The 72,089-nt window shown below is 37.7% G+C and overlaps 2 protein-coding genes and 2 non-coding genes across 4 annotated transcripts; 2 read left to right on the top strand and 2 right to left on the bottom strand.

The window, feature by feature from the left end:
* Window positions 1–21,141: 21,141 nt before the first annotated feature.
* LOC111787941 (E3 ubiquitin-protein ligase COP1) lies at window positions 21,142–32,986 on the bottom strand. The gene is made up of 13 exons (XM_023668045.2): window positions 32,386–32,986; window positions 31,309–31,386; window positions 30,877–31,032; window positions 29,758–30,114; window positions 25,444–25,601; window positions 25,275–25,340; window positions 24,746–24,824; window positions 23,194–23,349; window positions 22,999–23,097; window positions 22,511–22,615; window positions 22,170–22,349; window positions 21,925–22,035; window positions 21,142–21,828 (listed from the first exon to the last, which is right to left on the bottom strand). The coding sequence occupies exons 1-13, from the start codon at window positions 32,791–32,793 to the stop codon at window positions 21,661–21,663; spliced, it is 2,121 nt and encodes a 706-aa protein (XP_023523813.2). The 5' UTR covers window positions 32,794–32,986; the 3' UTR covers window positions 21,142–21,660.
* A 2,409-nt stretch (window positions 32,987–35,395) lies between these two features.
* Window positions 35,396–39,860, bottom strand: IM (Alternative oxidase family protein). Its single transcript, XM_087126634.1, has 9 exons — window positions 39,546–39,860; window positions 39,093–39,288; window positions 38,904–38,997; window positions 37,968–38,083; window positions 37,690–37,798; window positions 36,931–36,999; window positions 36,752–36,823; window positions 36,620–36,667; window positions 35,396–35,827 (listed from the first exon to the last, which is right to left on the bottom strand). The coding sequence occupies exons 1-9, from the start codon at window positions 39,692–39,694 to the stop codon at window positions 35,592–35,594; spliced, it is 1,089 nt and encodes a 362-aa protein (XP_086982760.1). The 5' UTR covers window positions 39,695–39,860; the 3' UTR covers window positions 35,396–35,591.
* A 2,114-nt stretch (window positions 39,861–41,974) lies between these two features.
* On the top strand, window positions 41,975–42,045 carry TRNAG-GCC (transfer RNA glycine (anticodon GCC)). Its single transcript has one exon. It is a non-coding gene; the product is annotated as a tRNA-Ser (tRNA).
* Window positions 42,046–42,185: 140 nt separating this feature from the next.
* TRNAG-GCC (transfer RNA glycine (anticodon GCC)) lies at window positions 42,186–42,256 on the top strand. The gene has a single exon. It is a non-coding gene; the product is annotated as a tRNA-Gly (tRNA).
* The last annotated feature ends 29,833 nt before the right edge of the window (window positions 42,257–72,089 follow it).

The raw sequence follows: 72,089 nt of genomic DNA, 5'->3' as shown, positions 1-72,089 counted from the left end.
GGTACAACGAAGTCGTGTTAATTTTGTTTGATGCATGCTAGGTTGCGAAGGGTTATGCTTCAAGATTCATGACCTACCATTGATCATTTTCATAATTCGAGAGTGGAACTTAGCAAGCAAAAATAGTTCAAGACTAATAAAGTACAATATGGATCTAAGAGATCAGGACACTCTTCAATTTAGATAGGTTTGTATTGAACACTAGGTTTTGAGGTTTAGTTATGACTCTACAACTCGAACCCATTACTCAGGAGAGTCAATCCATGAACTATATCCATTCGTTTCAAAGTGGAACTAAAGCAATTGGGATGGTTTATGATTGATACTTGTACAAATTTAAAAGACCTTTTAGCATGCCCACAAACACTTAATAGTCAGATATCACGTTGACGCAACAAACTTTGAGTCAATAAAGAGCTTAGGTTATAAGAGATGTAATGCCTTGTCTCATGACCCGTGATCAGTAGCTTAGAAGTAAACCACCATCTAGGGACAATTAGGGGGCTTGCCAACACACCCTTAATCGTGAACTCATCACGAGGGGGTAAGGGCGACATGGAAGTATCAGTTATGTGATTACCCCTATGAGTTCTATGATGATTTGGGGACTAGTAGTCGAGCCAGTAGTTCCTCTTAATGAACATGCCATAATGATAGAGTTCTACATTCGAGTGTACTCGTTTATAAGGAACTATTGTAACAATTTACTTTTTAAGGGCCTTAAGCAACAGGTTAACACTTACTGACGTGGAATATTCGAAAATACAACCTACTTTAAAACTTATAAAATGTGCATGCATTTAATAAAAGTCATTTTAAAAAATACACTAAGTCATCCAAAATACGATGGGGTAATAATTTTTAAAGCACCTGATGACAAAATAGGAACACGACATGACTGAGTTCATAAAAACATAAAGTCTAAAAAATACATGACAATGATCTATCTCGACACCTAATCCCCGTAGCTCATGCATGTCCTTGCCTCAACCACTCCATCTAGGCTTCATCTAAAAGAAATAAAGTAGCATAAATGAGTAAGAAAATACTCCTTATGTAACTTGCCTGTAGTTTTCTTAATTCATTCTTAAATCTTTTCTCATTTATTCATTAAATCTTTTCTCATTTATTCATTCAGTCGTTTAATAGGTTAGATTTAGGATGAGTTATGTGAAGATCCAACCAAAAAAAAAAATAAGGAAAATAAAAATAAAATAAAATAAAATAAGGAAAGGAGACAAAAGGAAAGAAAAAAAGGAAACCCTAGGCTCAATTATAAATTTGAGTCCACAACCCTAGCCGTCCACCATATCCCTCCCTTGCTCTCTTTATGCACACAGCTCGAGGATCGTTGCCTACGAAAGTCGTTAACATCCCATTTTCACTACATTTTCTTTTTCTTCCTTCCTCCTCCTTGTCACCAAACCACCCATCGATCGTTACGAACACCGTAACTCACCCTCGTTGCCGCCGTTACTGTCGTTGTCGTCTGACGGAAAGAGTGAATGGTTTGTTTCGTGAGCTTGATACTTTTAGCCCAATCTCGATTCTAGATTCGACGTACCACTAATAGTTATCTCTAGCTTCAAGATTGTAACCAAGGTACCAAGTGGGAGGTCAAAACAGAAACCAACGGGAAAGTAGGAGTTGATGCCACATATTTCATAAGAGAACGGTGAATGATAAAAGGTCAACGAATTTTAGAGTTGTTATGCCTTGTGCACTTTTAGATTGATTGGTAAATCTATTTATGTAGGTTCGGTCTAAGTCAGAGTTGACAAATATTTCTAGTAACTATTAATGGAAGTGTTCCAGGTAGGAGACTTTCCTATTAAAACTAAATTGTTTTGTTTTTTAAAATACAATCGTATGTGCATGTTGTTATATGGATTGTTATATGAATGTTTTTGTTTGTTATCATGACTATTGACCATGAAAATAATTGTTTGGACCGTGTTTATGCCTGTTATGATTTTCAATGAAATATGTAGTAAGGATTAAACATTGTGTGTATCAGGTTACCAGCCACTATTTGTCATATAGTGTGGTCTCAATGAATAACTTGTCTAGATATGATATTTTCACATTATTTAGTATTTTCTAGATGATTATGGAGAGATTTATATTTTCAATGGTTCATAAACTAATAAATTTCATAAAAATGATATCCATTGTTAGTTTAGAGTAAATATTGTTGGTCATCCTATCATCGCAGAAAAGATAATGTAATGACCCTAATTGTCAAAGAAAAATTTTCAAGAAACTAGAGAAACTATAATGTACCTAACCTATTCATTCTATGCAGAAATAAACATCCAAAATAATTTCACAAAACAATTTCATGGACTTATACATTTAAAGTCTACGAAAAATAAATACAACTACCCTAAGTAGGTTCCATGGTCTTCGAATGAGACCTATCATTTAAAGTCGTATTCTTTTAGGTGGCTATCATAATTGGGTCATCGGATGTGTATTTACTACTCTACATGCGGCTCATACGTGCGAATATGAACCCACCAGGCATTTCGCACATCTCCTATACCTTGTGCTGGTCGGGCTACCATCTTTGGTGCTGTTGCTGGAAACTTGGAAGGAGTAGCGATCGTCGTAGCATCATGTTAAACATGACGATCATTTTCCTTTTCATAACATATGCATCCGTACTCATCATAAGGGCAAATATCTCAGTGTATGTGATATACATTTATGCATGAGGTCCCAACATTTTCACATTCATTAAACCATGTAAGACAAACCGTTCCATTTTCCTTAATATCATATCATTTCACATCATAGCTTTTAAAACATGGGTCGGGGTTGTGCATCATATCAAAACATTTTGTCGCGTGTCATTCATGTAACACCCGAGCTTAGGAGGATGAGGAGATCGAGGCTCGAGTCGACGAAGAAGAAAATTATGCTCGAAATTGTTGTGTAACTCTGTAAGTAATTGAGGGAGGAAACAATAATAAAGCACTGTAGCTTTGATCTATTTTATCTTTTCATATCTCTTTCAATATCCCTTTCCCCCAACAAATTTGGTATCAGAGCCAAGTTCCTGTCAACACGAGAGTGAGTGATTATTTTTTTTTCACAAAACGAAAAATGGCAGTAGCTCGTTGTTCTTCCTCTACACCCCTGTTACCAATTTTTAGTGGTGAGAAATATGAGTAGTGGAGCATCAAGATAAAAACCTTGCTCAGATCGCAAGAGCTATGGGACTTGGTGGAGCATGGGTTTCTTGATGTATTAGAACCCACAATAGAAGAAAAGAAGAGATTAAGAGAAACCAAGAAAAACGATGTCAAGGCTCTATTCGTTATTCAGCAAGCAATTCATGATACTATTCTTTCACAAATTGCAGCAGCAACCACATCAAAGCAAGCATGGTCAATTCTACCGAAGCAGTTTCAGGGAGATTCAAAGGTCATAACAGTGAAATTGCAATCTCTAAGACGTGATTTTGAAACTCTGCTCATGACAAATGCCGAATCAATTGCTGACTTTTTGTTAAGAGCAATGGCAATAGTCAGTTAGATGCGTACCTATGGAGAGAAAATTTCAGACAAAACAATTGTTGCAAAGGTGTTGAGAAGCTTTAACTCCAAAGTTTGATCATGTGGTGGTTGCCATAGAAGAAGCTAAGGATTTATCAATACTCTCCGTTGATGAACTGATGGGCTCGCTTCAAGCTCATGAGTCAAGAATCAATAGATCATCAAATATGAATGAAGAAAAAGCACTACAAGTGAAGGAGACAGACAACAACGAAGGCAACGAAAAAAAATATTCATTTAGCAGGTAGAAGTTGTGAAAGAGGAGGATTTCGCAGCTTCCATGGTGGTCGCGATAATAGGGGTAGATGGAGAAATGATGGACAAAGGCAATTCAATGAACCAAGAAATATCATACAATGTTACCATTGCAGAAAGTATAGGCACACAAAAGCTGATTGTTGGTATAAAGATCAACGAATGAATTTTGCAGCAAAGAATGAAGAAGAAGAAGAAAAACATTTTATGGCGTGTATTGATACTAATCCAATAAAAGGTGACTTATGATTTGTTGATAGCTGATGCTCGAACCATATGACAGGCACCAAATCCTTATTCAAAGAGCTTGATGAGACGCAAAAAATTAAGGTGCAACTTGAAACTACAAAATGTTGGAATACTCAAGAGCAAAAGGATGCTGAAGGAATTTTGAGCAGAAGTCGTACAATGTGCCATCTACATACAGAATCGATGTCCACATGCGAAGTTAGATGATCAAACACCACAAGAGGCTTGGAGCGGACAAAAGCCTACAATCTCTCGTCTCAAAGTGTTCGGTAGTGTGGCTTATGCTCACGTACCGGATCAACGAAGAACGAAGCTCGAAGACAAAAGCAAAAGGTATATCTTTATTGGATATGATGAGAAGACAAAATGATACAAACTACGTGACCCGATTAGTAAGATAGTGATAGTGAGTCGCGATGTGCGAGTAAATGAAGCAAGCGAATGGGACTAGAACAATTCGACGGAAGTCAATATAGAAGTTGGAGAATCTTCAGTCGCTGCACCAACAAGTGCACCAACAGACTCAGAAATTTTCGATGATGAAGATGAACCATGACAACCCAAAATGCGAAGTTTGTGAGATTTGTATGACTCAACAAATGAGGTACACCTTGTATGTCTTCTGGCAGATGCTGAAAATATCAGCTTTGAAGAGGTGGTGCGAGACACGAAGTGGAAAACTGCCATGGATGAGGAGATTAAAGCGATTCATCGCAACAACACATGGGAAGTGACAGAATTACCGGAAGGGAGTCAGCCCATAGGTGTGAAGTGGGTATTCAAGAAAAAAATAAATGCTCAAGGCGAGATTGAGAGGTACAAGGCGCGACTTGTTGCGAAGGGATACAAGCAAAAGGCAGAAATTGACTATGACGAAGTGTTTGCTCCCGTCGTTAGAATGGAGACAATCCGATTTTAAAAATGGATGTCAAGTCAGCATTCTTGAATGGTGTGCTTGAAGAAGAAGTATACCTCGAACAACCTCCCAGGCAAATGAAAATTAGAGAATAGAAGAAGGTACTAAAATTGAAGAAGGCGCTTTACGGGTTGAACCAAGCACCACGAGCATGGAATACTCACATTGATACATACTTCAAGAAGAACGGGTACAAGCAATGTCCCCACGAGCATGCATTTTACACAAAAAAGAGTGGAGATAATGTGATACTTGTCGCTCTTTATGCCGATGACCTCATCTTCTAAGGTAACAATGCTGAAATGATATAAGAGTTTAAAAGCACAATGACACGAGATTTGAGATGACAGACTTGGGCTTGTTGAAGTTTTTCCTTAGTTTGGAGGTTAAACCAGGAGAGACAGGTATCTTATATCACAGGAGAAATATGCAAAGGAGATTTTGAAGAAGTACAACATGGAAAATTGCAACCCGATATCAACACCAATGGAACCAAGTGCAATGCTCTCAAAGTATGATGAAGAAGAACGAGTAGATGCAAATAGGTACCGGAGACTGGTGGGAAGCCTTCGCTATCTTACATGCACAAGGCCAGATCTTTCATTAAGTATCGGCATAATAAACCGGTTCATGGAGGAGCCAATTTATTCACATTGGAAGGCGTTGAAGCGAGTCCTACGATACATCCAAGGAACGGTGTCACTTGGGTTATTCTACTCAAAAACAGAAGATTACAAGTTAGTCGGTTACTCTGACAGTGATTGGTGCAGAGACATAGACGATCGGAAAAGTACATCGGGTTATGTACTCTTCATGGACAACACAGCATTTACTTGGCTTTCAAAGAAACAACCGATCGTGACACTCTCGACGTGTGAAGCTGAGTATGTAGCAGCATCTTGGTCTGTGTGTCACGCAATATGGCTTAGAAATTTGTTGGGTAAGATGGAGCTAAAGCAACGAGGTGCAACCGTAATACAAGTTGACAACAAATCAGCAATTGAGTTGGCCAAGAACCCAGTGAACCATGAAAGAAGCAAACACATTGACGTTCGATTTCATTTTATCTGAGATCATGTGAAGGAAGGAAACGTGGAATTGCTACATGTGGCAAGTCAGGATCAAGTTGCGGACATCTTTACAAAACCGCTATCGAAAGTACTTTTCGACAAATACAAGAAGATGATTGGCATGACAGATGGCAGGAACATTTAAGTTTATGGGGAGTTTTGTTGGAATAAACTTAAATGGTAAAAGTTAGTTTTAATTTTGTTAAGTTTAGTGGTTTTTTTGAAATTGAGTCGGTGAAGGATAAGGCCAAAAGGAAAATTGAAAGGCCAATAACTATTTCAGGAATAGTGGGAATTATTCCAAGAATTGTGGGTTAGGAAATGATGGCATAATGATAGCCATTGTTTGTTTTCCACGGTAAAAAACAAAGCAAGAAGAGAAAAAGAGCAAAGAGCAAAAGTGTAGAGAACAAAAGTACAGTGTAATAGAAAAAGGTTTTTCAGAATTCTTTATCTCCTTGTCTCTCCCCTCTCGACATCTTCTTCACAGTTTCGTGAGTGTTATTTTAACAAATTAGTATCAGAGCGAGCTTTTATTTCAACACCAAAACATACAAGTTGAGGGAAAAGGTACCGTGAAAGTCGAAACCAGTCATGGTAAGATAAAACAATTAGATAATGTTCAATTTGTACCTGATTTAGGGTACAATTTATTGAGTGTTGGACAATTGATGACCAGATGACATTCCGTTCTATTTGATAACGACACATGTGTCATTACACATAAGAAATCAGGCCATAAAGTTCAAATTGTCATGACTTCAAATAAGATGTTTCCACAAGATGTTTCTAACATGGAGGATTTTGCTCTTACTACTAGCACAAAAGATAACTCGACATTATGGCATCTTAGATATGAGCATCTTTATATGAAGGGTCTGAAAATACTCAGGGATAAAGGTATGGTTTTCGAATTACCAAGAATTGATTCAACTAATTTATGTGAATGATGCATTTATGGCAAGCAAACTAGGAAGTCCTTTCCTATTGGAAAAGCTAAAAGAGTTTCACATTGTCTAGAACTAATTCATGTTAATTTATGTGGGCCAATGCAAACGAAGTCATTGGGTGGGAGTATATACTTTTTACTACTCATTGATGATGAGCTAGGTTTACTTCCTACAACATAAGTCAGAAACTTTTCAGAAGTTCCAGATTTTTAGAGCTATGGTGGAGAACCAAAGTGGCTGTCACATTAAAGTTCTTCGCACAGACAGAGGTGGCGAGTTCATATCAAAAGAGTTCAATCTGTTTTGTGAAGAAGAGGGCATTCAAAGGGAGTTAACAGCTCCCTACACTCCAAAACAAAATGGAATCGCTGAACGAAAAAATCGAACTATTGCGGATATGGCAAGAAGTATGTTACAAGCAACGAGACTTCCAAACCAATTTTGGGCCGAAGCTGTAGCAACATCTGTTTATCTATTAAATCTCTCACCAACAAAGGTTGTTATGAATCGAACTCCTTATGAAGCATGGCATGGAAAGAAACCATCTGTAAGTCATTTACGAGTCTTTGGTTGTGTTGCTTATGCTTTGAAACATGCTCAAACTCGTCAAAAGCTTGATGAAAATGTTGAGTTATGGAGTCTGCTCCCTGTATTTATAGCTTGGTCAACGGCTATATCCGGTAAAGCTATATTTGGTAAAGCCATATATGGTAAAGCTATATCCGGTAAAGCTATATATGGTAAATAGCTATATATAGTAGATGGTTAAATCTGGTAAAGCTATATTTAGTAGACTGAACCATATATATATCCCGTCGAGTAAAGCTTTGGAAATGTACTTTCTATTCTCTGTACTCTCTCTTGTTGTACATACCTGAAGTCATCAATAAAAAATCCTTTTAGCCAGAGTTCTCCTTGCAATTTTCTCTATTCTTTTCTTTGTGTTCATCTAGATCGAGCGTGTGCGTTGTTGTGTGATCCTAACAACTGGTATCAGAGTAAGGCAAAATTCACCACGATCTGTGAAGATGGAAAGTTCAAATATTGGAATTGAGAAGTTCGATGGATCCGATTTCGGTTTCTGGAAGATGCAGATTGAAGATTATCTGTACCAGAAAGATCTTCACGAACCTCTGTTGGGGGTGAAGCCGGATACCATGACCACGGAACAGTGGAAGCTCAAGGATCGACAAGCCTTAGGGATGATCCGGTTGACGCTATCCAGAAACGTGGCGTTTAACATCATCAAGGAGAAGACAACGTCAGACCTGGTGAAGGCGCTGTCAAATATGTATGAAAAACCGTCGGCTATGAACAAGGTGTATTTGATGCGTAGATTGTTCAATCTACAGATGTCTGAAGGTGGACGTGTTGCGGATCATATAAATGAATTCAATATGATCATAAGTCAACTGGGTTCGGTGGAAATTAATTTCGAAGATGAAATTAAAGCGTTGATTTTGATGTCATCCTTACCCGAGTCATGGGATACTGTTGTTGCTGCAATCAGCAGTTCCCGAGTATCTGATAAACTGAAGTTTGATGAAATTCGAGATGTAGTTCTCAGCGAAAGTATTCGCAAAAGAGAAACTGGAGATTCATCAGGCAATGCTCTCAGTGTTGATCGAAGGGGAAGAAGTAAATCAAAGAGCTCAAACAAACATGGGCGTTCAAAATCAAAGAACTGGGAAAAATCTCCAAACAAACCCAACGTAACGTGTTGGAGCTGTGGGAGAAAAGGACACTTTCGGACAGATTGTACAAACCTAAAGAAGAAGCAAAATCATAAATCTAAAGATGATGATGATTCTATATATACAACAGAAGATGCTGAGGACGTTTTAATCCTTAGTGTGGATAGCCCAGCTGAATCTTGGATTTTGGATTCAGGTGCATCGTTCCATTCGTCTCCAAGTAAGGAATTGTTTCGAAATTTCAAATCAGGAAATTTCGGGAAGGTGTATCTTGCCGACAACAAAACCTTGGAGATTGAAGGAAAGGGAGATGTCTCCATACAAACTCCAGCAGGAAATCAATGGACATTACAAGATGTCAGATACATTCCTGGTCTCAAGAAGAACCTGATCTCTATTGGTCAGTTGGATAGCACAGGCTATGCAGCAGAGTTTGGAAAGAGTTCCTGGAAGATTGTGAAGGGCGCCATGGTTGTTGCGCGTGGCACAAAATTCGGAACCTTATCCACTACTGCAAAGTGTATAAACATGACTGCTGCTGCTAAGAGTGCTTCCAATTCAAGTCTATGGCACAATAGACTTGGACATATGAGTGTCAAAGGAATGAAGATGCTGACTGCGAAAGGAGCTTTGTGAGAGCTGCGTTATGGGCAAACAGAAACGAGTTAGTTTCACAAAGGCTGCCAGAGAACCGAAGAAAGTGCGGTTGGAAATGGTCCATACAGACGTCTGGGGACCATCTCTAGTTTCATCACTTGGTGGATCAAGGTACTACGTCACCTTCATTGATGACTTTAGCAGGAAGGTATGGGTTTACTTTCTGAAACACAAGTCAGATGTGTTTACCACCTTCAAGAAGTGGAAAGCTGAAGTTGAAAATCAGACCGGCTTGAAGATCAAATGTCTGAGGTCTGACAATGGAGGAGAGTACAACAAATCAGAGTTTATAACATTTTGTGCAGCTGAGGGAATTAGATTAATAAGAACAATTCCCGGTAAGGCAAGACAAAATGGTATTGCAGAAAGGATGAACATAACATTGAATGAGCGAGCAAGAAGCATGAGGATTCAGTCTGGATTGCCAAAGACATTCTGGGCTGATGCTGTGAACACAGCAGCATATTTGATTAATAGAGGGCCGTCAGTACCCTTGAAGTTCAAATTGCCCGAAGAAGTATGGACAGGAAAAGAACTCAAGTACTTTCACTTGAGAACCTTTGGTTGTACTACGTATGTTCATGTTGATCCAGAGAAGAGAGATAAGCTTGATGCTAAGGCTGTGAAATGCTACTTCATAGGCTATGGCTCTGACATGTTCGGGTACAGGTTTTGGGATGAGAAAAATAGGAAGATCCTAAGACACTGTGATGTGACCTTTGATGAAAATGTCATGTACAAGGACAGAGAGAAGATAAACTCTAAGACTACGAAGCAAGTGGGAGTTGAACTTGAGTGGCAAGAAAATTCACGCAGTGATGGTACAATAGAAGCTCAAGAAACTCCTGATCCTATTGCTGAAGAACCAGACGTGGAGCAAGTTGCACCTGAGCAGGTGTTGAGAAGTTCATCCAGAAATACCAGAGCACCAGATAGATATTCAACCTCATTACATTATCTGTTGCTAACTAACGAAGGAGAACCAGAGTCCTTTGATGAGGCCCTACAAGTGGAAGATTCAACCAAGTGGGAGCAAGCCATGGATGATGAGATGAGCTCACTTGAAAGGAATAATACGTGGGTGCTGACTGAGTTGCCTACAGGAAAGAGAGCTCTGTTGAACAAATGGGTGTTCAAAATCAAGGTTGAACCAGATGGTAGAAGAAGGTTTAAGGCCCGGTTAGTAGTTAAAGGATATTCACAAAGAAAAGGCATTGATTATGCTGAGATCTTTTCTCTAGTTGTGAAATTAACTACTATCCGAATTCTGCTGAGTATTGTTGCATCGGAGAATTTGCACCTTAAGCAAATGGATGTAAAAACGGCATTTTTACATGGAGATCTAGATGAGGAGATCTATATGCAACAACTCGAAGGGTTTGCAGCTCCAGGCAAGGAGCACATGGTGTGTAAGCTCAATAAGAGCTTGTATGGACTGAAACAAGCACCGAGACAATGGTACAAGAAGTTTGACTCCTTCATGAGCAAGAGTGGTTTCCACAGGAGTCAAAAGGATCAGTGTTGCTACCTCAAGAAATACACTGATTCTTATGTGTTTCTACTCCTGTATGTGGATGATATACTAATTGCTCGATCAAGTATGAGGGAGATAAACCACCTGAAGGCAAGCTTGTCTTCAGTATTTGAGATAAAAGATTTAGGTGCAGCGAAGCAGATCCTTGGGATGAGGATTTCTCGAGATAGATCTGCTGGCACATTAAATCTATCCCAAGAGCAGTACATGGAGAAGGTGTTGTCCAAATTCAAGATGAATGACGCTAAACCCAGGACTACCCCCTTGGCAAATCATATTAAATTGTCAAAGGGGCAATCTCCCAAGACAGTTGAGGAACGTGAGCACATGGCATCAGTTCCGTACACTTCTGCAGTTGGGAGTTTGATGTATGCTATGGTCTGCACTAGACCTGACATAACACATGCAGTGGGAGTTGTTAGCAAGTACATGGCAAATCCAGGGAAGGAACATTGGGAAGCTGTGAAGTGGCTTCTGAGATATCTGAGAGGTACATCCAATACTACACTTTGTTATGGCAATGACAAAGTAGTTCTGCAAGGTTTTGTAGATGCTGATCTGAGTGGAGATGTAGACTCCAGCAAGAGCACATCTGGGTATATCTACACTATAGATGGAACAGCAGTGAGTTGGATGTCCAAGCTTCAGAAATGCGTTGCTCTTTCATCTATTGAAGCTGAGTACGTGGCCATAGCTGAAGCTGGAAAGAAGATGATATGGATGACAGACTATCTAGAAGAATTAGGCCGGAAGCAGTGCAAGAAGATCCTTCATACAGATAGTCAGAGTGCCATACAATTGGTGAAAAACCCAGTCTATCATTCAAGGACAAAACACATTAGAAGACGGTACAATTTCACTCGCAGGTTAGTGGAAGAAGGCGATATGTGTTTGGAGAAGATAGAGGGTGCAAAGAATCCAGCAGACATGTTGACAAAATGTGTTGATGTTGAAAAATTAAGGTTATGCAAAGCCCTAATTGGTATGGTGTAGGATCAGTCTCCAAGTGGGAGAATTGTTGAGTTATGGAGTCTGCTCCCTGTATTTATAGCTGGGTCAACGGCTATATCCGGTAAAGCTATATTTGGTAAAGCCATATATGGTAAAGCTATATCCGGTAAAGCTATATATGGTAAATAGCTATATATAGTAGATGGTTAAATCTGGTAAAGCTATATTTAGTAGACTGAACCATATATATATCCCGTCGAGTAAAGCTTTGGAAATGTACTTTCTATTCTCTGTACTCTCTCTTGTTGTACATACCTGAAGTCATCAATAAAAAATCCTTTTAGCCAGAGTTCTCCTTGCAATTTTCTCTATCCTTTTCTTTGTGTTCATCTAGATCGAGCGTGTGCATTGTTGTGCGATCCTAACAGAAAATCTGAAAAATGCATTTTCATTGGCTATTATACTCAATCAAAGGCATATAAATTATACAACCCCCTTAGTGAAAAGATTTTGGTTAGAGGGGATAAAATATTTAATGAAAACGTGAGTTGGGATTGGAGTAAAGAACAGAAGCAGCAAAAGATTACAGTTGAAGTTTCTCCAAATGAAGAGACAAGGGTCAACAACTCCAGTGTATCTCCTAGTGCCTCCACTACAACACAAAATTTGTCAAATTCATCATATTCAGCATCACTAAATAACATTCTCTTGAAGAACTTTCGGATGAGACACCTCCAAGGAAATATAAATCTTTAGCTGACATATATGCATCATGTCAATTTGCTCTTACTGTTTCAGACCCTATGAGTTATGAAGAAGCAGAAGAGTGGAAGAAAGCTATGGTAGAAGAGATGCAGTCCATTGAGAAAGTCATAGTAGAAGAGATGCAATCCATTGAGAAAAAATGGAACATGGGATATGGTTGACTTGCCAAACGAAAGCTCTATGGAGATTTACATGGGACATGCAGCCCAATGCAGTGGCCTGTTTATCAGTTTGATGGAGATTTACAAGAAGAGGTCTATGTAACACAACCAGGGGAATTCATAAAGAGCGACAAAGAAACAAAGGTATACAAGCTGAGACAGACATTATACGGGTTAAAGTAGACATAGTTACTAAGGTTTTGTCAAAAGAAAAGTTCTGCTAATTCAGACGATTACTTGACATCTGCAACTTTGAATTAAGGGGGAGCGTTGAGATATGATTCAAAGTAGTTGAGATATGATTCAAAGTATTCAAAACAGATATATGATTTAAAGTAGTTGAGATATGATTCAAAGTATTCAAAGTACCCAGATTTTAGAAGATTGTTAGTAGATTTGAATTTATCTAGGATTTCCATAATTTACTATTTCTTATTAGTGTATAAGCCTATAAATATTGGAATTGTGTAACTCTTTAAGTAATAAAGGAATTGTGTAACTCTTTATTTGATCTATTTTCCTATCTCTTTCAATATCCCTTCCCCAATAGACCGTTCATGTATTGAAATGTCATCTTCATTGCCTCCAGTTAGGCCTTGGCTACTATTGGATCCACATTTCCACCATTGAAACTGGGTGGATCAAACTTTGATAGCATATAACTCGGGTAGGAAAACTTGACAACTAGTCATATCCCCCTGTAGTACATTTTGGAGCATTTTAGCCCTAGTATGTGTTGACATAATTCTCGTGACCGATTATACACCTCCATATTGACACAACAAGTAATAGTAAATGTCTCTCTAACATGAAAGTAGGTAAAAAGGGTTTGGAACGGGCATGCAGCAATCGATAACATGCCCTGAACAAGTATGACCAGGACATCCGACATGCGACCACAGGCAACACGTCTTGGATAAGCATGACTGTGACGACCTCTCCCATTCAATTGGTTGATGTCTCTGCCAACCGACTCTTCACGAACTTAGCGATGTATGGTGAGGCTAACTTCAGGGCTTTTGACCCGCTTCTCGTTGATCTCAACAGTGAAGAGTCTCTTCCAATCTACAAGGAACTATTGCAAACCACTTCTCGGTTCGTTGACTCTTCGCGTCTTCTCTATCGGAGACTCTCCTACTTTATTTGCTGCCCAATTTTTTTTCTTTGCGTGAGGTTGTACCACCTCCTTGTGCTTGGTGTCTTCTTGGTCAGGATAGTAACGTTTCAGGTTACTTACGTGGACAACTGGGCTAGTTTGCATCTATGGGAGCAATTGAATTCTATATGATGTCTTCCCGACTTTGTGGATAACTTTCGGCTGGTCCACAGTATTTTTGCACAAATACTTGGTTCTTGTTGATTTGAAATCGAAGTTGATCTAACCTCAACTTGATCAAAACTCTCTCTCTGTAACACCCCAAAAATGAAGGAAAGCCACCTATGCAAGACCCAAATGATTCAAGGAAGGAAATTATAAGGATTAAGCAAGGAAAGGGGTTTTAGTAAGTCATTTTTATACCATAAGAAGTAATATTAAGGACTCAAGACCTTTGGTGAAGGATTGGGAATGAAAGCGTAAGCGAAAAGGACGAAAATGTCATTTTTCCAATTATCAAGGATCTTTCTAGATTTTTAATTCCTTGTCTAGAAGGAATTTCAAGATGTTCAAGAAGGGAAAAATAACCAACAAGAGATGAATAATTTTTAGGAAAATTATGGACTTTTTGAGAAAATAATAATAAAATATTCAAAAAGTGGCAAATTACCAAAATACCCTTGAAGTTCAGGATAATTACGAATTTGCCATTCTGCTCAAGAATCGGAACCTTCACAGTGCCTTCTGCACAAAATCCTTCGAATCTCGACTCTCAGCCATTGGATCACCTCCAAACTTGGATATATTCTAGAACACCCACGGATCATCACATCCAACAGCTACAATTCAAAATCAAGGTCGGTGAGGCTCTGATCGGAGTAGATATTTTCGACGAATTTTCCAGAAAATCCAACCGACACTTCACGACAATTCTAGAGCTCCCAATGTCGATTTAAGTTTCCTCTATAAATTCTGAAGTTGGGGCAATCGTTTGGAACAAGAATCGAGCAAGGTCGAGCTCCTAGTCGCTGGCAATAAGTGTTTAGATTTTGAGTCTCCTACTCTCGAGTTTCTTCCAAATTCGAGAGCAATTATTCACCATTTCCTTTCAAACTTGTTCCTATAGCTTCTAAACAAGATTACCCACAAGTTCTATGAAGGAATAGAGTCCTGAAAGTGCCTAGAAACCATTCACCCAATCCCATCCGCTTAAAGGAAAACTCAAAATTTCAATCCGAGGATATACAAGTATTCTTCGAGCAAGGACGACCCTAATAGGTTTCTGCACCTCCAAGGAATGTTTCCAAAGAAGACCACGAAGAGAAATAACCTCAGGAACGTTCCCAATTGAAGAAAATCTGTTTCGGGTGGGATGCCCTGCACCATGTTTCCTTTGCAGGATGTCATGCCTCAAGTTTCCCTCACCTAGAAGAGATACCCTGTAGACTTGCAGGATGCCATGTTCAATATGCACCGAGCAAGTGACCTTTATGGTCTATCAAGGGGAGTAGTCTAAGGTCACGGAGGAACAAGAAAAGAGTAAGTTACCTTAGCCACGAATCAAGAACCTCCTAAGACCTCCCACGGCACAACATGCTTGTGACTAAGACTACGCTGCTTGGAACGCATGAAGCCTTGAGCGTAGGTAAGCAGACTGTATTATAGGGCAAGCCCTTGATGTAGTATTAAGACTACATCGCTTGTAACCTAAGAAGCCTTGGATGTAGGTTTTTAGACTATGCCGCTTGGAACGAATGAAGCCTTAGGCATAGGTTAAGCAGACTGTATTATAGGGCAAGCCCTTGATGCAGTATTAAGACTACATCGCTTGGAACGTAAGAAGCCTTGGATGTAGGTTTTAAGACTATGCCACTTGGAACGCATGAAGCCTTGGGCATAGGTTAAGCAGACCGTATTGAAGGGCAAGCCCTAAGATGCGGTAAGACTACGTCGCTTGGAATGCATGAAGCCTTGGACGTAGGTTAAGACTGTGTCGCTTGGAACGCATAAAGCCTTGGACACAGGATTGTCAGGTGCATGTCTAGTGCCGTAAATCCTAGGGGGAGTGTCTTGGAGAACGAACCAAGAACAGAAAAAGAACCTAGAAAGTACCAAGAACAAGAGAAAGATCAAGGACTAGAACATGGATCGAGATCCTAGTTCTAAGGACAAGAACAAAGAATAAAGGATCAAGAACCAAAAACCAAAAACCATAGTACTAAGGCCCTTAAAGGAAAACCAAGGCTTTAGAATTCAAGGACCAAGGTCCTCGAGAAAGATCAAGATAAGAACCCAAGTCAAGAACAATAATTAGAGGGCCTAAGTACTTACAACAAAAACAAGAACAAGAACAAGACAAGAACAAAGAATGTGGTACCCTAACATATCAAGGACACAATTAAGAGCCTACAAGTAGGCTGCTTACTGAGTCTTGTACTCATTCCTTATTCTCCATTTTTTTTCCAGGTGATAAGGAGCTGGTCAAGGTCGAGAGCGGACTCTGGAGAAGGTGCCATAGACTAACCTCACCCATCGTCCTCAACCCTTTTGTTTTAAAATGTTTTGCGTCTGTTCCTTATTCTGTCTTTTAACTATTATGTTGTATTTTAAATTACTAATGTGCGCACACTATTTTGGTATAATGTAAATTATGTTTTAATGATTTTATTTCGCGAAAAAATTACTTGCCTTTTAGAGCCATCGCGTCAGCCTGGTCTTTATACTCTCCGTCTTAAAATTTTTGTGGCCGACGCTTTCGACCGACCCTTCTCTTCATTTGTTTGGATGGTATTTCTGCATGAACATGAGTTGCTTCAGAGGTTCATCTCTATCTCCCTCTTTCAACTAAGGTGTTGGCTGGGTGTCTCTCTCATGCATTTGGGTGATCACTGACAAGAGTTTTTACAGGTTCAATAAACCCAACTATCAACAAATCATTCAATTGTTTGTAAAATTTAGCTAGCTTAGGTTGAGTTGTATGACACACATCTGTGGCAGGTAATCTCGCCCTCGACATAACATTAATCTCGTGATCTATCTGCTCAGGTGGAGATAAATACTTTGTTTGACTTTTAGGTCTTGTGTCGTGGTGTTCCTATAGTGGCCAGGAGGTTTCTGTTGGAGTGAGCTCACTCGAGCTCCCATCTTCAATCATACAATGGTAGCGAGCGTGGGTTCATCATCGGTAAGATACCTTCTCAACTGTAGCGTCGACATCATTTTTAGCCCTTTTCGCGACTGGTGATAGCCTAAATGATTGTCAAGTTGGACCACTTTACTATTAAACATTTCGCTGGGGGCATGAAAATGACTTTGTGGTCAAGTAGGGAAATTCATCCCTAACACAATGTCAAAGTTGTCAATCTTTACAATCACAAAATCATTTTGTTCCATCCAAGCCCTTATCTTTATCGAACTTCTCTTTGCAGCCCCTAAGACAAGTATAACTGCATAATTGACAACTTTCTTTCGTCTTGTATCTCAATACCCTAGTATGTTTAAGCATTTTACTTCGGTCTCTTTCATGAAGTTGTGGGTGGCTCCAGAGTCGACAATAGTGTTCTTGGCCGCTCTGTGAATGACCCAGGCCTCAACATGCATAAAACCATGTTCCATTAGTTGTTCTACCTCACTCACTCTCTTCTGAAGAGTAGATAAATATTTTAGGGCCCTCATGCGGGAGGTTTTCCATGTTTTTGACTAGTAGTGTTTCAACTACCGCTCAAACTCAACTTCTGAATTCATTCCAAATTTTGCTTGGAAGGCATAGTGTGCTGCCTTTTGTGGGCACTCGACGGTGGGCCCCTTGCATATGAAGCAAGACAAGGGGCCTTGACTTTGACTATGACTATTATGGTTGTAAGGTCTCTGCCATGGAGTTCTACCTCGTTGGGGAGACTCACATTCCCCTCCTCCGCCTTCAAGTCTGACACTTACCCCACCTTTGGAGGAGTTTGATCGATAATTTTTATTCTCCCACCACTTGCGAATGTTTGGTTCTGCCTTATCTCTTAAGGTTGATCGATACTAATATCAAACAATCGTTTGGTTGTGGCATAGGTGTGGAAAGGTTTTGAACTCTTTGTTCATAGAGCTTGATATTCGCCCACTGCTTAACCTTGAACAAAACTGAAGATCTAGTCTTTCTCAGACATATCACGAATATCTAACATAAGCCTAGAAAATTTCTTCACATAATCTCAAATATTGTCAATATGCAAACTCTCTTAACTTCCTTCTTGTGATAATCTTAACATTCTCTGGAAAGAACTGAGAGCGAAGTTCTTGTTTTAAGCTCTCCCAAATGTCCACAATACAGCGACCATCTTGAATGTCTATGTACTTCAATTTCCACAACAACTTTGCATTGTCAACTAGATAGATTATTGCCAATGTGACTTTCACTTCTTCTGCCACGATATTTATGGCTCGAAAGTACTATTTGCGGTCAAAGATAAAGTTCTCTAGAGCTTTGACATCTCAAGCCCCACATAAGGCTTGGGCTCTGAGACTTTTATCTTTTTGAATCGGACTACACCCTCATTGGAGTTTGGTTCCCCAACACTCTCATGGTGAGGTTTTATATGGTGCTCACATCCGTCATTTCAGCCTTAACCACTCCAAGGGCTGCTCTCAAATCCTCAAATATTTTTTAGACCATCTGAACGATATCTTGTTGGGCATTGTCTAAGCCCTCTATGCATTCTTCCATTCGTGCAACAGAGCTCATCGAGTTATCCCCACGATCGAAACCACCAGCAATTGTGACCTTGTCTTTTAGGGTCTCGACTGTAACCATTAATTCATAGGCAGACATTGCCTCAATGTGGTCTGAGATCTCATTGATTCTATCGGCTTTAGCAGCAATCTTATTCATGCGAGATTCCAAAAGGCTCATTCCATTAGGAACTTCGCTCAGGTAGAGTAATTGGCCTTCGATCTCTACCAATTGGTCAGCTTGGGACTTGCTAAGTTGTTTTGCAACATACATGTTTGTGTATTAAGATTCAAGAAGCCAACTCGACTCTCATACAACTTGTCACAATCGCACTCTTGTGGCAGCGGGACAGCGATTGTGCGGCACTTGTTCTAACCCAGCGAACAAGTCAATCATGTTAATTCCACACTTCGTAGACAATGTTGGCATATGCTCGAGCCTTGAGTCACGTTTGAAAGAAATATTTTAGAAAACGTGAGCGAAAAAATACGTTAATAATTATTTTAAAGAAAACAATGTCATAAGCTAAAAATGAATAAGCAGCAACAACGATTTTGATAGCATATAACTCGGGTAGGAAAAATTGGCAACTAGTCACATCTCCCATAATTCATTTTTTTAGTATTTTAGCCTTGGCAGGTGTAAACTTAATTTAGGTGATCGGTCATACACTCCCGTATTGACATGACAAAAAATAGTGTAGGTCTATTGATATGAACCAAGATGTCAATCATGCAATATAAATTTCAAAGAAGATGTGAAAAAATGTTGTTCAAATTATCACAAGATGTTGTAATTCATGCCACATTAAAGAAGAATCAAGGTTCATTTATTTTTAGATGGTTACAAATTTTGGTTGGATGATAATTTAGAGTTATGTTGTTTCTTTCATGTATTTTAAAGCTTACTTATATGGTGGTTAATATGATCATAAAATATGAAAGCTACCACTCTCAAAATGTCTCAGAGAAGATTAGTCTCCTGGAAGATTATGGGTTTTAATTTTGAGGCTATACAAATGTATGTTGTAGGGAATTTGAAAATGTAGTAAAAATAGCATTTGTACTTTCCTTTAACCAATGACTACGTTTGTTTGCTATCTATGTAGTTTAAATTGCATGTCTAGAATCATTCAAGCTAGACATTTTGCCTTGAGATATTTAATCATAATTTGGATTTTACTTTCCTTTGGACGGATGATTTTTTTATGGCTGAGTGTCCTTACTTTTCATTTTCATGGCTGAGTGTCCTTACTTTTCATTTAGCTAAGGCTAAGTTTTTAATTTAGGTTGCATGTTTAGAATCATTTGAACTCGATAATCAAGGCTAAGTGTCCTTTCCTTTCTTTTAACTAAAGCTCTTTTTCTTTTTTCTTTTTTTTTTCTTTTTTTTTTTTTTTTTTTTTTTTTTTGCAATTCTATGTAGTTTAGATTACATGTTTAGAATCATTCAAGCTTGACATGATCGATCTTACATGTGGAGTGATTCGAATCTTAAACAAGTGTTTTTGTCTTAAGATATTCGATCAACAAGTTAATCCAAATCTTACTACCCTTGTAATGATTCCTTATCACCTATCTAACATGAAAGCAGTTAAAAGTAGTTTAGAATAGAAATACAGCAATGAACGTCTTGAACAAGCATAATCAAGACATCCGACATATGGCCACATGCAACAAGTCATTGAATCAACAACAAAAGTCATTCTCACTCATAATTAATTAACAAAAAGTCATTCTCACCCATAATTAATTAACAAACCCTCACAAACAAGAGTTTATGATTTATTCCGTTTATGACTTATTCATGATTAACATTAAGTTGCACGTGATTATCATGTGAAATGTCACATGTCATCTAAGTGAAATGTCACATGTCATCTATATGTTATAGACCCTTTATAGACCTGTATGTTATAGACCCTTTATAGACCCTTTAAGCTACTATTGTATGTTATAGACCCTTTATAGACCCTTTAAGCTACTATTTTAACATGATTCTCCCGCATGTCTTTTAATCCTTCATGATTCTCCCGCATGTCTTCGTGTCTTTTAATCCTTCATGATGTTCATGCATGTCAACCATATACTATTCACGAAAATTATAAATAAATAATAAAAATATTAAATGAATTTGAGATGTTATGCATATGCCAATAAGTCCAAATTAGTCTAGAGTTTCATATATATTGACTTCTTGATGTTAAGGTTAAAAAGATTAAAATGAAATAGTTAATATACCAATAGTAATTTTAAAATCCAAATTCAATTCCAAATCATAGACAAAATGGAAATTCAAAAACAAAAAATGGAAATCTTTGAAAAGGATTCGCCATTACCAAAAAGTAGCAGCAAGAAATAAATCATTATAGTAAACATGAAACATTTATTTACAAAGGGCAAATCCAACAATTAACAAAAATGTTGGAACTATATTTCAAGTCTTTATGTTGTAAACTAGGAACCTTAGTTATGAATTACACTATATTTCACCCAATTTCGTGAAAGTGTACGAGAAGGAACAAAGTAAAAACAAATTCAATTTGTAGTAAATCTGATGAAAGAAGTAAATATGAACTTCGCATGCTTTACCAAAAATTTGCATGCCAATAATCAAATTGCATTTCCTTTACACAACTTTCAAGTCTTTGACAACTTCCCCATTGGTCTCTCCCTATCAAACTTCAATGGTAGGTAGTACAAACACTAACAACTTTTTCTGAACTACGTATGAACATTCAACTCTCCAACAAATAACCATTCCTAGGCTTCAAAATAATCACATAATTTAAGAAAGAAAAAAAAAAAAAAAAAAGTGAGGAGATGGAGTCCACATAGCATTTGCATAACCCACCCTTCCACAAAAAATTTACAAGTTAATATACAAAGATTGAGGGCGTGGAATTTTAGTACCTGATTGTTAGCTCCTAGAGACAAAATGTTTGTGGTGTTCTCCAGGATTAAATGGGATTTAAAGCTAACCATTAATCAGGATGGCCACCTTACTGATATCGCGTTCGAGATGTGTACCTTTCTTATTCTTTTATCTTCTTTCCTTTGTCTCAAGTCATTTCTAATGTTGTAATTCAGGGTGCAAGTACCAGCACTTTGATCGTTCCTTGGCTGTTTGCTGTTAAAATTGTGGGGCTATCACTCTTCCAACAAACAGCGCTTATGAAATATGAACTTGCATCTTCATCATTATCTTCTAAATCTGAACTAAATCTATGCCAAGCCATTGGTTTCGATATCGCCTGCAAGTAAATCCCGTTTGAACAACTCCTTGATATCAACTGATTATCACAAGGAAAATCTAGCAGCAAATAAGGTGATTGAAAATAAATGATAACCTTGTGATAAATGAAGACTTCGTTAGTTTCACTGCCGCATGCTATGTATTCACTGTTTACTGTTAGACCCACAAAATTCTTCTCATTTGTGTGTCCTCTATACACACACAGCTGCAATGATAAAGAAACAAAGCAGGATAAAATCAAGAAAAAGAAAAACATGGAGAAAAAAGAGCACAGTTTTCATGAAGATCAACTCCAATTTGTATGTAAATAGACAACATATATCAAGAAGATAAACTCACAGGCATATATTCCTTTACATCCCATAACCGCAGAGTGCTGTCGGTCGAAGCAGATGCGAGTTCATTGTTCGACAAGAATTTCACATAAGAAACTGCTTTCTTATGGCCATTAAAAACATGCAGAGGCTGGCTGATATTTCTCAAGTCGTAGTAGTGAATATTATGATCAGCGGAACCCACCTGAAAATACTCGGTATTAGAGAAAGAAGGATTTGCTTCACTGTGCAAGTAAAAGTTCATCAAGATTGTCAGAAGATCTTTGGTTAGAATGAATATACACACACACATAATTTCAGTCCAGCGTTTATGATATTTGTGTAGATAGAGCAAAATAGACGTACAGCAACGTATAAGCTAGATCCTGGGTTGTACTTAACAGAGCAAACATTTGCTTTCAGGTCAATGTTAAACACACTAGCTTCTTGCCTTGTGCACCAAATTTTGACCTGTTAAAAGAAATAGAAAAATGCACCTGAGAATAGTATCACAGAAAATAAGCAGAAATATAATTTGTTTCAGTAAAGACCACCCAGAACTGACCAAACTATTGACCCTTGGCCTATTTCTATAAATCATGTTTACCAGTAACAGTTTCAGTATGGATCTAAAATTATAACGGTGAATTGACAGAAACAACTCAACAACTCATAACAATTTCCAAGTACAACGGCTCATGAGCCAAATATACTTTGCTCTTCAAGTAATGGAAACGTTGAAAATGATGCATCTGAGAAATCAGGGAATTGCTGGTTGACTCTCACGTATGGCCCATCAATCACAAAGCCAATTTCTAAGATCAATGATTTTCACCAACTCAAACTTAAGTTACCTTACAGTCATCGCTGCCAGATACAAGCATGGTAGGTTCAGAACGTGAAAAATCTACACTCCAAGCTCGTTTTTCATGTTCTTCATACTCCATAACACTCTAAAAGAAAAAGAGCCTGTTAAAAAAGATAAATATGACCAAATAATGGAGATAGTTAACAAGCTAAGAAAACTTTTACTAGATAACGGTCACCACCTGACGAGTATTTACATCCCAGACAGTTACTATTCCCTCGTAATCACTACTAGCAATATGACTTTTTGTGTATTTATTCCAGCTCAAACAGCTAAGTTTTGATCGTGTAGACATCTCAACAACGGGAAAGTGAACATCGGCTGGTTCATTTACTACCTGGAAATAGCAAGTACTATCGATAATTTATCAATCATATTCATATTACAGTTTAGAAAATAAATAAAAACAAATAAGATACAGTTATATCATGTGGCCATAAGCCACAACATAAACATTATTCTGAGTGAGGCACATTCAGTCGGGAGCCCTTTCTCCACATGGATGATCCAAAGCCAGAATAATTTAAACTTAAAGATACAAGTTGCATTTACTGATACTTCTCAGTTATAACACGAAATTTAAATATAATCTTTGATATTTTATATGTTTAGTAACTTACTAATGAATCAACTAAGTTTCAGGATTTATATCAAGAAAATATAAAACAAACACCATCAATTAATACTGTGATTCAATCCACTAACATTAGATTAAATTAAATACGAAGTCCTTTGAAATATTCAAATTAAATTTGAAAACCAACATATCAATATATATTAAAAAGAACTATACATTCTTTCTAATGCAGTGCTTTTTTGTTCCTCGTTTTAAAATTACAAAGTCAATAAATAATTTTCAAAAAGGTTCATATAACTCAATAATCTCGTACAAAATCTCCAATCTTTATTTCTTACGACTTTCATTATCTTATTATTCATAATACTTAGTTTTGCAAATAGAGAAAATTTATCAAAAATTTTCTATTCTTTTCTTGGACTTTGATTTATAGTGCTATTACTTCTTCAGTGAATCTCCAAGAAAAATCTCCACAATGGTGTTATCCCCTTCAGCTTGTTCTTTATGTTTGAAGGCCAATGAAATCAGAATCACCAATTATTTCATTGCCTTTTCTCTCGTCATTGCTAGAATGCCCTAATTTCTCTCACCGTTCTTGGAACTTTGGGGAAGATAACTACTCTGTGGGCTGGTTCTTCCCATCAAAACAAAGTTATTATGGTTTAACGCTTGCAAAGCTATTCTCTTGGATTTTGGGTTGAAAAGAAATCGAAGGGCTTTTTAAGACAAGTCTTTTGGTTGAGTGGATCGATTTGAGCTTATCATGTTTAAGGCTTCCCAGTGGTATTCATTGTCTAATCATTTTTCTGTTTATTCTCACAATGACATTTGTAACAATTGGGGGCCTTCGTAGGAGCTATGATTTTCAGATTTTTTTATCTTTGATTTTATTTCTGTTTTTCTTCTCTTTTTCCTTCCTGAATCTACTCTTCGTAGCCTTTGGTTGGTCATATTCTGTTCCTCTGTCTGCTTATCAATGAATTCTCGTTTCTAGTTCAAAAAATTGCAATGTCTCACCGTAAATTGAAATGAATATTTCATACATGAAATCATAGTATCACCATCTTTTGTATCCAATTGACAGGTTATCTTATGCATGACTTTCTTGCAATTAATATCGTTTAAATTTTCCAATGAACAACCATTAAATGCTTACCGAGCTAAACTCAAAAACCTTGATGCAACGTGAAACACCAGCAGTTGCAAAGAACTCATCATCACGATCAAACTCTATACTGAAACAAGAATGACATGATTATCATTTCCGAATTTTTACTAACTCGAACAAAGCCTAAAGAAAATATTAAAGCACTTATCTCAGTGAAAGACAGATGGTGATAGAAGAAGGTTCAAAGTAACTTATGAAACAAAAATTGAATGACAATAATCTCATTATTTCAGGATCCCTAACATTTAAGTGTTTGCCAATAATGAGTTGTAAGCAAAAGGTTAGAGATTAGCTTAGAGAAAAATTTAACTTCGAATTCAAAACTTATTTTTTAATTGAACAAGATATCAACTACCGCTCAATCAATAATACCTTGATAGATCCAAATTAAAGTGTATGAAGATTAAATCAAGTTCTAGAATGATAAATAAATCCAGTAAAAGAATCTGAATCACTACGGCAGGATCTCCAAAGGAGTTAAATGTCTCAATGTATAATGTGAATGATGATCCCTCACCTGGATACAATATTTGCAGAGTGAAAAAGATCACCATGTCGAAGTTCGGCAATCACTCTCAATCGGCTAATCCATAGGCCATGTGATAAGACAGAAGTAAACAAATAGTCAACACTCGCACAAGAAACCATAGCCAAATAGTTAAAACAAGTAAATTAAAAAATTGTACCTGTATCGCATAAAAGAAGTTAGAACAGACTGAAAATCTTCAAGAGCTGGATTATAACTTTCTCCACTGCTCAACTTTACATCTTTATCCTCTTGCTTAACCAATTGCTTCCTCCAATTTCGTCGTTTTTGCAGATAGTAGTCTTGCAATTCATTAAACTATATGAAAAAGAGGATAGATCCTAAATGTCAATAAGTGAATCAAACAGTTACGTAGGCAGTCCATTTCTTGTTAACAATCCTATTTTTTCTAATTAAAGCTTGGTTGACATAATAGCATTGGGAGATGGACTTAGTCAGCATAGAAAATATACAATTTTCCAAATTTCACCAAAAAGGTATCAATATGGTTTAATAAAAAAATGCAAGGAACAGGAAATAAATTAATGTATAGCTGCCTCAAACTAGATGCCTTAAGAGTTTCAAAAGGATGTCATCAGAACATTATGAAGAATTCTTTCCTTATCTGCTGATCGCACTTTTCTTCTTGTGAAAATAGTTTCCTCATTCATATCCTCTTTGCTCTAGGTGAAAAATTCTTTCCTACTCACTCTCCCTATTTTAAAAAAAAAAAGATTCAAAGTGCTCAATTTTTCTTTTTTCCTAACCAGAAGCTGAAGTAATACACATTTTTATAATTGAAATGAAAACAGAGCACAAATATTATTAATAATAATAATAATAATAATAATAAAATAAAAAAAGCTAAGCCACTAAAAAAGAATCAATCGTACAAAAGAAAACATGGTAAGAAACCGAGTTTTCATTGAGAAACATGAAAGAATAACCAAAGGCTACAAAATAACAAGACGGACAATAATACAAAAGCCCCAAAAGCTACAAAAAGGAGGCAACAAAATAACAAGCCAGACAACAATACAAATGCCCCAAAAGCTACAAAAAGGGGACTCCAATTTAACCTGAGGAAAAGGCAGTGGTTTGGGACAGCAATGGAATTGACAAAACTAGAAAAAAAGAGCAGCAAGAAAAAACCCTTGAAGGATCAGGGGTCCAAACCCTTAAATCCCCCCGAGCACAGGCAGATCAAGAATAATAGAAAGGAGACCCATTACATCAACCATTTATCTATTGGAAAGATGGCGACTGAAACACAACAATAAAGAGAAGAGGGGTTAGAAGATGGTAAAATAGATGGCGCAGAATGAAACTTCTTGCTCGAAAAATGATATAAACAAGGGTACAACTCACGAAGAGACTTCTCACCCGCCCACAAGTCTACCCAAAAAGAAAATCTCATACCCACCCCAACAAAACATTTAACATTAAAAAAAAAAAAAAAAAAAACAGACGGAAACCAAAGGAAATTGCTTTCTAGAGATTTTTAGGTCGACGAGTGCCACCAACCTCAATCCAATCGAAAGGGTATAGGTCGTACTGACTCACACTAACCTTGTGCCACAAAGTGTTGGGCTCCATGAAAAATCACCACAACTATTTGGCCAACAGAGATTTGTTACGTAGACTCAAGCTACCAGTCCCTAATCCTCCACTCCACCAGCTGACCTCCACCTCCCATTTAACCAAATGGGAGCCTCCCTCATTATCCACCCCTTCCCACAAGAAATTTCTTCTCTCTCTTTTAGTGCTATCCTTAACTGAAACCAGAATTCGGAGGAGAGATCAAAAATAATTGGGAAATATGAAACTCTTGGGATTTGATCTAACAAGCTTGTTGAAGAACAAGACCTTTAGATCTAAATTATCCAAGAACCTCAAAAACGATAAAGAATCAATCCAAGGGTATATTTTTGAATGGATTAGCTTGATGATCAAGAGATCAAGAGTAAGAAAACTCATTTCTAAACTCGTGATTCGAATCACTCCACAAGATAGTTTGATCAAGACTACTTGAATGACTCTTGCATGCAAATCTGAACACAAGAAATGCAAAGGAACAAGTTCATGGTTTATGAAGCATAATATGCAACTTTTATTTTAATATCCAAAATCTTCGTGCTAGAGCAACAACATGAATGGCTATTTATAGTCCTGAAAATAAATTTTAAAGTATCCTATAGTCAATTGAAAGGTTGTAACTCTAACTAATTGTAACTTAAAACCTTAAAAATAATACTCCAAAAAATTGAAAAATACAATGAAACATCCCTAAATCCAAGCATGTATGTCATCCACCATGAATACTTTGTGGCATGATTAAGACACCTTATTTCATATCACTACCTTCCTTAGAGAAGAAGGCCTTCCTCCAAAAAGATAACTGCTTCTGAACCTAATACACAATCGGGTTCCAGAATATAACACTCCTATGGTTACCTCCCAGAGGCAGCCCAAGAAAAGATGGAAGCCAACCCAACTCACACCCCACCAAAGAGGCCCAAGAGCTCAGCTTAAAGGGGCAACAATTAAAGCCAATAGAACTATTACCTCTGTTAATATTAAACCCAGGCATCACCTCAAAGAAGGATAAAAAGTATTAAGGTTCGTAAAGGACACTTGCCCCAAGCATAGGAATAGGGTATCATCAGCAAACTAAAGATGAGAATGGTGGACTAACTCCTTACCCACTTTGAACCCTCAGCCACTCTTTTCTTCATCACTACAAGTGATACAAGTCTACTCAAGACATCCACCACCATGATAAACAGAAAGAGCGATAGGTCCCCTTGCCTTAGCCCTCTAGAAGTAGAGATCTTACGTCTAGGCCCCACACTCATAAAGATGGAGAAATTAGTAGACCTAATGCAATTTAAATCTAATATCTCCTTTTAAGTCCCAAACCCCTTCTTACCAAGGACCTTGTCAAGAATCAACTGTACAAGAAATGATTGATGCCTTGGTTCATAAGGATTCATCCTCAAATCTATTTGTGAAATTTTGTTGCAAAAATAAGCTATGAAAATGCTTTGCACTCATGTACACAAATGAAGCTTTCATTCACACCTCTCAAACTTTCAATAGAACCAATATTGGTTTTTAAACTTTGAATCAATTATAAGCTAAAAAAAATATAAATAAATAAATAAAAACCAAATTGAAAAGAAACGCAAATGAAACATATATCTGATCTTGAGCCTAAAACTCTAATACCAAATGATATGGAATCACCCCAAGGGAGAAGAAAATTTGGATTACCTTTTTTATCAAATATCTCAAGGCAAGAATACTTAAGAGATTCGAATCACTCCACAAGCAAGATTGATCATGTCAAGCTTGAATGACTCTAAACATGCCATCTAAACTACATAGAATTGCAAAGAAACTTAATCATTGGCTAAAGGAAAGCACAAATACTCCTTTTAATACATTTTTCAAGTCTCCTTTACAAAGACGACATACGTGGCTTTATGTAGCCTCAAAAATGAAACCATTGACCTTCCATGAGGCATCTCAAGAGTTGTAACTTTTATGCTTTTAACTTTTATGCTTTATAACCATACTTAGCCACTATGTAGATGTAACCTTAAAGTAATTAAAAGCTTTAAAATAAAGAAACACCATAACTCTAGATTATCATCCACTCAAAATTTGAATTGCAACATCTTGTGATAATTTGAACAACATTTTTTTCACAACTACCTAGAAGTTTATCTTACATTATTGATGTCTTGGTTCATATCAGACTCCCCCTGTGGATTGTCATTTTCAAGCTCCCAAGTGTTAAAATGGGGAAGAATGATTAAGTTTTGATTTGTTTTGGTTATTAGTTTTCTCTAGAAGAAATGAAGTAGCCATCGGTTATCAATATTTGGTTGAGGCCTTATTCGTAGTTTCATCATTCATTTGCAAGCTCTCTAAATCTACCGTCAAAGTTTTTGGAAAAGTTCTTGGTTCTTTAAATGTTTGTTTATTTTATGGTTAATCCCTATTTGATTGTATTTTCTGTTTTTATTTTTATTTTTATTGTTATTTTTATTTTCACTCCCTTTGGAAGTTTGTATCCCTTGAACATTTAGTTTTTTCATTATAACAAAAAGTTGTTTCTTGTTTAAGAAACATAACTTTTGAGAGGGTTCCATTGAATAATAGAGTATCAGTGTATTCAATGATCAGAATAAAAAGAGAATTAGTTAAGAACTCAAGGGTCGAGATGATATTTCCAAAAGTATGCACTACTAGAACTGAGAAGCTAATATTTACAGTCTTTAAAACAACCAACAAGATTAGTATTACAGAGAATACACATTAGGAAGGTCAAAAAAAATCTATCTCCAAATCACTGCAATTTCATTTACAGAAAGATTTGAGTACCTAAGAAGGCAGACTGGAATAGACCACTGAGATAGCTTTTCTTTAGAACTGGAGTTTAAATTAAAAAAATAAAAAATAAAATTACCTGTGTATGGACCCGCCTTTTATTTGCTACGCCTAGTCCGGATTGAGCAACAGAATGCAAATCTGAACTGCAGTGAGCATCTTTTCTAAGTGGTCCCTGAGAACCTATATGAGTCTTCGCATCTGCTCTAGCATTGGGTGAATTCCCAGAACTCATCCAGCCTTGTGACCGTTGGGGGCCACAATTAGCTCCATTTCCATTCTTGTCAATTAATGAAGACCGTGATTTTGTTGATACAGTGTCATCAACCAGCATTTTCATTTTCCCTGAATACCTTTCTTTGGACCTATATAGTTCCAATCTCTGTTTCTCCACAGAACTAATATCTTCCTTAATGTAGTGAAGATCAGCTTGTATCTATAATGGGAAAATAAATAAAAAATGAAGAAATTTAACAAAAGTTATTCTTGATCAATAAGAGATTCTCTGTATCTATAATGGGAAAATACTTTATGCATGCACTAACACTCAACCGGAACTTCTACCATTCAAGTTACACATTCATAATGCCCTTTACATGCACGTAAACTAAACTTTTCCAGATCCCATCCATATTGTATTAAAAAACACATGGTGATTTCTCTGAAGACATGTAGCTATATTGTGGGTGTATTTGTTTACAAATGAGCAAAAGTATTGAAATAAAACCAACTCATTAAACCAGTTCAACATTGTCCGAAACAAAGGAAAATATAAACTCAAGAACGTGTCAAAGTGCATCAATAAAAATGTTCCGAGAGTTAGATTGAAATTCAGAGTTCCATAAATTGAAATTTAGATGCCCCCGACAAATTTAACTATGTCAAGACTACATATTTAATCTCTGGCATTAAATCAAAGTAGTTTGTACTTCTTCAATAAAACTGTTTCATCTCCAACTTGATAAAGTTAAACTTACTCAAATTCTAAACATGACATTACTCAGACCTCTTTATTAGATCTGTCAGTATCATCTTTAACACACAGAAAGGCAGCCCATCAAATTACAGATAGGATAACCAATCAAGTCTCAGAAAATACTTCTTTTATTTTTTTTAATAAGAGCACATAAAGTTGTTCATGTACACGATTTCTAATAAGCAAGGAACAAAAAAAAATGACAATTGAAGTAAAAGAGACCTCATTAAGCTCCTCAAGCTTTTGCTTTCTCAAGTAATACAAGAAGCCAAGTAAAATTTGCATATTTGTCTCCGCTTCTTCTTGCTCCATTTTTCTTTTCTTCTCTGCAAGGAGGGTTAAAAGTTCATCTAGATCCTTTATTGACATGTCACAGCCCTGATAAAGTAAACAAGGAAAATTAAGCTTGTGAATGAGGTCAATGAAAACATTGTAAGCGGATTAATAATAGGAGGTTTGTACTAAAATAAGCACATTAAATAGCAACGGTAGATTACTAGCATGGAAGTCAACCAAGAAAATTATATTATCCTAGAATGCCAATGTCAAAGGTAATAATGCACACCTTTACAGTTCATCAGTGGAGTGACGGTGAGTAGTAAATTCAGGGGGGGGGGGGGGGGGGGGGGGAAATGTAACAGAAATTTTGCTGACCTTTTGTAATGCATGATGAAGATATTCAAATGGGGATGTAGTCTTTTTTATCTGACGAGCAGCAGTTTTCTTTAAGAACTGCAAAAATTGGTACACAAGTAACTACGTATATGCATTGCAATGTCATAATTAAAGAATGAAATTTAAAATTCCAAAAATATAGTGACAGTCGCTTGACATAAAGTTAGAGACAAGGGCATAAAAAAAATTGATTTAACGTAACATGAAGAAGATCGCTTGTCAAGTAATTTCCTTTAATACATGCTGACTGTCGATACGGACTTTAAAAAGTTCAATTTATTAGAAAACCTACCTTCTAGATTGCATATTTGGATCCCTACTCCTTGTTTGAATTGTAATAATCTAATAAAAGAATGTTGATTTATATAATAGCATAACCATTCAGGAGAAATGTTTAAATGATCAAGGTATCGTCAGCATATTTGGATAATTTAATATTGCATGAGACACTAGATATAATAGAAGTTTACAATATTTAAGCATTAAGTAGAACTACTGCATACTGAAGATTTAGGAACTTCTACCAAGTTAGATCAAGGTACAAAAAGTGAAGGTGCAGCAAGAGCTTAGCTGCTAGTAAACTATGAAAATATTCATTTTCTACCCTCTTTTTTCTTTGATATGTAACAGACATTTTGTTGGGAATGCAAAGAAACTTACAAGTCTAAGGGAAGACCCAGCAACAACCTTAGAAATTAAAGAGATTACTACACCCAGAATGGAATGACTTCCAGTACAACAACAGTCTAACCGAGACCAATAGTTAAACCCTCCAGCGTGAAATCTTAGGTACTTAGTCGCCAACATATACTTGGAAAAAATATGAAGTTACATGTGATATCAACTGATATTCGTATAAGCAAGCTTGGGGTTCGAATAAAACTGAAAAGTTTAAGAAACTTCTGTTTCGGTGATAGGAATTAGAACCAATTGAGTTGATTGTCACTAACCAAGCCAAGCTAAATATCTAGAACTATGCCCTCCTTAAATAGTAAAATCAATATTTATCCTAACAGAGAAGCATCTAAGCTCGATCACGAGAAATGAACGGCAAACCTTATCAAGCAAAATATTGGGGAAAATACTGTTGCTTCTGATGAAATTACTGCAACAAGGACAATCACTCTTATTCCGAAGGTGAGTAACAATGCACATATAGCAAAAGCTATGTCCACAGGTAGTGAGAAACGCATCCTTAATGATCTGCATGCAAATAGGGCAAAGCATATCCTTATCCAAATCCTCGGCGTTGACATCAGACGCAGAGGCCTTCGCCTCTCCGGCATCGAATTGAGCAGCCATCACGAGCGGCAGCGGCGGCGGAGGAGGAGAAGAAGGAGGAGGAGGAGAAGGAGGAGGAGGAGGAGGAGGCAGCGGCTGCGGGGCAGGGGAAGCAGTGGAGTCGAGAGCAGAGGGATCAGGCTTGCCAGTAGGAACCAATGCGCCGATAGAACCCCCACCCATAACTGAATCCTGGTGTGCCAGAGTAGTAGCTGAAGCAATGGAGATATTTTGGGAGACGGGGAGTGGAGAGCCTGAGAAAATTATGTGGCTGCCATTGAAGGATGGAGAGAGGTTTAAAGAAGGAAAGAAGAAAGAGAGGAATCAAATCAAAAGCTTTGAAATGGAAATCAATGGTGGGTTCGTTTTGGTTTTGGTTTTGAATAGAGTGGAAAATATTGGAGTCGTTGCCTTTCTGGACACATATTTTTGTGAGGGCCAAAACTGCCCACGTTAGGCGGGCGATTTCTTTTTCTTTTTTTATTTAATATTTTATGTTTTTTCAAAATTAAGGTTTCTGGTTAATCTAATTCTTATAGACCAATTTCCAACGGCACTTTTTCGGTTCTGTAGTAGTCTTTGTGAAACTAACTTATTTTTGTTTGCCTACAACGGAGCTCTCATAGGAACTCATATCAACAATAGACCTTCTAAAACTCGTTTTGCAGCCAGTATCTTCATTCTCTTGACGTTCATATGTCCCTTAAACTTGAAGCACTCTCAGCCACAACAGTCATATTTACACACCGTGTAGTGGTGTATAAGGTTCTAGATTTTGTGCCACGTTCTACACCATAGCACCCTTCACAATCTTTCACGAACTCGTCCCAAACTTTGGTGCATAACCAGTGTTATCCAACTGACTAATAAAGATCAGATTCTTCTTGAGAATAGGAATGTATCTAACATCCTTTAATGTCCATGATTTCCTGTCAAAATTTTTATGTAGGCATCCTCATTCCCTTCAATCTCTAAGGTTTTGTTGTTAGCAAGATACTCCTCGAAATTTCCAGACTTAAAATTTCGAAACAGTTTCTTATTTGGAGACGAATGAAAAGATGCACCTGAATCCAAAATCTAGGATTCAATCGGATTGTCCACACTGTGGATTAGAACATACCCAATGTCTTCTGCTGAATTTATAGAATCATGGTCTTTGATCTTGTACAATCTACTCGAAAGTGACCATCTTCTCCACAACTCCAACACATTACGTTTGGTCTGTTTGAAAATTTTTTACGGTTCTTTGATTTTGATCGACCTTTATTTGAGACCTTCGATTTACTTCCCCTTTGATCAACACTAAGGACACTACCAGATGACTCCCCAATTTCTCGTTTGGGAATACTTTCACTGAGAACTACATCTTGGATTTCATCGAACTTTAGTTTCTCAGATCGTTAGGAACTGCTGATCACGACAACAACAATATCCCACAACTCGTGGAAAGAAGACATCAAAATCAATGCTTTAATTTCATCTTCAAAATTAATTTCCACCGAAATCATTGACTTACAATCATATTGAATTCATTTATATGATTAGTAACATATCCACCTTCAAACATTTGTATATTGAACAATCTCAGCATCAAATACACCTTGTTTATAGCCGACAGTTTTTTTGTACATATTCAACATCACCTTCAACAGACCTAACGTTGTCTTCTCTTTGATGATGTTGAGCACCATGTTTCTGAATAGCGTCAACCGGAGTTTCTACTGCTCTGTGGACATGGTATTCGACTTCACCCCCAACAGGGGTCCGTGAAATTTTTTTCTAATACAGATAATTTTCAATCTGCATTTTTTAGAAATCGAAATCGAATCGATCAAACTTCTTAATTTCAAACTTTGAACTTTCCTTCTTCACAGATCGTGGTGAATCTCGCCTAACTCTGATACTAGTTGTTAGGATCACACAATAATGCACACACTCGATCTAGATGATACAAAAAAGAAGAAAGAAAAAATATAATGAGGAATATTGGGTAAAGATTTATATAGATCAATAAGTATAAGTATGTATAATTCTCAAAGCACTAATAATAATATATATATATATATATATTTATTTATTTATTTATTTCATTCGGTTAATATATATATCTTTAACCTAAGTATCTATTATATATATATATATACCATATTTACCACATATAATTATCCATATATATAGTATATACCATAAATAGCTCTACCAACAAACCAAAAAAAAAAAAAAAAAAAACAATATAGTTCTACCAGCTTTTTTATAGGTAACAAACAAACATCAATTTTTTTTTTAAATTGGCTGTTTGAAGTATCATTTACTAAAAAAGATAAATTTGATCCTACATAAATTTTACATAGGATCAAAACATAACAAAGTAAGTATATATGCATAAATAAAGAGTAAGAATTATGATGCGACCAATACTTAAGTGAACCCAAAGAGTACAATATATTTTATAATATTGATCTTCGATTTGAATTTGATTTCTAAATATTCTCTAATTGACTTTGATGATAAATATATTTGAAATGAGTTGACCATTTATATTTACATTTTATTTTTATATTAAGGGACCTAGTAGAAAAAAGATTTCAAATTAAAAAAAAAAAAAACTTTAGGAATTAATTAGAAACTAAATTCAAACCTCGAAACCACCCATCATTTTGAAATCTAAAAACTATATTCAAATCTCAAGAACTAAAAGTGTTTAATTGACAAGACAATTTAAAAAAATGCATATCGTAAACACCGTTCATTTTTGTCACGGGCAACAATGCATCTAATCGATAAATGACATTCAAAATTTGAAACTCTATATAATTGGTATAACAAAGTTAGGCTCAATGTCACCTATTACAAAACCATCAAATAATCTATAATCTATATATGAACCTTAGATTCTTTCTCGTGTGAGCGTGTGAGATATTTGCTATGTGAGAATCTGGTGAAGTTACATTTTCTTTCTATGTACATGCATATAATACTCATCATAATTTTTGCTTTACCGGAGGGGAAGAAGTGACGGCTTTCTTTAGACAGTCTACAATGCCTTCACAATCTGCTGCTTCAGGGAGGTTGCACAGTGGCTCATCATCATCTTCAGGACGGCTCTCTGAATAAGAATGCGGGGACCGGAGATTACCGTGTGATTGACACGCTCTCATGGTCTTGCAGTGCTCGGCTTCGTCGTCTCTGATGTTCACGAACACATCGTACAAGTTCTCTACATAACAAAGGGGTAAACAAATTTCACAGGATTATCTTCTAAATAATTAAGAGTTGTAGAACTTTAGATGTTTCACAAGCAGTTATAATTTAAGGTAAATTCTGGAAATGAAGCTACGAAGGTACCAAACTTTTAATACTCCTACTTTTCAAGCTGCCCTCATTAATCAATTTCTTGGGTGCATTTAAATTAGTCTTGGACTTTCGAATAAGGACTTCTTTGTCAACTACCGGTGGTACGGATTGGATTCACCAGATGCTCAGATTGTCTCGGTCTTCAATTAGCTACCATTAAAGCCTCCTTAGCTTTTGCAGTCATATTGAAATATAGGCTTTTGAGATCTCCCACACCGACTCTTGCTCTAACACTATAACTAGCACGCTGACTCGAGCTTATTAATTCTGACCCTTTATTTAGATTCTTTTGAGAGATTTAAAGAAAAGAACTCGGCTTACTCTATTACCTTACTTATGACTATCCCATTGGCTGATACTGGCTTAGAGGTTAGAACGTTAGAATATTCAGTCTAAGTGAACTTTCTAACATAAACAACAAGGACCATCTACCACCTTACATGAACTATTACGTATTATACTATCAGCCAGCAATTTATCGGCTCATTTAGTAAACTGAGGGAGCTTAAAAAAATAGGGTTGGCCTAAACCCTATTTTTGCCAACCTTTTTTGGAAAAGGAACCTTTTCTTGTTTAAGACATGCCTTCATGGCTGCTTATATCATGATATATTAGACTATGAACTACAGTAACTAATTCTGATTTCAAAATTTACCTATTTTTGGTCTTCGTGAATTGGGAGCTCTCGAAGTTTGAAATTCATCTGGATGAAATCAATTTCTTAGTGTCAATTTGAAGTGAACAAAAAGAACTGTGCATGTGTTAAGGTAAGAAAGCTAGAAATTACCAAATAAGTATAAGTCTCCTTCAGTGTAATATTTCACAGCAACCTCGGGAGCAGGCAATTTTTTCAACTCCTCTGTAGATAAACACAGGGAAGAATACATCAGAACGGTATTCTTTTTTGAGATATAATGTTAACTAGAAGAAAATCAAGATCATGAACATCTAGTGCAACCAACATACCTCCTTGGGCCTTTAAAAATTTATCATAAGTTGAAAATGCATGGCTTTCAACACATTCAGACAAGTGATCTGCACTAATCAAATATCAGTAGTGAAAAATGTCATTGAAAGTTGAATGCAAAAAACTTGAAGATGTTACAAGTGTAGCAAAGTAGAAAGTGTCCCAAAGTATCTAGTCTCTTCTTGTTGTTTTACATCAAAACTGGTGCCAAACTGCAATTTATATTTTAGTTTCATCGTAGGTTTCACTAAGGAGGAAAGCTGTGAGATCCCACATCGATAGGGGAATGAGTGTCAGCGAGGATGCTGGGGCCCAAAGGGAGTGGATTGTGTTTGGGCGTGAATTGTAAGATCTCACATCAATTGGAGAGGGGAACAAGTATCAGCGAGGACGTTGGGCTCCGACGGGGGTGGATTGTGAGATCTCACATTAATTGGAGAGGGGAACAAGTCCCAGCAAAGACGTTGGGCCCTCGAAGGAGGGGTGGATTGTGAGATCCCACATTGGAGAGGGGGTGGAAACCTCTCCCTAACAGACGCGTTTTAAAAACCTTGAGGGGAAGCCCGAAAGGGAAAGTTCAAGGAGGACAATATCTAATAGCGGTTGGTTTGAGCCGTTACAAAAGCCTAAAGCCATGCCAATTTTCTGTTTTCTAGGTAATTTGTTACGATTACAAAAGCAAAATGAACAAGCCCATAAATGGATGCAAGAAAGAGAGTATAATCAGCTGTTAATTTATCTACTCCAACAATACTTACAGGCCATTCTCGGGCTAATCATATACATAACAACTGTCATAAAATAGTAAGCAACAGCGATATGTTGAGCAAGAAAGCGATCAAACCACCAATCATTACCCCCCAATTCCTGCACTCAAGTCAGAAAAGGAGTAAATTTATTCAGTAATTCAATGTCTAGATGAGTGCATATACTCAACCAGTTCACAGAGATGATGAAAAGGAAAATCTTGTAGCAAATAGTCAATTTAAGGAAAAGGATACTATGCCCTTTAAAAGAAGCCCAAGATAATAAGTACCTCCATGATCAGCAAATGATGCATCTCATTCCAGCTCTCAGCAAAGTGAACTTTCAGATAATCAGCTCTTCTCCACCAGCCAAAACTTTCATACATATGCAGAACTGACAGAAACGCTGCAATTTAAAAGGGACAAATTAGGAACAGTTACAAAATATATGTTAATGTTCTCATCCTCAAACAACATCCACAGGAGCTGCACAATCTGGCTCCAAAATGAAATTAGTTTCACAATGATTCGTTTAAACGAAACACCTATCTGCATCTTTGTTAGAGAACTCAATTTCTTGTGAATGAAAATGTTCTTCATTAGGTGTCATAAAGTTGTTTCAATAGCCTACTCTAAGATCCCACATCGGTTGGGGAGGAGAACGAAACGCCCTTTATAAGAGTGTGAAAACCTCTCCCTAGTAGACGCGTTTTAAAAACCTTGAGGGAAAGCCCAAAAGGAAAAGCCCAAAACAGACAATATCTACTAGCAGGGGCTTTGGCTGTTGCAAATGGTATCAGAGTCAGACACCAAGCGATGTGCCAGCGAGGAGGCTGAGCCCCAAAGGGGGGTGGACACGAGGCGGTGTGCTAGCAAGGACGTTGGGCCCTGAAGAAGGGTGGATTGTGAGATCCCACATTAGATGGGGAGGAGAACGAAACACCCTTTATAAGAGTATAGAAACCTCTCCCTAGCAAACGCGTTTTAAAAACCTTGAGGGGAAGCTCAAAAGAGAAAGTCCAAAGAGGACAATATCTGCTAGCGGTGGGCTTGGGCTGTTACACCTATCATAGTGCATTTAGATATGACTTCGCCGGCAATGAGAATAAAAGTCCACCCATGTTAAGATTATTCAGATTAGCTCTGTCTCTAGGCATAAAAAAGAAGATCATAACAACGTGCTAGGCATGGAGTAAAATAAAGCCCAAGGCATCTTAGAAACTCACCAAAGTAAGGAACCCTTGCGATAGTTTCCAAGACAAAGAACCTTGGATAGTGTCTGTCGTGGTAAAAAGCGTCAAGAATTCTTATAACTGAATCCTGAAAAGATTAGTAAAAGTTAAGCCATGATTTAACATATCAGAACATGAGGAGAAATTTTTCAGAGGTGATCATTTTTCTTGGACAAATTTTACCGTGAGAAGAACATTAACAGATTGTTCAAGCTTAATGATCCATTTATCCAAGCCATTGGAGGATGAATTTTCTGCTCCTCCCTCACTGCCACCTTCCCCTTTCTCGACAGGAGAAGCCTTGGGAGGAAATGACTCCTCAATAACCACTTCTTCCTCATCTTCCTTCAGAACAGTTGCCAGCACTCGACACGACTTTCTACATCACCAATCACAAATGATAACAAAGAAATCGATAAAAAAAAAAAAAAAAAAAAAAAAAAAAAAAAAAAAAAAAAAAAATCCAAAGAAAGAAAATGAAGTTGCGCTAAGAAATCTCAAAAGCCTAATAAGAAACCAGTCCTAGAACATTTCTCCGTTCACTCAGACATTTATACAAACACTAGATATGCAAATCCATAACCGTCTGAGATCCATTGATCCCGCTGTTCAAGAACTATGTACAGGAACTCTTACCTGGAAACTAAAGGACGTGAAGAAAAGGAACGGCGAGAGAAGGCAGTGCCGATTCTGAAGGAATCTATGTTGATGGTGTTGTATGGTTTCAATTGGACGGAGGAGGTTCCAAAAAGTGCCGAAGACGAAGAACACCAAGCAATCGACATGGTTTCGGAGCGAGGGAGAGAATCGAGAAGCCGAGGTTGGAATGGTGGAAGGGAATCTGTGGAAGTATGGGGAACGGCAGAAGAAGCCAATCGGCAGCTACCACTTTCCCCAGGCCATTTTCCTTCTTTGCCAATATCAATCAAGTTTTGTATTTTGTTTTCTTCGTCGTCATTTTTCTTTTCCAATTTTTTCCTTTTTTTTTTTTTTATTCCCTTAAAAGTTTATCTCTTAAATCTCATTTTCAGATAAGTTTCTACTATGTTCTCAACTTTTAAATTTTTTATTTTAATTTTTCAAATTTAAAATTGTTGAGAAAAAAAAAAATGATGGTTTAAAATTAATGTAAAATTGATTACTAAAAATTAGAAACTAATAAATTTGCACGATGTAATATGATAGTAAAGATTTCTTTTGACTTAAAAGGTCAATGATTACAATAATCATAATATTTCGAAGTGGGTGAAGTACAAGTCACCATTAGTTCGAGGGGTCAGAAAATTTCCGTTTAAATGGAGAATGAGAAAAAGAGTGTAGAAAGATTGATATGAACCACGACCAAGAAATTTCCATACCTCAAGGTCTAATTACAAGGACGAGAGTCAAGAAGCTACAACAAACCTTGTACATAAGCTACAACAAACCTTGTACACTTATATTCAAACTATGGTGAGCTCATCAAAGGAAATTCTAGAAGACGTTGGAGACCTCCATTATATGTTGTGCGAGCTTTAAGAAAGAGATGCATTAAATGCATTTTAAGTTGCATTTAATGAACTCAACTAAAATTTATGAAACTAGTCTAAGGATGAGCACATTTTATTATGTGCACTATTTAATTATAATTTAAATATTTGTTTGTTTTTAATATAGAAGTTAGTTATATTGTAACATACTTAGGTTACCCTATTCTACCATTAACTAGCCATTATGGATATTTCTCATTTACTAGCAAATTTAATTTGCAAAGTTATGTGTGATATAGGTTAAGGTTGTAAAAGTTATGTCTCCTCTTCTTTGATTACAAACATCACATTTTTGAATTAAAAAAGAATAGAATTTCTATTTTTTGTTAGGTTTGTTGAGAGGTAAGATCTTCTTTGCAAATTCTTGTATTTAGAACTTGCATATTAGAGTCATTCAAGTGGTAGTGATAAAACCTCTTGTGGATAGAAACGAGTTTTCTTTACTCTTGATCTTAATCATCAATGTAATCCGTTTCATACTTTTCCTTGGGTTATTCCATATTAAAGATTTTTCTTTGTTAGCTAAATGGAGCTGGAGATGATATTATATTTTTTAGACTTCGAATCTCGACCGTGACTAAAAAGACAAAAGAGAAACTCAATAGAAATAAAGGGTAAAATAAAATTTTGATAAAATTTAAATCAACCTAAAGACAGCAAACAAAACCAACATTAAATACAAAATAGAATCGAATTAGAGGATGATGTTGTTCAACTTTATTACAAAAACGGAAAAGGGTTCACGATACAATTTCAAAATGAAATAGAAAAGAGTCAAATATAATAAATGGATTGACGCTCTGAAACGACCCCTTGTGACCGTGCAGCTCTCGAACGCTCCTCCACTTCGATCGGTAGCATGTGAACACCTGGAAAACAAAAAAAAGGAAAGGGGTGAGCATATAAACATAAGGTAAGAAACCTACTTGTAGGCTCTAATTGTATTTATGATCTAACAGGTGACCACGAGCTTTACTTTAGGCTCTAGGTGTATTGCTCTTGTTGTGCATAGACTTGGGTAGCTAGCTTAGCCTACACAATGGTAATCGATATCCGGTATCTGGTGTCGAAGCTCTACCTCAACAAACACTCTCTAACAGGTAGGGGACACCATGGTGAGTGTTAGTTTGTTCGTCATCCATGAGAGGTAGCTAGCAAACCCATCCCACAAGTCATGTAGTCGCCCAAGGTCAGGGCGTTAACCCTTGAACGTGTTAACTCCACTAATTACTCGCACGATCAACATCCTCCCACATGATGGAACCACTGCATAGGGTAATCCAACCAAATTCTTTCTCAAGTCACGCATCTCTAATCGGCCTCACACCTAGCTCAATAGTACCAAACCGTCCTTTTTAGTTTCATTAGAGACCGTTACTTTCCTGATTTTTATCTCTATTTCCTCTCCATTTTTTTTACTGGTTGTTACCGACGTTCTCCATCCCCAATCCACGCCATAGACATCTCTAATTAACATCTTAATATTTTAAATAGTTAAAATCAAATTATAAACGATTTCATATATGACGTTCAGAAGCACCAGTGGTCTAGTGGTAGAATAGTACCCTGCTACGGTACAGACCCGGGTTCGATTCCCGGCTGGTGCATAGTATGCTGGGATTCGGGTAGATATTATCTCCCAGATCATTTTTAAATGATATGTTAATTGCAGCGTCGCATGGTTTTATTTTTTTATATCTTTTTGTTTGTTTTGTCTAAAAATGTTTTGGCATAATAGAGAACAAAAGCACCAGTGGTCTAGTGGTAGAATAGTACCCTGCCACGGTACAGACCCGGGTTCGATTCCCGGCTGGTGCATAAATTGTTTTGCGATGAAAAACTAAGCGCTCAATGAGATCCGTCGATCTCATCCGTCAGATCCTTATACGATATAATCGTAGCGGAGCATGACTTTTTTTTTTTTTTTTTTTTTTTTTTTTTTTTTTTTCATTGCCAATTAACTTGGGAAAAGTAGAATGAAAATACATAAATAATAGATAAGTTATAATTATAGGATTTTTTTTTATCTCCATATTTTGCACAATTAATTGAGTTAAATGAAAGAAATTGAGTTATTATTTTTCTTACTTTTATAATTATAATTATTTTTATTTATTCTCCAACAACGTTTAAAACTTACTATCTTCGTATGTTTTACAAATAGGTTAAGGCTTATTGGCCACTTCTAGCTACCATTAACAAGTTTGTGCCGTTCGTAAAAAACAATAATAGTTAAACAAACAAAACGGTCCATCAAAAGAAGATATAAAAATTTCTAATAGATTAATTAAATTAAATCTCGGGCTAATATAGATGTAGCCACAAGTAAAGACGTCTCCTCATTTAATTTTCTAAATTTCGTGCGACTTGAAATTATGCAATGTCATGAATGAAAATCGAAATCCAAATAAGTAGAAATACATCATAGGTATTGTTCTAGTTATTTAGATATGAGAAACCAAAAGAAAATAATGACAACCCGAAAGAAAAGAATAGAAAATTGACACGGACGACTCGGGTCGACAACCCCTTTATGACGGTTTAGCTCTCGAGAGGAATATTTAAAAGTAATAAGCCAATAGAAAATATAGGAATTGATAAATTTAATAAAGATAAATTTGTAGAAGGAAAGAAATTCAATCCTTTATTATATTATATGAAAGAAGGACTATATTTATAACAGTACCATGGTTAAAGATAAAAATAAAATCCAAACATAGAATATCACGCCAAAATAAATAATCTGGCGTAAATTCATATCTATCTCGATATCAGCCAATTGCTCTTTAGTATGATAATGTTGTAACATCACAGTTCCATACGATCATCAATGTGTTTGCTTCAACCATGTAAAAGAGTATTAGTGCTAAACAAATAGGAACCAAGCAGCTTATAAAAGTAGGAACCAAGAAGCTTGTAACGTCCCATAGGTTTCCTTAACTGATATTGCAGTCATTTTATGAAGTGGCAGCAGTTCAAGGCCAAGAGTTAAAGAGAAAGTAACACATAGACGGTACACCAAGATAACAAATTGAGGCACCAGTAACATTCCAATCATAAACTCCATCCGTTGTTTTATCTTTCATCCCCGATGTTAAGGATATTTAATATTAAATTATAGTTTACATATATATCATATTTGATATTTTATTAAAGACAAATATGTAGATATTTAGATATTTGTCTTATTACCATAAGTATCTTTCCATTTATTACTATTTCCACCTCCTTATAATTTATTTGATTATAAATAGAGAACTTTCCCACACCATTTAAGTGTGGTGGATTAAGCAAACATTCTCATGGTATTAGAGCCCTTTCGGTTTAGCGACCTTGATACTTTCTTTTCAGTGGCTTCTGAATCCTCTACTATTCTTCTCCACCACCACTGCTGGCTTTGACGCTGCAGGGGCAGTCGCCATGGCTACCGCAGGCGTAGCCGATCGATTATTCTTTAGATCCACCCTATTGACCTCCAAATCATCTTTTACCATACTCTGTACATACAACCTCACCTTTTCCAACCCAATCGGTTTTCCCTTTAATCAATATAGCCTCTTTCATTTTCTTCCCAATCTTCCCTTCAACGTTCACAAAAACCCTAGCCTCATGATCCTCATCAGCATTCTCATAAAAAATATACAGAATCTCGAGAAGGCTATCGACCTTCTACAGAGATTTACCTTCGAAATCTGAGTGTCGCACTGGCTTCTTTGCCAACCAATTTGCCGCCTCCCTTCTCGCCAAAATTGACTTCTTCGTCCATTGTGGCGACTCTTCCGGCTTCAACATTGTCTTTGTTTCTTGCTCTAGGTTTCCCCCTTCTATCTCTTGGGTTAGAAATATTATCACTAGAGCCAAGGCAGCATCGTCGCTGACCTCTTCATGGGTTAAACATATTCTCGCCGGAGCCAAGGCAGCATCGTCGCTGAGCGACGATCCCTCTTCATGGGTTAGACATATTCTCGCCGAAGCCAAGGCAGCATTGCCGCTAAGCGACGATCCCTCTACAGTTTTCGATGGGCAAGAAAGTGTTTCTCTACGCCTCCTCCGAACCCGGTTGTTGACATCTTCACGAAAAGTGTTTCTCGACTTCTCTTTGAATTTTTCTGATCCAAGCTTCACGTTCGTTCAAATCCGACGCTCAGCTTGCGGGGGTGTTAAGGATATTTAATACTAAATTATAGTTTACCATATATATCATATTTGATATTTTATGAAAGACAAATATAGATATTTGCCTCATTAGCATAAGTATCTTTCCATATATTGTTCTTTCCATTTATTATTATTTCATATCATTGTAATTTATTTGACTCTACATAAAGAACTTTCACACACCATTTACTTGGGGTGGATTAAGCAAACATTCTCACCCTGCCTAAGAAGAGCCAATGAGGCAAGTTCATCACCAAAGCAAATCCCAGGTGATATCCTAAAGGAATTTTTAAGAAAAGAATTTGTTTGTGCCGTTGTTTCAATAAGCCCCATTATAAATGAATAACCTGACACGCTCTTGTCCCGGGGATTCTTTGTTGATATGCTCTCGTTCGGCATCTGATACAACTTAAAAGCGAAATTCAATGCTAGTGATTCGTCTTTGTCGCACCTGAGTGACTCGCGCATTAGCTCCGCCAGTTCTTGTTTCACCATGTTGAATTTGAACCCGATGCTGAGTTCTTTCGCCAGTTGACTTAGTGGCTCGCCGACCTATTTCAACCTCTCGTCTCCGCCGTTCTCCGCTACAACCGCTATCAATTTCACAACGACCTTCCCTTTCTAATGACCTGAGAGAAGGTGGATTAGATTCATATACTGACCTCCCTTCTAGATATCGAAATCCACAACGTACAATTTTCAATCCTCTTCCTCTATCGCCTCAAGAATCACGAGATTTGCCACCATGAAAGCAAGCTTAAAGCAAGGAGAAACATCGTAAAGCGACTGAGTTGCCACTGAGTGCTCGTCGCTGAAAATCTCCGCCATAGGAGGAGGAAATTTCGCTGGATTTACCCGCAATTTCAAAGCGAAAATCATATCCATACGCTCCGCCAATCTCTGCACAAAACTACCTCTCGCATTCGAAATCTTAACCACCGGCGGAAGAATCTTATCCACAACCTCGATTACAGACTGTTTCCAAAAATCGAAAGATGAAGAATCCACAGAGGACGACGTAAACGAAGAACAAGAAGACGAAGCAGTGGTAATCGGCGAAGTTGAAACTAGCTTATGATTCAGCGACGCTGTCGGACTAATTAGATTATACATCGTCTCACACCAAGTGCTAGTCGAACTCGTAATCACAGATGCAACATCACTTCCATCATCGTCGTCGTTATCCTTAAGATGTTGTTTCTCCAACTCCTAAGGCGATGATTCATCATCATCTTCTTCTTCGAGTCCAGATTCTGCAAATTCGGAGGTCCACCACGGGGGAAAACTGACTGCACTCTGCTAATCCTCCGCCTGATGTACTTTTTCTATCCTCCAAATCTCCCTTGATCACATAAGCAGGAGGTTGTGCCACATACACCTCCTCGTCCAAGCGATTTTTTTTCTGCCACTCCGTTTTGCTGTGGTGCCACATAAGAAAGAGGTTGTGCCACATAAACTTTTGAGTCCTCCTTTTATTCTACCATCTCTTCAACATATGCCATGAGAAGCAGCGGTTCAAAAGTTTCAACAAAATGAGCTTGTGATACTCTTCTGGGGACATTCATACTAAAAATGACCAAGGTCATGACAATAAAAATACTCAACAAGAGTTTTGTTAAAATCTGGTCTCCCATGTCCTCATCCTCGTCCTCTGCCTCGAATTGTGCCACCTCCATTATTTGTTCTCCCTATACTGCTGTCAAGAGTGGTCTTCAATGCTTGCTCTTCCATAGTATGTATTTGCATACGTTGTTCATGAACCAGTAGACTACTCTGCAATTTATCAATTGTTGTTAAATAAAAGGCTATGTTCCTTATTTAGTTAGGTTATTTTTATCTCAAAACTTCTGAATTCACGCCAATGGAAAGGTTAATTCTAGTTGCCATTTTTTTGCCAACTTGGGGGAAGTCTTCGCCCACTTTTCTATTTTTGTGTAATTAGTTTTTCTATTTTTTTGTAATTAGATTTGTTATTTAAACGATTCAACTGAAGAGAAATAAAACATCGAGTCTTCAGCAAATCTCAGCGAATCTCTCTCCCTCTCTCCTTTTACTTCCGCTATTTTTTCTTTCGAAGAAACCTTCGGCCAGTTTTTCGTCGACATTTTCCTCCGGATTGCCAGAGTCAACAAGTGGTATCAGAGCCAAGTTGAAGCGATCGGTAGTATACCATTACAGAAGAGCCAATCTTATCAACAATTAAGTTGAATAGCTCAAGTGGTTGTAGCGTCGATCTAACAACACACAGGTCTTAGGTTCGCGTAGAAGAAAATGCAAAGCGTGAAAACACACACATCGTGGGGTCCATCTTGGGCAGGCTCACTCATTCCTCCACGAAAATGCAAAGTGTGAAAACACACAAGACCTAGCTCACTCACTCCTCCACGAAAATGCAAAGTGTGAAAACACACACATCGTGGGGTCCATCTTGGGCAGGCTCACTCACTCCTCCACGCCGCTGTCGTGTGTTGACATCTCCCTCACCGCCACGAAGAAGTAGACGCCGTGATGAGTGATGACAGGCTTCGAGTTGTTGTTGAGCGATGGAGATCCGCTTTTAAGGATGGTGAGTTTGTCGATGATTTTTCAATGCGGATCATGAGGCTCGCCAATAGCATCACCACTCTCGGTGGCAGCATCAGCGAGACAAAAATCATGGAGAAGATGTTGTAGGTCATCCCCGATCATCTCGAGCAAGTCGCGATTTCAATCGAGACATTGCTTGACGTGAACGACCTAACAGTGGAAGAGGTGATCGAAAGACTACGTAACGTCGAGCAGCGGAAGAAAAATACTGCTTCAGCTATCGACAAGGAGGGTCGTCTACTCCTCACGGAGGAGGAATGGCTTGCACGCCTAAAGCTCCGCGACAACACCGACGAGAGCAACGAGCCCTCCTCAAGCCGCAAAGGCGGTAAGAAGCCATGGAAGTCCCACGGGCGCACGCGCGGGAAAGATGGGGATCAAAAGAAGAAGTCGACCAACGACAGGCCGATCCAGTGCTCGAACTGTGATTAGAGAGGTCACCTAAGCAAGAATTGCTGGAGCAAGCTTAGGAACAAGGAGAAGGCCGAAAAGGCCCATGTGGCTCAATCCGAGGAGGACGAGCCAGGGAGACATCGACCGAAGGAGCTCTTGGAGATCCGCTTTTAAGGATGGTGAGTTTGTCGATGATTTTTCAATGCGGATCATGAGGCTCGCCAATAGCATCACCACTCTCGGTGGCAGCATCAGCGAGACAAAAATCATGGAGAAGATGTTGTAGGTCGTCCCCGATCATCTCGAGCAAGTCGCGATTTCAATCGAGACATTGCTTGACGTGAACGACCTAACAGTGGAAGAGGTGATCGAAAGACTACGTAACGTCGAGTAGCGGAAGAAAAATACTGCTTCAGCTATCGACAAGGAGGGTCGTCTACTCCTCACGGAGGAGGAATGGCTTGCACGCCTAAAGCTCCGCGACAACACCGACGAGAGCAACGAGCCCTCCTCAAGCCGCAAAGGCGGTAAGAAGCCATGGAAGTCCCACGGGCGCACGCGCGGGAAAGATGGGGATCAAAAGAAGAAGTCGACCAACGACAGGCCGATCCAGTGCTCGAACTGTGATTAGAGAGGTCACCTAAGCAAGAATTGCTGGAGCAAGCTTAGGAACAAGGAGAAGGCCGAAAAGGCCCATGTGGCTCAATCCGAGGAGGACGAGCCAGGGAGACATCGACCGAAGGAGCTCTTGGAGATCCGCTTTTAAGGATGGTGAGTTTGTCGATGATTTTTCAATGCGGATCATGAGGCTCGCCAATAGCATCACCACTCTCGGTGGCAGCATCAGCGAGACAAAAATCATGGAGAAGATGTTGTAGGTCGTCCCCGATCATCTCGAGCAAGTCGCGATTTCAATCGAGACATTGCTTGACGTGAACGACCTAACAGTGGAAGAGGTGATAGAAAGACTACGTAACGTCGAGCAGCGGAAGAAAAATACTGCTTCAGCTGTCGACAAGGAGGGCTGTCTACTCCTCACGGAGGAGGAATGGCTTGCACGCCTAAAGCTCCGCGACAACACCGACGAGAGCAACGAGCCCTCCTCAAGCCGCAAAGGCGGTAAGAAGCCATGGAAGTCCCACGGGCGCATGCGCGGGAAAGATGGGGATCAAAAGAAGAAGTCGACCAACGACAGGCCGATCCAGTGCTCGAACTGTGGTTAGAGAGGTCACCTAAGCAAGAATTGCTGGAGTAAGCTTAGGAACAAGGAGAAGGCCGAAAAGGCCCATGTGGCTCAATCCGAGGAGGACGAGCCAGTTTTCTTCATGGTAAGTGCATGCATTCCCAATCTCGATTCCAAATCCACGGAGGTGGAGGTAATCAACGACGGCGTGAACCCAAGAAAGAGCTCCAGCTGGGCGTAGCAAAGGCGGCACCAGTTGGGGAGCCAATTCAACTGGAGGAGGAGTGAGTGTTCGCTCAGATCGGCGAGAGGGACGAGCAACACGAGCATCGGCGATGGATCCTCTACACTAGGGGCAACAAACCATATGACTGGGGCTAGATCTGCATTCTCCGAGCTCGACTCGGATTCGTGGGACGGTGAAATTCGGCGACGGTTCTATCGTCGAGATCGAAGGGAGCGGCACCATCCTGTTCGTCAGCAAAGGGAGGCGAGCACCGCAAGCTGACCGACGTGTACTTCATCCCGAGGCTCAAGGCTAACCTTGTGAGCCTGGGTCAACTCGATGAGACAGGCTGCTTCATTTCCATCGAGCGCAGACTACTCAAAATCTGCGATAATCAACGAGGGCTACTCACGCAGGTTCGGCGCACGACAAACCGTCTTGCCGCTTCATGTGGCTAACCCTGCTGCAAGCGAAAAGTGAGGCGGCAGAGGCGGTGAAGCGCATTAAAGCGCGAACGGAGGCCGAATGTGAGAAGAAGATGCGAGTGCTACGCAGAGACCGAGGCGGAGAATTCCCCTCGGCAAGTTTCGGTAAGTACTGCGACGAGATCGGCATACAACGGCACCTAACGGCATCCTACTCCCCCCAACAGAACGGAGTGATGGAGCGCTAAAATCAGACCATCGTCGGGAAAGCGAGGTCATTGCTGGTGACGGCCGGGATGCTTGGGAGATTCTGGGGAGAGGCAGTAATAACGGACGTCTATCTACTCAATCGGTCACCAACCTGAAGCCTCGACGGGAAGACGCCATATGAGGCCTGGTACAACAAAAAGCCAGCGGTACATCATTTCCGCGTGTTCGGCTGCGTCACATACATGAAGGTAACACGTCCCTACCTCGCCAAGCTCGATCCCAGGGGGCTGAAGGTCATCTTCATCAGCTATGAACCTGGGAGCAAGGCGTACAGACTCTATGATCCTGTAGGGGGGGCGAGCTCACGTGTCTCACGATGTCGTCTTCGACGAAAGCACCTTCTGGCAGTGCAATGACGAGATCGAAGCAGACCATAATCCAAATCAATTCACGGTAGAGTACCTCGTCACCGAGTCGGAAGAAGGAGGAGCCCCGCATCAGGAGCCGTCACCGCCGCCAGCAGGTGCACCCCCTGAACCAGTGGAATTCGCAACACCATGGACTGCGGATTCGACGCTGGATGTCGATCACGATGCTGATCTGGAGGCCAGGTACCGGAGGATGGATGACCTAGTGGGAGGAGGTGAACCACCTGGACTGGCATCGCGTGAGCTCGAAGAAGTGGCCAAACTACATGCTATCAGTGCAGATGAACCGAACACCTTCGCCGAAGCAGAAAAGAACCCGTGCTAGCTGAAGTTAATGCAAGAGGAGATGACATCCATCACCGAGAACTAGACGTGGAGTCTAGAGGATATGCCGCCGGGACACCGAGCCATAGGGCTCAAATGGGTCTTCAAACTGAAGCACAACGAAAAAGAAGAAGTTGTGAAGCACAAGGCCCGTCTGGTGGCGAAGGGCTACGTCCAGAAGTAAGGAGTGGACTTCGAAGAGGTATTTGCGCCAGTGGCATGGTTAGAATCCGTTCGTCTCTTGCTGGCAATTGCGGCACATTACTCTTGGGAGGTTCACCATATGGACGTAAAGTCTTCTTTCCTTAACGGAGAGCTGAAGAAGAACCTCTATGTCCAACAACCACCTTGTTTCCTGGACAACGACAACCCCGATAAGATACTACGCCTGCACAAGGCACTCTACGGGCTTCGAAAAGCCCCACGAGCCTGGAACGCGAAGCTCGACAGTACCCTACTGTCACTGAAATTCAAACGCTGTGCCTCTGAGCATGGCCTGTACACGCACGACCATGGCAAGCAGCGACTGATCGTGGGAGTGTACGTCGACGCCCTCATAATCACTGGAAGCGACGTGGAATTCCTCGAAAGGTTCAAGAAGGAGATGTCAAAGAACTTCGAGATGAGCGATCTCGGCGTGCTCAGCTACTACCTCGGCATCGAAGTGCAACAGAATTTTACCGGCATCTCCATCTGCCAAAGTGCATAAGCGAAGAAGCTGCTGGACACAACTGGGCTTGTGGATAGTAATCCTACAAGGACGCCAATGGAGGCCCGACTCCAACTAAGGAAGGCCGACACTACGACGACAGTCGACTCCACCAATTACCTCAACATTGTCGGGAGTCTGCGCTATTTGGTAAACTCTCGTCCTAATCTTGCTTATTCTGTTGGATATGTGAGCAGGTTTATGGAAGCACCTAGGGAGGAGCATCTAGTGGCTGTCAAGCGCATCCTGCGCTATGTAGCCAGAACCAGAGGCTGGGGTGTAAGATACTGCAAGGGAGAGGAAAGGAGAAACTCAAGCTGGTCGGCTACAGTGATAGTGACATGGCCGGTGACGTTGATGATCGTAAGAGCACCAACGGAATGATCTACTTCCTCTCAGGCGGCGCGATCTGCTGGCAATCAACATAACAGAAGGTGGTTGCTTTGTCTTCCTGCGAAGCAGAATACATCGCCGCTTCGATGGCAGCAACACAAGGGGTCTAGCTTGCGCGACTAATGGAAGAACTCATCGGGAGAGAAAGCGATCCACCAATGCTATACGTAGACAACAAAGCTACGATCTCCCTGATCAAAAATCCAGTTCTGCACGATCGGAGCAAGCACATAGAAATCAGATTCCACTACATTCGAGAATGTGGAGATCGAGGGCTCATCAAGATTGATTTCATCCGAAGAGAGGAACAACTTGAAGACATTTTCACCAAGTCCCTGGCGCGGGTAAAATTTGAAGAACTACGCTAAAAAATCGGAGTTCAAATAATAAGGTAGATATAGCACAGCTTTTAGGAGGAGATTGTTAAATAAAAGCTATGTTCCTTATTTAGTTAGGTTGTTGTTATCTCAAAACTTCTGAATTCACGCCAATGGAAGAGCGTAATTCTAGTTGCCATTTTTTGGCCAACTTGGGCGAAGTCTTCGCCCACTTTTCTATTTTTGTATAATTAGTTTTTCTATTTTTGTAATTAGATTTGTTATTTAAACGATTCAACTAAAGAGAAATAAAACATCGAGTCTTCAGCAAATCTCAGCGAATCTCTCTCCCTCTCTCCTTTTACTTCCGCTATTTTTTCTTTCGAAGAAACCTTCGGCCAGTTTTTCGTCGACATTTTCCTCCGGATTGCCAGAGTCAACAATTGTCATGATGTCCAAATCATTGGATTCTTCAATGGAGAAAGCCATGTAATCAAACTTTGAAGTCATGGAGCGCAAGATTTCTTTTAATAATGCTAACATCACTCATCTTTTCACCACGGAAACACAGTTTATTAGCAATGGTGAGAGTACGAGAAAAGAAATCAGAAACAGTCTCACCTTCCTTCATATGAAGGGTCTCAAAGTCCTTGCGCATAACCTATAGTTGTGCTCGTTTCACCTTTGTATTTCCTTGAAATTTTTTCTTCATTGAATCCCAAATTCCTCTCGAAATTTCTTTATCTAAAATAGTCTCCAAATTGAGCGATCGATGGCCTCGAAAAGGTGGTTCTTGGCTCTTAAGTCTTTCAATTTTTGATTTGCTACCTCATTTTGTTTATATGAGTAATTAGCTTCATCTGCTACAGCAGAAATCCCAGACTCAACTACTTGTCAATATTCTCTAGAGCGAAGAAAGTTCTCCATTAACATGCTCCGATGATCGTAGTGACCAACAAATTTTGGTATTGCTGGTTGAACAAAGATGTCTTCAGTAATCATCTTTAGCTGCGGCGGAAAGACACAAGACTCTGATACCAAATGATATATTTAATAAAGATAAGTTTGCAGAAAGAAGGAAATTCAGTACTTTATTACGTGACTATATTTATAGCCAGTATAATATCATGTCAAAACAAAGAATGTGGCCTAAGATCATATCTATCATCTATGCGGACAGAAGATCATATCAGTGATCTGATATTCATAAACTAATACATAACAATAGCAACTAAATCTTTTTCAACAAAATAAAGTTAAATTGTATATGTTGAACAAAATTAAAATTAAAAAAAATAAGATAAAAAAAGAGAGAAAGATTTTAGGAAAGAAAAGAAAATTAGAATCTATTGAAAATGAGTTAGATTAATTGATTAATTGCATAGCCACTTTTAAGGAAAGAAAATCAAATTTGATTGAAAATGTCAAGTAACAGTAAATTTTTTTTAAAAAAAGGCTATTCATTCATGATGTATTTTTAGGAAACAAAAGAAAATCATAATCAATTAAATTGACAAAAATGATGGTTAACTGAACCAAAGTATAATAAAGAAACAAAGTGGTACAATATAGAGAAGGAAAATAGAAGATTTGAGAAATTATTATAATTTATACGGGTGAATATAATATTATAACAAACAATATTTGGATAGAATGATTCCAAGAGCATGAATTAATATTGACATATTTTTATTTAAGTTTTATTACACAACACAATTTAGAAACAATGAAAACATGTTATTCGATTATTACTGAGACCGGTTTAGAGCCGTATTTCACCTTGTTAGTTGGATTATTAATTAAAATGTGAAATACTAACAAAAGATGAAGAATGCTGCGATAGGAAGCGAACCCCGACAACCTTTGGAGTAGCTCTTGAGGAACGGGTGCTTACGTTAATTAAATTAGGGAGTACTCTGGCTCAGGCCAACCAAGTAAGTGGCCTTACTATAGGATAGGCTAAACATTGTATGAGTTATGATGATGTATGAACTGTATCGTACAATGCCGTATGTTAGTATATGATGATGTATGAGTTGTATCATATGATGTCGTATACTAGTATATGATGATGTATGAGTTATGATGCTTGATGATGTGCGTAGTATATATATATTTCGATGAAAGTATGTTTGATGCACTTTATGACAATATAATGAGTATGATGATTATGTGAAGTTTACCTTAATTTGATGATGTTTTCCATATTGAGCATGCTATATGATGATGAGTGTCATATTACATCATGTCGTTAGATCGACATAGGACACAACACTAAAAGCATGACAATGATATTAATATAAATATCCACGAGTATGTGTTACCTAGAGTAACAAAGAGATGAGACTAGAGGGTTGTGTCAGAAGAGACATTACGATGGATTTAATGGGACCTCATGCATATTGTATGTTCATAAGCATAGGGCTACTTCCCCTAGAGATGATGAGTGCAACGCGCACAATATGATAATGAGTGCGAATGTGCACGAGTGCGAATGCATACAAATGAGGGTGTTCATGAGGCGCATGACACTATGGGGTTCCGCTGACCTCCGGATGTCGCTACAGATTAGCTTGACCAGAGGGTTCAGGGGGTGTGCGAGTGCCCTGGAGATTCACACTCGCATGTGTGATTCGTGTGTAGGGAAGTACTACACATCCAATTTGTCCAAGACTGGAAGCCACCCTATGATGTTAGAGATAGGTCCCTAAATCATGATTGCATGTGTTTGCATTTGCATGGCCCCTATAGTGGGGCCACTTACTGAGTATTCTTTGAAATGTTTAGGCCTTGTGTCACATCATTTTTCAGGTACAGGCAAGGCGCACTTGTACGGAGGACGACGACATCGAGAGCAGAGACTGTGGCACGTGCATATGGTAGATTCATATTTAAATTTCTAGATTTAGATTAAAATAGGTTGTTATGCATTTCATTGTTTTAAATTATTTTGTATTGCTTTTATTTTCTCTAGATTTCAGTTTTCGTATTTAAACACGTAAGACCATGGTGTGTTTTCCAGAGAAGAAGTTTTTTTAAGCGTTTTTCGAAGTTTAAGTTATAAATGATGTTCATTTAAACTCATATTTCCGCATTAGAGATGAGCATGAGACGTTAGTAGCGATTCTTAGTATGTGGAAATTTAGGGTCGTTACAGTTGATATCAGAGCTCTAGATTTTGAATTTTGTAGACTAGCCTACGATGTAGGCTTGACACGTTCCATGACCCTAACGTCGATGCCCCGTCACCGGTAGGTACGCATTGCACAAGATAAGAAAAGAGAAACGTTTTCGAACTCACATGCATTTTTATGTTAATATTACTGAAATTGTTGTGATATTTTACATATTTATTTAAGAGTATGATGTGATGTGTTGCATGTTGAGTGATTTTGTTTGCAATATGATGTGAACTTAGTATATGTGATGTATAACATAAATTCATAAGTAATGAGCCTTAGAATTAAGAGATGCTATCTTGGTTTCTAGAACCATGCTGTCTAGACCACGGGAAAGAGTAAAAATGAGGAAGGGGATGACCTCCTATTAGAGGTAGAGGACGAGGTGAGGCTGAAGAGAGCCCACCTCGAGAAGGATCCGAGACAGGGTTTGAATTAGAATCCTTATTGCATATATGGTCGGTAAGCACCCCTGCAAGGGTAGACCTAGTAACTAAGGATAGAGTAAAGAATGACCAAGCAATAGTGGCCGACCAAACTCTAAGCGTAGACCTAATAGTAGTAAAGATGATCCACTTCGACGTAATACTAGGTATGGATTGACTAGCTGCAAACCGTGCTAGTATAGACTGTCGTAAAAAAGAAGTGATATTCTCACCACCGGTGAGACCTAGCTTTAAATTTAAAGGCACAAGTACCAGGGCTACCACAAAGGTAGTCTCGATGATGAAAGAAAAGAGATTAGTCCAACAAGGCGGTCAGACTATATTAACATGTGTCGTAGACATAAGAGGAAATGAAAAGATCCTAAAAAATGTGTCAGTAAACGAGTTTCCAAATGTATTTTTGGACGACCTACCTGGAATGCTCCCTTCCCGAGCGGTCGACTTCGTCATCAAACCCGAGTCTGGAACTGGATCTATTTCCAAAGCAACCTATCGCATGGCGCCAGCAGAGTTGAAGAAACTCAAGGCGCAATTACAAGACTTACTGGATAAAGGGTTCATTCGACCTAACATATCCCCTAGAGTGCGCCAGTGTTGTTTGTTAATAAGAAAGATTGATCGATGCATCTATGCATCAATTACAGAGAGCTAAATGAGAGAACCATAAAGAACAAATACTCTCTGTCCAGAATAGAAGACTTATTCGATCAACTCAGAGAGGGAACCGTATTTTCTAAGATAGATCTACGGTGAGGTTACCATTAAATAAAGAATAAAGAAAAAGACGTATAAAATACAGCATTTATGACAAGGTACGATCACTACAAGTTCGTAGTGATGTTATTTGGCCTCACCAATGCTCCAGCTGTGTTGATGAAGTTAATGAACCGAGTGTTCAAGGACTGTCTATAAACTTTTATGATCGTGCTCATTGATGACATTCTAGTGTACTCGAAAACAGACCTACAACACTAGAAACACCATTGCTGATGGTGTTAATATAACACATGCGGAAGCAATTTGGATCTTAGGCACTTTTAGAACATCAATTATTGTAAATAACTAGCATGTTCATAAGTATTAAAACTTAATGAGTTTAAATACTAACCTTTTGTAGTTCAAACTCCTTTTGCCTCACGAACCGGTTTCGAACCACCACTAGTGTCTTCTCCACTATCCTCCGGCCTTAGAACGGGATTGTGGAATCCGATGAGTGACTAAACTTGGGAGGGATTTTGTATATGTGAAAGAGAGTGTTTGTGAAAGGTTTTTCTCAAGGTTTTTCATCAAGATGAAGAATCCCTTCCAAGTATCATGATCACTCTATTTAAAGAGTCAAGTTTGCATGTTCATGCAAACTTGAGATCACCAAATTTTGACACTTAAAATTCCACTCAAATGTTTGGGATTATGTGGCAAGCATGCATGTTTGAGTTAACCAAATTTTGAAACTCAAAATTCCACTCAAGCTTGTGGGGTTTATTTGGCAAACATGCAAGTTTGGTTAAACCAAATTTTGACACCTCAAAATTCCACTCACATGGATTTTTCCATTAGATTAAAGTCAACATTTTGACTTTCTTCATTTTAATTCAACAATTAATTTGAATAATGAATTTCAAATTAAAGTAACATTAAATGATTAATTAAACTATTTAATTAATATTTAATATTAATTCAAATGTCAATCCCAATCAATTCCGACACATAATTGATTAAGATATTTAAATCTTATTTAAATATCTCAGATTCTCTCTTTTCGTTTAATTCGTAAATAAAACAAAATTGCGGTTAAATATATCGTATATATGTAACGCATATTCCCTAATTTGAATTCGAACACTTCGAACTCACTCGTCACACTGTTCTATGGTTTAGTCCGATATGAGCTAGCAGAGGGACCTAATGGACCTATAGATCATGGGCTCCAACGATCCAAGATTAACCGATTAAACTCATTAATCTGGTTAACCAACATTCGTTAACTACTAGGACACTCCACTATAGCCTAGTAGTTGCACTCCCCTCACTATAGAGATATTTCTGTCCATCTGATATAACCATGATTAGTAAGTCGATCCTTCACAGGTTGTTCGTAACTAGAGCTGGGTCAATTTACCGTTTTACCCCTGAAGTTACTTCTTGTTCCTTATGTCTCACTGATCCTCTAATGAACAATTGGTTTGTGGTCCAACCAGTAAACCGAATCCCTCTCAGGCCAATGAGAGGGTGGGGCCCCTTGTTCAAGATCTGGAGCCAGTGCTTAAGGGAACTACCTTTCTTCTATCCCTAAAAGTGGGTAGGAGTGAATTCCGTCTTGCACCCCACGTCCCCAGCCATTCACCCAGTCTTACCTCTGAAATGGGAGGCCTGTTGAGTCGGCGAACTAGAGCCACTCTCACCCATGCAAATCTAAGGATAATTCCCAATAAACAGGAGTTCATGGTTAGCTCAGGATTAAAACCGAGTTACCTAGGTTATCGAATGAAAAGAAAATCAGTCTCAACAGTAAACGACTTTATAAAGTGAGAGTGGTTTTCTTCATGGTCCGATCTTATGCAATACTCATTGCATAGGACGCCCCCACTCACATGTCTCCACATGCACAATTTAGTGATCACATTGTTTATATCATATACAAAAGTGGGCCGCATCCATAGTGTCCCCAGAATAAGGTACTCAGCCTTATCCTTATACTATAGATCATTTTGACTATATACTTGAACTTGATCCACTCTTATGTCTCTACATATAGTTCAAGTAATCATACTATAGCCAGAGTGTTCTTAGTTTATTGGATTTAGATTAATGATCGTAAAGTTCACTTTATTCAATAACAATTTTTACTGAATAAACATCAATAATTTTTACTGAATAAACATCAATAATAACTTTATTGAAAATAGAATATATCTTTGTTTACAAACTATGAGTTTTAGGACATAAAACCCAACAATTGCAAAGTCCTAGCCACCCTAAGAGAGAACAAATTGTACGTCAAGTTCTCAAAGTGCGAATTTTGGTTATGACAAGTCTCTTTCCTAGGACACGTGGTGTCAAAGGACGGAGTATATGTAGATCCCACTAAGGTCGAAGTAGTCACAAAGTGGGAACGCCCAACTAAGATAACATCAGTATGGAGTTTCTTGGAACTAGCGGGATGCTATCGAAGGTTCGTGTAAGACTTCGCTAGGATAGCCTCCCCTTTGACATAGTTAACGAGAAAAAGGGTACTATTTATATGGAATGATGCTTGTGAGGCAAGCTTCTAGAACCTAAAAGAGAGATTGATTACCGTCTTGGTGCTCACAGTACCCCAGAGCTCAGAAGGGTACCTAATCTATAGTGATGCGTCCAAGAAGGGACTAGGATGTGTGTTAGTGCAACACGGTAAAGTTAGTGTATACGTGTCCCGTCAACTAAAAGAATACGAAAAAAAATTACCCTACCCACAACCTGGAGTTGACCACTGTAATGTTCGCGCTGAAAATTTGGCGACACTTTCTGTATGGAGAAAAAACTCAAAGTTTTACCGACCACAAGAGTTTAAAATATTTCTTCACCTAGAAAGAGTTAAATATGAGGCAGAGAAGGTGGCTTGAATTGGTGAAGGACTACGATGTAGATATCCAGTACCACCTTGGAAAAGCAAACGTGGTGACAAACGCTTTAAGTAGAAAGACGACCCGCTTGTCGGCTCTCATTACGAGAGAAGTAAGGGTACATAGAGAATTCGAGCGAGCCAACATAGCTGTTGCGACCGAGGAAGTCATAGCACAGCTGGCCAACTCACAGTGCAACCTACGCTTAGGTAGAGAATTAATACCTCCCAACGAGAGGATCCTAACCTACAGAAAGTCGTAAGCCAGCTAGAAAAAAGTCCAGTAGATGGATTCTTGAAGTCCTCAGATGAAGGACTATTGTATCAGGGAAGCATATGTGTCCCGACAATAGAGGAGTTAAGGAAAGAGATACTGACGGAAGCTCACAACTCGCCATTTGCCATGCACCTAGGAGGTACTAAGATGTACCAAGATTTAAAACAAAATTTCTGGTAGAAGAGCATGAAGAGGAACATGGCCGAGTTTGTGAGCAAGTGCTTAGTTTGTCAACAAGTGAAATCTCCTAAACAAAAGATAGGAGGGATGTTACAGCCCCTAAGTATACCGGAGTGGAAGTGAGAAAACATAGTAATGGACTTCATAGTAGGATTACCTAAAACGTTTAAAAGCTATACAATGATTTGGGTAATTGTTGATAGGTTGACCAAGTCGACGCACTTCTTACCCGGGAAAGCCACATATACAGTTGATAACTGGGCGCAAATGTTTGTGAAAGAAATAGTAAAACTACATGGAGTTCCAGTGTCTATAGTATCGAATCGAGATCCACGCTTTACGTCAGCATTTTGGCGCGGACTTCAAAAAGTGTTGGGTAATCTGCTTGACTTTGGCACCGCCTTCCACCCCCAAACAGATGGACAAACGGAGTGCCTAAACCAAATCTTAGAGGACACGCTACGCGCTTGCGTATTAAACTTTAATAGAAGTTGCGCTTTCAAGCCACTATTGGAATGACACCGTTTGAGGCCCTGTATGAGAAACAGTGCAGGTCCTAGCTATGTTGGGACGAGGTAGGTGAGAGAGAGCTAGTAGGACCCGAGCTGGTCCTAGTCGCCAATGAGATTGTCCAGAAAATTTGAGTGAGGATGCGTACCGCTCAAAGTAGACAAAAAAAAAAAAAAAAAAAAAAAAAAAAAAAAAAAAAAAAAAAAAAACTTATGCAGAGTAAGACGTAGAAACTTAGAGTTTGAGGTAGGGACCTAGTATTCCTAAAGTTGGCCCCATGAGAGGCGTCTTGAGGTTCGAACGTAAGGGCGAGTAAGTCCTAGATGCATTGGACTTGTCGAAATTCTCAAGCGAATTGGTCCATAGCGTATACGTTAACCCTATCTCCCTCCCTCTCAGAAGTACACGAGGTAGTTCACGTGTAGATGTTGAGTAAATACATGACGGGCCCTATACACATAATAGACTACGAGCCCCTCCCTTTCAATGAAGATTTGAGTTACGAGGAAAACCAATATAATTTTAACCCGAGAAGTGAAAGCGCTACGCAACTAGGGACATTGCGTTCGTTTTGGTGTTGTGGCGGAGCCACCATACCAAGGAAGCCATGGGAGAGCGTGAGGATGAAGAAAGAGAAAAATACTTGTTAGTACAAGAGTTTGAGACTTTACTGGATGAAAGTTATTTTTAGGGGTATATAACCGTAACCATTGAAATTAAAAAAAAAATAAATAGAAAAATAATAATAACAACTAATCCCATGTCTCGTCAAACACGACTCTCCCCTAAAATAAAATTTTTCTAAGAAGGAAAAGATTTTATGGGAAGAGAAACGTTGGAACAGAGATGTCAATTGAAAAGATTAATAATTAGATTTATTTCTTTTTCTTTTATCAATGATATTAATCTGTTGCAATATTTAGATCTGAGTTATAAACTATCTAATCATAGCAAAAGAGTACTGAATACTCTCAACAAATAAAAAAATCAAAAGAAAAAAAAGAAATAGAGAAATAAGAAAGAGAGAAAGATTTGGAAACCGAATCAAGTTAGAAAAAAAAAATACAAATATTTAGAAAACAAAATAAAAAGAAAAAACAAAAGAAAGAAATAGAGAGAGAGGAGAAGATTTGGAAAGCCGATCAAAGAAAAAAAAGAACAAAAGAAATACAAGATTTGGAAAATAAAATCTAACAAAGAAAAGACACAGAAATAGAGAGATTTCCAAATAAAAAGTTAAAAGAAAAAAAAAAGAAATACAGAAAAGAAAAGGAATATTTGTTAGTAAGAAGCCAATACAAAATATGAGAATAGAATTAAACCGTTCCTCTTAACTTAATTAAAAAAAAAAAAATACAGATGAAAAAAGAGAAGAAGATCTCAAAAAAGAAGAGGAGAGAGAAAATTAGAAGATTTTAGAAAAGAAAAGAAAATTAAAATGTATTGCAAATGGTTTAATTAATTGTACAAACATTCTAAAGGAAAAAAAATATTGGATTGAAAATGGCAAGGACCTTAAACAGAATAAGAATAATAATAAAAATGAAGATTCATTCTTAGTATATTTTTAGTCAGAATTAATTAAACTGTCAGGAAAGAAAAGAATATCATAATTAATTAAACTGCCAAATCACAAAAGTAATTGTAAGCTGAACCAAAGTATAACCGAGGATAGAAACAAGGTCGTAAATCATGGAAGGAAAATGGAAGATCTTGTAAATTATTACAATTTGTACCTAGTGAATATAATATTATAACAAATAATATTTGGATGAATGATCAAGGAGCATGAAATAATATTGACATATTTTCATTTTGAAATTTTATTACCCAACACAATTTAGAAATAATGAAAACATATTACTCGATTTTTAGTAAGACCGTTTTAGAGTCGTATTTCACATTGTTAGTTGAATTATTAATTAAAATGTGAAATATAAACAAAAGGTGACGAACAGTGCGTTAGGAAGCGAACCCCGACAACCTTTTGGAGTAGCTCTCAAGGAACGGGAACTTACGTTAATTAAATTAGGGAGTACTCCGTGTAAGGCCAACTAAAAGTGGCCTTACTATAGGATAGGCTAAAAATTGTATGAGTTATGATGATGTATATGAAGAGTGTCGTATGATGTCGTATGTTAGTATATGATGATGTATGAGTTATGATGATGTATGAGCTGTATCGTATGATGTCGGATACTAGTAAATTAATGATGTATGAGTTATGATGATGTGTGATTATGATGCTTGATGATGTGCGTAGTATATATATATTTCGATGAATGACGTACTTGATATGCTTGATGCACTTTATGACAATATAATGAGTATGATTATTGTGTGACGTTTACCTTAATATGTTTTCCATATTGAGCATGTTGTATGATAATGAGTGTCATATTGCATCATGTCGTTAGATCGACATAGGACACAATCCTAAGAGCATGAAAATGATATTAATATAAATATCCACAAGTATGTGTTACCTAGAGTAACAAAAAGATGAGACCAGAGAATTGTGTCAAAAGAGACATTATGATGGATTTAGAGGGACGCATATTGTATGTTCATAAGCATAGGGCTACTTCCCCTAGAGATGATGAGTGCAGATGCGCACAGTATGATGATGAGTGCGAATGCGCATAGATGAGGGTGTTCATGAGGTGCATGACACTATGGGGTTCCGCTGACATTCGGACGTCACTACAGATTAGCTTGACCAGAGGGTCCAGGGGGTGTGTGAGCGCCCTGGGGATTCACACTCACACTTGTGAGTCGTGTGTAGGAAAGTACTACACAACCAATTTATCTGAGACGGGATGTCACCCCTATGATGTTAGAGATAGGTCCTTAAATTATGATTGAATGTATTTGCATTTGCATGGCTCCTACAGTGGGGCCACTTACTGAGTATTCTTTGAAATATTCAGGCCATGTGCCACATCATTTTTCAGGTACAGGCAAGGCACACTTGTACGGAGGACGGTGGCATTGAAAGTAGAAACTGTGGCACGTGCATAGGGTAGATTCATATTTAAATTTCTAGGTTTAGGTTAGGATAGATTGTTATGCATTTTATTGTTTTAAATTATTTTGTATTGCTTTTATTTTCTCTAAATTTCAGTATTTCGTATTTAAGCACGTAAGACCATGACTGTGTTTTCCTTATAAGAATGTGTTTTAAGCGTTTTTCGAAGTTTAAGTTATAAATGATGTTCATTTAAGAGTTATATTTTCGCATTAGAGATCAGCATGAGACGTTAGTAGCGACTCTGAGTATGTGGAAATTTAGGGTCGTTACAGTCTTCAATCAGCTACCTGTGTAGTCCCTCATCACGTCTCAAGCTAGGTTATTATACATACAATAACGATTCTACATGTTATCTACTTATGTTGTCTCTTGTCTCCTCTCAAGGTAGGTTATCGTACATACCATAGTAGCTCCTCGTGTTACTTACTTATGTAGTCCCTCATTCCCTTCCAAGGTGGATTATCATACATACAGTTACTAGAGATATCATCGTATACTTTCTTCTCTGCAAATTCATTTTCTTCTGGTTTTCTGCCTCATTTACTTACAGGTATCCTCGTATCCTTACTTCTATGCAAATCCGTTTTCTCTTGGTTTTCTGTTATATACTTCTTTGTATCCTTTCTCCTCTACAAATCAATTTTCTTGTTGTTTTCTCATTTACTTACTACGGGTATCCTCGTATCATTTCTCATCTGTAAATCCATTTTCTTCTGTTTTTCTACATCATTTATTTACTATCCTCGTATCCTTACTTTTGTGAGCTAATAAACTTGATTTAATAGAATAAGTTACTAACTTATGAAATTGTTTATAGACTTAGTAGAATAAATTATAACTTATGGAGCAACTATACGATAATTGGTAGTAGTTGTCAAATTTTCGACAAAGTTTAATGCTTTAATCAGAAAAATTCCCAGTGATTTTAATTTCTCCCATAAACCAAAAAGTTTTTATTGATTTTTTATTTTATTATATATTTTTTATATTCGAGAATATAGAAAATATATAATATCTAATCAAATAGTAAACATAAATTCTTTATTAAAAATTTAATGAGACGTTAAAATTACGACATTAGTGGATTAAATTAAAACCGTATTTTTTTAATTCTATGAACCCTTATTTCTTTTCTCGAAATCATTATTATTATTATTATAGAATATATCCGTCGAATACATAATTAAATTGGGTTGCAAAATGGTCTAAAATCGAACTATCGTTAAAGAAAGTTTAAAAAGCTGGTTAGTGTTTTCTCAATTATAAATACAAAACCATATGTTTCCCATTTCATCATTTACTATTCGTAACCCATGACCTTAATTTCCAACTATCAGTTACTTTATCTATGCTATTAATTAATATTTACGATAAATTTACTTTGTGGAGTGGTATGTCCCTTTTTTTTTTTAAAATTTTATTTCTATTTTATTTGAGACATGATAACTTTGTAAATAATTGTTAAGTTATTTAAAAAAAAAAAATGTTATATAGAGTATTTTTAAATAATTTTATTAGTTTATTTAAAGAAATTTTCAACTCATGACGTTATTTTTTATTTTTATATTTTTATATTTTTATTATTAGTTTTAATTGTTATGATCAAATTGAAAATTTTAACTGACGAGATCGTGAAATACCCTTGTAGTAAGAATAGTTAAATTTTTTTTAATATAATATAATATTATAATTCTAATTATTTTTTTTCACTTAAAATTGCTATTGGACAATGGCAGCCTGTTAATCATTTTATAATATACAAATTAAAAATTAAAATGAAAATTTGTTTAAAGCAGCGCTACAACAATTACTTGCATGAAGTATTATCATTCTATAATATACAAACTAGAAAATTAAAAGGTCAGTGTGAACAATCAAAGTTTATATTATAAGTGAATTATAGATAAAAGAATAGTTGTAGAAACTCATTATTCATATATATGAGCTACGACTAGTGGAGGATTATAGTTAAGAGCATATTCGGGCTAGAATACAAACAAATGATTAGGTAAAATATTTAAATGAACGTGTCATTTGTTTGGTTTCTTTCCCTCATATTAAAATAGTTCGTCATGTAAAAACCCCAATTCAAAATTTAAAAAATTGAGACAAAAAAAATTATATACATATCATATAAATATATACAGAAAAATCTCAAATTGTTGGAATATTCACGAGTTAGCTCGGCTAGGATATTCACGAGTTAGCTCGGCTACCACAGTGGAAGAATAATAGAAAGGAGGAAGGAGTGTTCATTGAACAACTCCGAGATTTCAAGTTGTATTCACAGTAAAAATAAAGTTAACTAAAAATCCTAAACTCGAAACTTCAGGTTTGAATATTTTGGTCCACCAAGTTTGTTAGATTCATACGAATAGAGACATTGTAACGCCCCTAATTTTCTTTAACCTAATTAGTGACGTCACCCATGCATACTTATCTCATTAGGCGGAAGCTCATTATAAATAACCTTGAAATAGTCTTTCATAAAAATTCATGAATCCAAAACAAAACCTAAACTCCGAAAATAAACCTTCAATACTCAATTCAAAATAAATCCAAATAAAACGATACTCAATCCTATAACTTAAAAACAGTCTAATAAAAGTAAACTCCTAAAAATATCCCGTCTCCAACTTCCATGGTGGCCTCAGCTCCGCCGTCAGCCGTACATTGGCGCCTTGCCTTTACCTGAAAAATGTAGGTAGCACGTGGCTCGAGTATTTTATGAAATACTCAGTAAGTCACCCCACTGGTAGGGTTAGGAATGCAAACACATGCAACATATGAGCGGGACCTAACTTTTCATAAACTTTTCATAGCCTTGGGCGCTTTTCTATTCCGGGTAGGGTTGGATGTGTGGTACTCCTTCACACATGGCCCATGTACGTGTACATGAACCCACCAGGCGGGCTCTTATACGTACCCCCTGGGCCTGACTTGGTTGGGCACAACGTGTTACACGTAGCCGGACACCACAGAACAGAAAAGGGCCCGCATGATATCATGGCGAACATAAATATCGTATTTCATTCTTTCGTATCATAAAGGGGAAGAATCCCGATGCACGTGACATACATAAATAGCATGTAAGCCGCCAAGTTGAGCTGCGGGATTTGACGGAGCCGAGCTGCGGGTTTTGACGGAGCCGAGCCGCCGTACACGTCAAGCCGAGCCGAGAGCACGCGTGCGGAGCCGAGACCAAGGCTGCAGCGCGCGTCCGCGTTGGGCCGAAACGCACAGGGCTCGCGTTCGTTCCGTGGGCTGGTCCAGAGGCCAAATGTGAACCCAACCCGTTTTCCTTCGTCTTCCTTACCGAAATCTCGCAAAAAACCCTAATCGTCGCTGCGCCGCCAACGACGACGTCACAACCCCGATTCCGACGACGCGACGACACCCCTCGCCTATTCCGACCGACGCGCAACGATATTCAACACCGATAGCCTCGGTCGCTTCTCCCTCCGGCCACTCACCGAAGAAAATCAACCACCTCACACGTTTTTCGTGGCTAACCCTCTCGATTTTTCCGTACTCTCAGACACCCTCGAAAACCCTAAACGTTTGGAGAGCAAAAGTTGTTTTCAATGAAGGAGGAGAGTTGTATATGGGAATATAAAAGGTCTCTATGACTTTTTCATTAAGGCAGTAATTTCCTTGCTAGAAATCATTCCTTTTCCAGCGACAATAAATGCAGCATAATATCTTTTCGTTTTGGGAGCAAAAATAAAAATCTTAGCATAAAATCTAAATAAATAAAACAAAAATTCGAATCCTTACAGACATGAAGTGAATCAATAGAATAGGTCAAAAGGAGTAGAACGGAACTAATCGGAGAGCAATTAGAACCCGCACTTGTCACCCAAATAATGACCCCCATTCGCCCGACATTTCACCTAGTCGTGTTTTCATTCATAGCATGAAATGTTTTACCTTTTCGATTAATTCCTTTTTGTAATCCAATGTTTTTACAAGGTCTCCCTTCCCAAATCCAACTATAAACACTCCAACCATCAACACCACAGGTAAACATGTCATCATCATCTTTGGGACGTCATAGTACATCTTTACCATCATTCGAATTTATTTATTATGTGATACTTACCTTCTCAAGGGATTGACGTTCTTTATTTCTATGCAGAGCATTTATACTATTTATTTAATTTTCAATCTATGCCTTACCTACAAATTAAAATATTTTTTTTGTGTATTTATATTCTCCTCTTCCGCTCATATATGGATAATGAGCTATTTCTACCATTTCCTTGTTATTCATTTAAAAACTTTATTGATACTGTAACATTTTTTTCGAATCTTATTCAATTGGATTAACCTTAACACAATTAACTAAAGATTGTGGTGTCGTCCGAAACAAATTTTTATTTTTATTTTTTTAAATTTTATATTATATAATGATTCAGCATCGCTCCTATCAGTAGTATTACAACAACAATGTAAATGAAAAAAAAAAAAAGATTATAACACTATAATATATTAAAAATTCTTATTTTAACCTCAATGATAATAAAAAAAATCAATCAATAAATAAAAGAAATATAAAAAATAACCTGGTGAAGAATTAATAGTTGAAAAAATCCTAATTAGGGGATAAATTTGTACTTTATCAAAAAAAAAATTAAAAAAATTCATAATATTCTTGCCCTTAAAAAATTAAAATATAGTTTTTAGAGAAAACATAGTAAATTATTTTAAAAATACTCTAAAACATTTTTTTTTTTTTGAAGTTAAAAAATATCATTAATAGTTTTTCAACAATTATTTATAAATTTATATTGTAAAATAAAGAAATATTTTATTAGCATTAAATAAAATAAAATAAAATAAACGAGACATACGAGAATTTATACATGAAATCATAATTAGAAAGCAAATTAGAAGGAAAAGTATAAAATCTTGTTTATATATATATATATATATATTTGTTAATTTAAAATAACTTAACCGTTAACAACCTTGAGAAAAAAAACTATCTACATGTATTGGAAAAAAACCTTGAGACATCCTAATTTGGTTTTGGATTCCAAACCTTAATAAAAAAATATTGATTTAATTGGTGAAAGAAAGTAAGTGTTCGAAGAGAGTTCTTTTGGACTCGTCAACGCTTTAAAATGAGGTTTACACAATGCTATGGAAAGGAGCCCATGTAGCCTATTTGAACATCTTCCAAAGCTTTAAAATGTTAGAGAAAGGTTTCCACGCAAGGGTGTTTGTTTCTTCTTATCACAATCTACCCCTTCAGTGTCATTTGGTTCTCCTCTTCCACTAATGTGGGACACATTCTACCCTTCAGGGCCCAGCGATATCACAATATATCCCTTCAGGGCCTAGAGATATCACAATCTATCCCTTCAGGGCCGTTTTGTTCTCTCCCTAACGTGGGATATCACAATCTACTCCCTTGAGGACCCAGCGTCCCTGCTGACACTCGTTACTATGGGATATCACAATCTACCCCTTTTAGGGTCTAGTGTCCTTGCTGGCACTCGTTCTTTTCTCCAATCGATGTGGGACCCCTGCCAAATCCATCCCCTTTTGGGCCCAGCGTCCTTACTGGCACACCGCCTCGTGTCTACCCCCTTCAGAGAATAGTCTCCTTGGCACATCTCTCGGTCTCTGCCCCCTTCAGGGCCTAGCGTCCTCGCTAGCACTTTTTCCTTTCTCCAATCGATGTGGGACCCCTGCCAAATCCATCCCCTTTTGGGCCCAGCGTCCTTATTGGCACACCGCCTCGTGTCTACCCCCCTTCAAAGAATAGTCTCCTTGGCACATCTCTCGGTGTCTGCCCCCTTCAGGGCCTAGCGTCCTCGCTAGCACTTTTTCCTTTCTCCAATCGATGTGGGACCCCCGCCAAATCCATTCCCCTTTTGGGTCCAGCGTCTTTACTGGCACACCGCCTCGTGTCTACCCCCCTTCGGAGAACAACCTCCTCGCTGGCACATCGCCCGGTGTCTAGCTCTGATTCCATTTGTAACTAGCACAGGCCCACCGCTAGCAGATATTGTCCTCTTTGGGCTTTCCCTTTCGGGCTTATCCTCAAGGCTTTAAAACGCGTCTGCTAGGGGTTTCCAAACCCTTATAAAGGGTGTTTCGTTCTTATCCCCAACCAATGTCACAATCTACCCCCTTCAGGGCCCAGTGTCCTCGCTGGCACTCGTTCCTTCCTCCAATCGATGTGGGACCTTCGCCAAATCCACCTCTTTGGGGCCCTGTGTCCTTACTGGCACTCCGCCTCGTGTCTACCCCCTTTGGAGAACAGCCTCCTCGCTGGCACATCGCCCCGTGTCTGGCTCTGATACCATTTGTAACGGCACAGACCCACCACTAGCAGATATTGTCCTCTTTGGGCTTTCCCTTTCGAGCTTCCCCTCAAAACTTTAAAATGCGTTTGCTAGGGTAAGGTTTTCAGACTCTTATAAAATTGTTTAATACTACTCCAAAACCAATGTAAGAAAGTTGAAACTATAGCGCCTCTCCACAAACCTAGTAAATGAATTATGTTGCTCATAAAATTTCAAGAGAATGCTCAATATGACATGATAATATTATGTATGAAATTTTGTGACCATTAGGTTATGATAACGGGTTTAACCAAGTGTAGGTATAAAATAACTAAAATGCCCCTATAATTATGTACGACTAGCTGATGACCAAAGTGACCATATGAAATTTGATGAGTAGCCTTATGTCATAGTGTAAATGGATTGCACAAATTACAAGGTCGTTAGAATATGTTGAAGAATTAAACCAAGATTTGTGATTTATATGGTTATTGGCACGGTTTCCATTTCATCATTTCTTAACGTAACCCAATGACTCAATTTACTTGTAGTAAACCTGTGTTCTACTAACACATTAAATCTCTCACTTAAATTTGTCTATGCTTAAATTTAAGCATGTTTTCGTAGGTCTTTATTTTTTATTTTATTTTTATTTTATTTTATTCCTATTTTATTTGCAATAGGATAATTTTGTAAATAATGGTTGAAAAACTTTTAAGGATATTTTTCAAGTTTTTTTAAAAATGTTTTAGAGAGTATTTTTAAATAATTTAATCTTGGTATATTTTGCACATCTATTTTTTTATATTTTTTTAATTCATTTAAACTTGCATGGTTAGGATGACGTATTATTCTTAATATATTTATTAACAAACAAAAATTGAATTAAATTTTAATTGGTTATTTAATAAAATAAATTAATTAATAACAATTTTTTTTTTTTTTTTTTTTTTTGTTGATATAACGACTCTAAATTTCCACTTACCTAGAGTTGTTACCGTCATCATCATCTATGCAAAATTAAACATTTAAAAATTTCATCATAATACATAACCTTTGTCTTAAAACATATTCATGGACTTAAGTGTTTTGAAAACACCTCTAAAATGACACGACAAAAGACTAAAGAAAATCATCTTTAAAATAAAAATATCATATTCTAGTTTAAGTCTAAAAAAAATAAATGCGACTATCCTATGCATGTGTCATGGTCTCAAATGGCGATGCCGTCGTCAGCCGTACAGGAACGTCTTGCCTTTACTTGAAAAGAAGTAGCACATGGCTTAAGTGACTCCATTATTGGGGTTAAGGAATGCAAACACATGCAACTCAAGATCTAGGGATCTATCTTAAAACCATCATAAGGGTGGCCTCCAGTCTCGAACAAATTGGATGTATAGTATTTTCCTACACATGACCCTACTCTCGATCAATTGTAATAGGTTAAATTTACAAACAAATATTATGGGTGTATGCATGTCAAAGATACTTTAAAAAAATGAAAAAAATAAAGTAACATAACTTTTTTAAAAAATGTATTTAATTATTTTGATATTTGTTTGTTAGGTTGTCTCAATATTGACTTCATTAATTACGCACGTTTAAAAGTATAATGTCCTTGTTAAACAATAGATTATAAAAATATAATACTTACAAAAGTGGTTTTTTATTTAGACTAAAATATTTTTTAAAGCTATAAATGATTTAAAAATATAGGGAAAAAACGTAAATTTTTTTTGTAATATCTCGATGTAAATGAAAAAATGAAAATTTGAATAAAAAATATATGGTTGGTCGGGAAGAACAATCCTCCATAGGAGAATGCTCATAAAAAATATATGTTTTTATGTCTACCTGAATATTGATTCCAATGAAGCGACTGAGCCATGAGTCACAAACCTACTCAATGAATTATGTTGCTCATTAAATTTTAGGAGAATGCTCAATATGACATGATAATGTTAAGTATGAAATTTGGTGACCATTAGGTTATGATAACGGGCTAACCAAGAGTAGGTGTAAAATGACTAAAATGCCCCTATAATTATGTACCACTAGCTTATGACCAAAGTGAGCTCTAAATGACATGAAATTTGATGAGGAACCTTCTTATGTCGCGGTTTAAAGGGATTATACAAAGTTACAAGCCCATTGAAATATGTTGAGGATTTAAACTAAGAATTGAGATGGTAAATGACCAACATACCCCTATAAGAACTCAAAAATGTTTACAGGATTCTAAAGGACCCCAAGTGTTAAAAAAAACTTTTTATGGGACTCATTTTTTACCCTAACAGTAAGTATGCTAGAATCTCACGAGGGGATTAGAACATGTTTGAGGTATAAACTCTAAAGAAAAGGACGAAACTACCCCTAAAGACCCTTTATAAGAAATCAAGGTTTTTATGAATAACAAGTGACAATGTTTATGAAAGATTTATGCATGCAAATAAATGTTTATGACTCATATGGATTAGGATATACTTGTTAAGAAAATAAGTGAAAGCACCTCGGTATAAGTGAGAACAATTTAGAAGGATGAAAGCAACCAAACTTAGAATGAGATAGAAACTTGGCTCAAGCCAACCTAGTAAGTTATCTTGCTATAAGATAGTTACAATTTAGCTATAAGATAGTTACAATTTATGATGTATAAGTTATGATGAAGAACGGTATCATATGATGTTGTATACTAGTATATGACGATGTATGATATAACGATACGTATTTTAGAAGAAAAAATAATTTGTCGAGGTTGTCGGCGAAGTCGTGAAAATTC

Source organism: Cucurbita pepo, chromosome 9, assembly GCF_057944985.1.
Source record: "Cucurbita pepo subsp. pepo isolate OVF chromosome 9, ASM5794498v1, whole genome shotgun sequence".
NCBI lineage: Eukaryota > Viridiplantae > Streptophyta > Magnoliopsida > Cucurbitales > Cucurbitaceae > Cucurbita > Cucurbita pepo.
Note: the sequence above shows the minus strand (reverse complement) of the source record. Positions and strands in the feature narration are given on the sequence as shown.

Excerpts from the sequence above, each read along its gene's own strand:
- LOC111787941 (XM_023668045.2), bottom strand. The coding sequence starts at position 32,793 with ATGGGTGGGGGTTCTATCGGCGCATTGGTTCCTACTGGCAAGCCTGAT. Across the intron at positions 22,036-22,169 it reads ATGTAAAGGAATATATGCCT|CTGTGTGTGTATAGAGGACA; the intron begins GTGAGTTTATCT and ends TTATCATTGCAG. Across the intron at positions 21,829-21,924 it reads AAGTCTTCATTTATCACAAG|GCGATATCGAAACCAATGGC; the intron begins GTTATCATTTAT and ends ATTTACTTGCAG.
- IM (XM_087126634.1), bottom strand. The coding sequence starts at position 39,694 with ATGTCGATTGCTTGGTGTTCTTCGTCTTCGGCACTTTTTGGAACCTCC. Across the intron at positions 39,289-39,545 it reads TCACGTCCTTTAGTTTCCAG|AAAGTCGTGTCGAGTGCTGG; the intron begins GTAAGAGTTCCT and ends TTGGTGATGTAG. Across the intron at positions 35,828-36,619 it reads TTCACGAAGACCAAAAATAG|AGAACTTGTACGATGTGTTC; the intron begins GTAAATTTTGAA and ends TTTGTTATGTAG.